This window comes from Odontesthes bonariensis, chromosome 22 (genome assembly GCF_027942865.1).
Source record: "Odontesthes bonariensis isolate fOdoBon6 chromosome 22, fOdoBon6.hap1, whole genome shotgun sequence".
In the NCBI taxonomy this organism is placed as follows: domain Eukaryota; kingdom Metazoa; phylum Chordata; class Actinopteri; order Atheriniformes; family Atherinopsidae; genus Odontesthes; species Odontesthes bonariensis.
Genome location: NC_134527.1, coordinates 198,004 through 261,335, shown reverse-complemented (window position 1 = coordinate 261,335; position 63,332 = coordinate 198,004). Strand labels below are relative to the sequence as shown.

Below are 63,332 nucleotides of genomic sequence, written 5' to 3'. Positions count from 1 at the left end.
TAACAGGTCCCTATAATATAACAGTTAGAGGGAACAGATCCCTATAATATAACAGTTAGAGAGAACAGGTCCCTATAATATAACAGTTAGAGAGAACAGGTCCTATAATATAACAGTTAGAGAGAACAGGTCCCTATAATATAACAGTTAGAGAGAACAGGTCCCTATAATATAACAGTTAGAGAGAACAGGTCCCTATAATATAACAGTTAGAGAGAACAGATCCCTATAATATAACAGTTAGAGAGAACAGATCCCTATAATATAACAGTTAGAGAGAACAGGTCCCTATAATATAACAGTTAGAGAGAACAGATCCCTATAATATAACAGTTAGAGAGAACAGGTCCCTATAATATAACAGTTAGAGAGAACAGATCCCTATAATATAACAGTTAGGAGAACAGATCCCTATAATATAACAGTTAGAGAGAACAGGTCCCTATAATATAACAGTTAGGAGAACAGATCCCTATAATATAACAGTTAGAGAGAAACAGATCCCTATAATATAACAGTTAGGAGAACAGATCCCTATAATATAACAGTTAGAGAGAACAGATCCCTATAATATAACAGTTAGAGAGAACAGATCCCTATAATATAACAGTTAGAGAGAACAGATCCCTATAATATAACAGTTAGAGAGAACAGATCCCTATAATATAACAGTTAGAGAGAACAGATCCCTATAATATAACAGTTAGAGAGAACAGATCCCTATAATATAACAGTTAGAGAGAACAGGTCCCTATAATATAACAGTTAGAGAGAACAGATCCCTATAATATAACAGTTAGAGAGAACAGGTCCCTATAATATAACAGTTAGAGAGAACAGATCCCTATAATATAACAGTTAGGAGAACAGGTCCCTATAATATAACAGTTAGAGAGAACAGGTCCCTATAATATAACAGTTAGGAGAACAGTCCCTATAATATAACAGTTAGAGAGAACAGATCCCTATAATATAACAGTTAGGAGAACAGATCCCTATAATATAACAGTTAGAGAGAACAGGTCCCTATAATATAACAGTTAGAGAGAACAGATCCCTATAATATAACAGTTAGAGAGAACAGGTCCCTATAATATAACAGTTAGGAGAACAGGTCCCTATAATATAACAGTTAGAGAACAGATCCCTATAATATAACAGTTAGGAGAACAGGTCCCTATAATATAACAGTTAGGAGAACAGATCCCTATAATATAACAGTTAGGAGAACAGGTCCCTATAATATAACAGTTAGGAGAACAGGTCCCTATAATATAACAGTTAGGAGAACAGGTCCCTATAATATAACAGTTAGGAGAACAGGTCCCTATAATATAACAGTTAGAGAGAACAGGTCCCTATAATATAACAGTTAGGAGAACAGGTCCCTATAATATAACAGAGAGAACAGGTCCCTATAATATAACAGTTAGAGAGAACAGATCCCTATAATATAACAGTTAGGAGAACAGGTCCCTATAATATAACAGTTAGAGAGAACAGGTCCCTATAATATAACAGTTAGAGAGAACAGGTCCCTATAATATAACAGTTAGAGAGAACAGGTCCCTATAATATAACAGGAGAGAACAGGTCCCTATAATATAACAGTTAGAGAGAACAGGTCCCTATAATATAACAGTTAGAGAGAACAGGTCCCTATAATATAACAGTTAGGAGAACAGGTCCCTATAATATAACAGTTAGGAGAACAGGTCCCTATAATATAACAGAGAGAACAGGTCCCTATAATATAACAGTTAGAGAGAACAGGTCCCTATATATAACAGTTAGAGAGAACAGGTCCCTATAATATAACAGTTAGGAGAACAGGTCCTATAATATAACAGAGAGAACAGGTCCCTATAATATAACAGTTAGAGAGAACAGGTCCCTATAATATAACAGTTAGAGAGAACAGGTCCCTATAATATAACAGTTAGGAGAACAGGTCCCTATAATATAACAGTTAGAGAGAACAGATCCCTATAATATAACAGTTAGAGAGAACAGATCCCTATAATATAACAGAGAGAGAGAACAGATCCCTATAATATAACAGTTAGAGAGAACAGATCCCTATAATATAACAGTTAGAGAGAACAGGTCCCTATAATATAACAGTTAGAGAGAACAGATCCCTATAATATAACAGTTAGAGAGAACAGGTCCCTATAATATAACAGTTAGGAGAACAGGTCCCTATAATATAACAGTTAGGAGAACAGGTCCCTATAATATAACAGTTAGAGAGAACAGGTCCCTATAATATAACAGTTAGGAGAACAGGTCCCTATAATATAACAGAGAGAACAGATCCCTATAATATAACAGTTAGAGAGAACAGATCCCTATAATATAACAGTTAGGAGAACAGGTCCCTATAATATAACAGTTAGAGAGAACAGGTCCCTATAATATAACAGTTAGGAGAACAGGTCCCTATAATATAACAGAGAGAACAGGTCCCTATAATATAACAGTTAGAGAGAACAGGTCCCTATAATATAACAGTTAGAGAGAACAGGTCCCTATAATATAACAGTTAGGAGAACAGGTCCCTATAATATAACAGTTAGAGAGAACAGATCCCTATAATATAACAGTTAGGAGAACAGATCCCTATAATATAACAGTTAGAGAGAACAGGTCCCTATAATATAACAGTTAGGAGAACAGATCCCTATAATATAACAGTTTAGAGAGAACAGATCCCTATAATATAACAGTTAGAGAGAACAGATCCCTATAATATAACAGTTAGAGAGAACAGGTCCCTATAATATAACAGTTAGAGAGAACAGATCCCTATAATATAACAGTTAGGAGAACAGATCCCTATAATATAACAGTTAGAGAGAACAGATCCCTATATATAACAGTTAGGAGAACAGATCCCTATAATATAACAGTTAGGAGAACAGGTCCCTATAATATAACAGTTAGAGAGAACAGGTCCCTATAATATAACAGTTAGGAGAACAGATCCCTATAATATAACAGTTAGAGAGAACAGGTCCCTATAATATAACAGTTAGAGAGAACAGGTCCCTATAATATAACAGTTAGAGAGAACAGGTCCCTATAATATAACAGTTAGGAGAACAGATCCCTATAATATAACAGTTAGAGAGAACAGGTCCCTATAATATAACAGTTAGAGAGAACAGGTCCCTATAATATAACAGTTAGAGAGAACAGATCCCTATAATATAACAGTTAGAGAGAACAGGTCCCTATAATATAACAGTTAGGAGAACAGATCCCTATAATATAACAGTTAGAGGAGAACAGGTCCCTATAATATAACAGTTAGGAGAACAGATCCCTATAATATAACAGTTAGAGAGAACAGGTCCCTATAATATAACAGTTAGAGAGAACAGGTCCCTATAATATAACAGTTAGGAGAACAGATCCTATAATATAACAGTTAGAGAGAACAGGTCCCTATAATATAACAGTTAGGAGAACAGGTCCCTATAATATAACAGTTAGAGAGAACAGATCCCTATAATATAACAGTTAGAGAGAACAGATCCCTATAATATAACAGTTAGAGAGAACAGGTCCCTATAATATAACAGAGAGAACAGGTCCCTATAATATAACAGTTAGGAGAACAGGTCCCTATAATATAACAGTTAGAGAGAACAGGTCCCTATAATATAACAGTTAGGAGAACAGGTCCCTATAATATAACAGAGAGAACAGGTCCTATAATATAACAGTTAGAGAGAACAGGTCCCTATAATATAACAGTTAGAGAGAACAGGTCCCTATAATATAACAGTTAGGAGAACAGGTCCCTATAATATAACAGAGAGAACAGGTCCCTATAATATAACAGTTAGAGAGAACAGGTCCCTATAATATAACAGTTAGAGAGAACAGGTCCCTATAATATAACAGTTAGGAGAACAGGTCCCTATAATATAACAGTTAGAGAGAACAGATCCCTATAATATAACAGTTAGAGAGAACAGATCCCTATAATATAACAGAGAGAGAGAACAGATCCCTATAATATAACAGTTAGAGAGAACAGATCCCTATAATATAACAGTTAGAGAGAAACAGATCCCTATAAATATAACAGTCTTAGAGAGAACAGGTCCCTATAATATAACAGTTAGGAGAACAGGTCCCTATAATATAACAGTTAGAGAACAGGTCCCTATAATATAACAGTTAGAGAGAACAGGTCCCTATAATATAACAGTTAGGAGAACAGGTCCCTATAATATAACAGAGAGAACAGATCCCTATAATATAACAGTTAGAGAGAACAGATCCCTATAATATAACAGTTAGGAGAACAGGTCCCTATAATATAACAGTTAGAGAGAACAGGTCCCTATAATATAACAGTTAGGAGAACAGGTCCCTATAATATAACAGAGAGAACAGGTCCCTATAATATAACAGTTAGAGAGAACAGGTCCCTATAATATAACAGTTAGAGAGAACAGGTCCCTATAATATAACAGTTTAGGAGAACAGGTCCCTATAATATAACAGTTAGAGAGAACAGATCCCTATAATATAACAGTTAGAGAGAACAGATCCCTATAATATAACAGAGAGAGAGAACAGATCCCTATAATATAACAGTTAGAGAGAACAGATCCCTATAATATAACAGTTAGAGAGAACAGGTCCCTATAATATAAACAGTTAGAGAGAACAGATCCCTATAATATAACAGTTAGAGAGAACAGGTCCCTATAATATAACAGTTAGAGAGAACAGGTCCCTATAATATAACAGTTAGGAGAACAGATCCCTATAATATAACAGTTAGAGAGAACAGGTCCCTATAATATAACAGTTAGGAGACAGATCCCTATAATATAACAGTTAAGAGAGAACAGATCCCTATAATATAACAGTTAGAGAGAACAGGTCCCTATAATATAACAGTTAGGAGAACAGGTCCCTATAATATAACAGTTAGAGAGAACAGGTCCCTATAATATAACAGTTAGGAGAACAGATCCCTATAATATAACAGTTAGAGAGAACAGGTCCCTATAATATAACAGTTAGAGAGAACAGGTCCCTATAATATAACAGTTAGAGAGAACAGGTCCCTATAATATAACAGTTAGGAGAACAGATCCCTATAATATAACAGTTAGAGAGAACAGGTCCCTATAATATAACAGTTAGAGAGAACAGGTCCCTATAATATAACAGTTAGAGAGAACAGATCCCTATAATATAACAGTTAGAGAGAACAGGTCCCTATAATATAACAGTTAGGAGAACAGATCCCTATAATATAACAGTTAGAGAGAACAGGTCCCTATAATATAACAGTTAGGAGAACAGGTCCCTATAATATAACAGTTAGAGAGAACAGATCCCTATAATATAACAGTTAGAGAGAACAGATCCCTATAATATAACAGTTAGAGAGAACAGGTCCCTATAATATAACAGTTAGGAGAACAGGTCCCTATAATATAACAGTTAGAGAGAACAGATCCCTATAATATAACAGTTAGAGAGAACAGATCCCTATAATATAACAGTTAGAGAGAACAGGTCCCTATAATATAACAGAGAGAACAGATCCCTATAATATAACAGTTAGGAGAACAGATCCCTATAATATAACAGTTAGGAGAACAGATCCCTATAATATAACAGTTAGAGAGAACAGATCCCTATAATATAACAGTTAGAGAGAACAGGTCCCTATAATATAACAGTTAGAGAGAACAGGTCCCTATAATATAACAGTTAGAGAGAACAGATCCCTATAATATAACAGTTAGAGAGAACAGGTCCCTATAATATAACAGTTAGAGAGAACAGGTCCCTATAATATAACAGTTAGGAGAACAGATCCCTATAATATAACAGTTAGGAGAACAGATCCCTATAATATAACAGTTAGGAGAACAGATCCCTATAATATAACAGTTAGGAGAACAGATCCCTATAATATAACAGTTAGGAGAACAGATCCCTATAATATAACAGTTAGAGAGAACAGATCCCTATAATATAACAGTTAGGAGAACAGGTCCCTATAATATAACAGTTAGGAGAACAGATCCCTATAATATAACAGTTAGAGAGAACAGGTCCCTATAATATAACAGTTAGGAGAACAGGTCCCTATAATATAACAGTTAGAGAGAACAGATCCCTATAATATAACAGTTAGGAGAACAGGTCCCTATAATATAACAGTTAGAGAGAACAGATCCCTATAATATAACAGTTAGAGAGAACAGGTCCCTATAATATAACAGTTAGAGAGAACAGGTCCCTATAATATAACAGTTAGAGAGAACAGATCCCTATAATATAACAGTTAGGAGAACAGGTCCCTATAATATAACAGTTAGGAGAACAGGTCCCTATAATATAACAGTTAGGAGAACAGATCCCTATAATATAACAGTTAGGAGAACAGGTCCCTATAATTATAACAGTTAGGAGAACAGATCCCTATAATATAACAGTTAGGAGAACAGATCCCTATAATATAACAGTTAGGAGAACAGGTCCCTATAATATAACAGTTAGAGAGAACAGGTCCCTATAATATAACAGTTAGAGAGAACAGATCCTATAATATAACAGTTAGAGAGAACAGATCCCTATAATATAACAGTTAGAGAGAACAGGTCCCTATAATATAACAGTTAGGAGAACAGGTCCCTATAATATAACAGTTAGAGAGAACAGGTCCCTATAATATAACAGTTAGAGAGAACAGATCCCTATAATATAACAGTTAGGAGAACAGATCCCTATAATATAACAGTTAGAGAGAACAGGTCCCTATAATATAACAGTTAGGAGAACAGATCCCTATAATATAACAGTTAGAGAGAACAGATCCCTATAATATAACAGTTAGAGAGAACAGGTCCCTATAATATAACAGTTAGAGAGAACAGGTCCCTATAATATAACAGTTAGAGAGAACAGATCCCTATAATATAACAGTTAGAGAGAACAGATCCCTATAATATAACAGAGAGAACAGGTCCCTATAATATAACAGTTAGAGAGAACAGATCCCTATAATATAACAGTTAGAGAGAACAGATCCCTATAATATAACAGAGAGAACAGGTCCCTATAATATAACAGTTAGAGAGAACAGATCCCTATAATATAACAGTTAGAGAGAACAGATCCCTATAATATAACAGTTAGGAGAACAGGTCCCTATAATATAACAGTTAGAGAGAACAGATCCCTATAATATAACAGTTAGAGAGAACAGATCCCTATAATATAACAGTTAGGAGAACAGATCCCTATAATATAACAGTTAGAGAGAACAGATCCCTATAATATAACAGTTAGGAGAACAGATCCCTATAATATAACAGTTAGAGAGAACAGGTCCCTATAATATAACAGTTAGGAGAACAGATCCCTATAATATAACAGTTAGGAGAACAGATCCCTATAATATAACAGTTAGAGAGAACAGGTCCCTATAATATAACAGTTAGGAGAACAGATCCCTATAATATAACAGTTAGAGAGAACAGGTCCTATAATATAAACAGTTAGAGAGAACAGATCCCTATAATATAACAGTTAGAGAGAACAGATCCCTATAATATAACAGTTAGAGAGAACAGATCCCTATAATATAACAGTTAGAGAGAACAGGTCCCTATAATATAACAGTTAGGAAGAACAGATCCCTATAATATAACAGTTAGAGAGAACAGATCCCTATAATATAACAGTTAGGAGAACAGGTCCCTATAATATAACAGTTAGGAGAACAGATCCCTATAATATAACAGTTAGAGAGAACAGGTCCCTATAATATAACAGTTAGAGAGAACAGGTCCCTATAATATAACAGTTAGAGGGAACAGATCCCTATAATATAACAGTTAGAGAGAACAGGTCCCTATAATATAACAGTTAGAGAGAACAGGTCCCTATAATATAACAGTTAGAGAGAACAGGTCCCTATAATATAACAGTTAGAGAGAACAGGTCCCTATAATATAACAGTTAGAGAGAACAGGTCCCTATAATATAACAGTTAGAGAGAACAGATCCCTATAATATAACAGTTAGAGAGAACAGATCCCTATAATATAACAGTTAGAGAGAACAGTCCCTATAATATAACAGTTAGAGAGAACAGATCCCTATAATATAACAGTTAGAGAGAACAGGTCCCTATAATATAACAGTTAGAGAGAACAGATCCCTATAATATAACAGTTAGGAGAACAGATCCCTATAATATAACAGTTAGAGAGAACAGGTCCCTATAATATAACAGTTAGGAGAACAGATCCCTATAATATAACAGTTAGAGAGAACAGATCCCTATAATATAACAGTTAGGAGAACAGATCCCTATAATATAACAGTTAGAGAGAACAGATCCCTATAATATAACAGTTAGGAGAACAGATCCCTATAATATAACAGTTAGAGAGAACAGATCCCTATAATATAACAGTTAGAGAGAACAGATCCCTATAATATAACAGTTAGAGAGAACAGATCCCTATAATATAACAGTTAGAGAGAACAGATCCCTATAATATAACAGTTAGAGAGAACAGGTCCCTATAATATAACAGTTAGAGAGAACAGATCCCTATAATATAACAGTTAGAGAGAACAGGTCCCTATAATATAACAGTTAGAGAGAACAGATCCCTATAATATAACAGTTAGGAGAACAGGTCCCTATAATATAACAGTTAGAGAGAACAGGTCCCTATAATATAACAGTTAGGAGAACAGATCCCTATAATATAACAGTTAGAGAGAACAGATCCCTATAATATAACAGTTAGGAGAACAGATCCCTATAATATAACAGTTAGAGAGAACAGGTCCCTATAATATAACAGTTAGAGAGAACAGATCCCTATAATATAACAGTTAGAGAGAACAGGTCCCTATAATATAACAGTTAGGAGAACAGGTCCCTATAATATAACAGTTAGGAGAACAGATCCTATAATATAACAGTTAGGAGAACAGGTCCCTATAATATAACAGTTAGGAGAACAGATCCCTATAATATAACAGTTAGGGAGAACAGGTCCCTATAATATAACAGTTAGGAGAACAGGTCCCTATAATATAACAGTTAGGAGAACAGGTCCCTATAATATAACAGTTAGGAGAACAGGTCCCTATAATATAACAGTTAGAGAGAACAGGTCCCTATAATATAACAGTTAGGAGAACAGGTCCCTATAATATAACAGAGAGAACAGGTCCCTATAATATAACAGTTAGAGAGAACAGGTCCCTATAATATAACAGTTAGAGAGAACAGGTCCCTATAATATAACAGTTAGGAGAACAGGTCCCTATAATATAACAGTTAGAGAGAACAGGTCCCTATAATATAACAGTTAGGAGAACAGGTCCCTATAATATAACAGAGAGAACAGGTCCCTATAATATAACAGTTAGAGAGAACAGGTCCCTATAATATAACAGTTAGAGAGAACAGGTCCCTATAATATAACAGTTAGGAGAACAGGTCCCTATAATATAACAGAGAGAACAGGTCCCTATAATATAACAGTTAGAGAGAACAGGTCCCTATAATATAACAGTTAGAGAGAACAGGTCCCTATAATATAACAGTTAGGAGAACAGGTCCCTATAATATAACAGTTAGAGAGAACAGATCCCTATAATATAACAGTTAGAGAGAACAGATCCCTATAATATAACAGAGAGAGAGAACAGATCCCTATAATATAACAGTTAGAGAGAACAGATCCCTATAATATAACAGTTAGAGAGAACAGGTCCCTATAATATAACAGTTAGAGAGAACAGATCCCTATAATATAACAGTTAGAGAGAACAGGTCCCTATAATATAACAGTTAGGAGAACAGGTCCCTATAATATAACAGTTAGGAGAACAGGTCCCTATAATATAACAGTTAGAGAGAACAGGTCCCTATAATATAACAGTTAGGAGAACAGGTCCCTATAATATAACAGAGAGAACAGATCCCTATAATATAACAGTTAGAGAGAACAGATCCCTATAATATAACAGTTAGGAGAACAGGTCCCTATAATATAACAGTTAGAGAGAACAGGTCCCTATAATATAACAGTTAGGAGAACAGGTCCCTATAATATAACAGAGAGAACAGGTCCCTATAATATAACAGTTAGAGAGAACAGGTCCCTATAATATAACAGTTAGAGAGAACAGGTCCCTATAATATAACAGTTAGGAGAACAGGTCCCTATAATATAACAGTTAGAGAGAACAGATCCCTATAATATAACAGTTAGGAGAACAGATCCCTATAATATAACAGTTAGAGAGAACAGGTCCCTATAATATAACAGTTAGGAGAACAGATCCCTATAATATAACAGTTAGAGAGAACAGATCCCTATAATATAACAGTTAGAGAGAACAGATCCCTATAATATAACAGTTAGAGAGAACAGGTCCCTATAATATAACAGTTAGAGAGAACAGATCCCTATAATATAACAGTTAGGAGAACAGATCCCTATAATATAACAGTTAGAGAGAACAGATCCCTATAATATAACAGTTAGGAGAACAGATCCCTATAATATAACAGTTAGGAGAACAGGTCCCTATAATATAACAGTTAGAGAGAACAGGTCCCTATAATATAACAGTTAGGAGAACAGATCCCTATAATATAACAGTTAGAGAGAACAGGTCCCTATAATATAACAGTTAGAGAGAACAGGTCCCTATAATATAACAGTTAGAGAGAACAGGTCCCTATAATATAACAGTTAGGAGAACAGATCCCTATAATATAACAGTTAGAGAGAACAGATCCCTATAATATAACAGTTAGAGAGAACAGATCCCTATAATATAACAGTTAGGAGAACAGATCCCTATAATATAACAGTTAGAGAGAACAGGTCCCTATAATATAACAGTTAGAGAGAACAGGTCCCTATAATATAACAGTTAGAGAGAACAGATTCCCTATAATATAACAGTTAGAGAGAACAGGTCCCTATAATATAACAGTTAGGAGAACAGATCCCTATAATATAACAGTTAGAGAGAACAGGTCCCTATAATATAACAGTTAGGAGAACAGATCCCTATAATATAACAGTTAGAGAGAACAGGTCCCTATAATATAACAGTTAGAGAGAACAGGTCCCTATAATATAACAGTTAGGAGAACAGATCCCTATAATATAACAGTTAGAGAGAACAGGTCCCTATAATATAACAGTTAGGAGAACAGGTCCCTATAATATAACAGTTAGAGAGAACAGATCCCTATAATATAACAGTTAGAGAGAACAGATCCCTATAATATAACAGTTAGAGAGAACAGGTCCCTATAATATAACAGAGAGAACAGGTCCCTATAATATAACAGTTAGGAGAACAGGTCCCTATAATATAACAGTTAGAGAGAACAGGTCCCTATAATATAACAGTTAGGAGAACAGGTCCCTATAATATAACAGAGAGAACAGGTCCCTATAATATAACAGTTAGAGAGAACAGGTCCCTATAATATAACAGTTAGAGAGAACAGGTCCCTATAATATAACAGTTAGGAGAACAGGTCCCTATAATATAACAGAGAGAACAGGTCCCTATAATATAACAGTTAGAGAGAACAGGTCCCTATAATATAACAGTTAGAGAGAACAGGTCCCTATAATATAACAGTTAGGAGAACAGGTCCCTATAATATAACAGTTAGAGAGAACAGATCCCTATAATATAACAGTTAGAGAGAACAGATCCCTATAATATAACAGAGAGAGAGAACAGATCCCTATAATATAACAGTTAGAGAGAACAGATCCCTATAATATAACAGTTAGAGAGAACAGATCCCTATAATATAACAGTTAGAGAGAACAGGTCCCTATAATATAACAGTTAGGAGAACAGGTCCCTATAATATAACAGTTAGGAGAACAGGTCCCTATAATATAACAGTTAGAGAGAACAGGTCCCTATAATATAACAGTTAGGAGAACAGGTCCCTATAATATAACAGTTAGAGAGAACAGATCCCTATAATATAACAGTTAGAGAGAACAGATCCCTATAATATAACAGTTAGGAGAACAGGTCCCTATAATATAACAGTTAGAGAGAACAGGTCCCTATAATATAACAGTTAGGAGAACAGGTCCCTATAATATAACAGAGAGAACAGGTCCCTATAATATAACAGTTAGAGAGAACAGGTCCCTATAATATAACAGTTAGGAGAACAGGTCCCTATAATATAACAGAGAGAACAGGTCCCTATAATATAACAGTTAGAGAGAACAGGTCCCTATAATATAACAGTTAGAGAGAACAGGTCCCTATAATATAACAGTTAGGAGAACAGGTCCCTATAATATAACAGTTAGAGAGAACAGATCCCTATAATATAACAGTTAGAGAGAACAGATCCCTATAATATAACAGAGAGAGAGAACAGATCCCTATAATATAACAGTTAGAGAGAACAGATCCCTATAATATAACAGTTAGAGAGAACAGGTCCCTATAATATAACAGTTAGAGAGAACAGATCCCTATAATATAACAGTTAGAGAGAACAGGTCCCTATAATATAACAGTTAGAGAGAACAGGTCCCTATAATATAACAGTTAGGAGAACAGATCCCTATAATATAACAGTTAGAGAGAACAGGTCCCTATAATATAACAGTTAGGAGAACAGATCCTATAATATAACAGTTAGAGAGAACAGATCCCTATAATATAACAGTTAGAGAGAACAGGTCCCTATAATATAACAGTTAGGAGAACAGGTCCCTATAATATAACAGTTAGAGAGAACAGGTCCCTATAATATAACAGTTAGGAGAACAGATCCCTATAATATAACAGTTAGAGAGAACAGGTCCCTATAATATAACAGTTAGAGAGAACAGGTCCCTATAATATAACAGTTAGAGAGAACAGGTCCCTATAATATAACAGTTAGGAGAACAGATCCCTATAATATAACAGTTAGAGAGAACAGGTCCCTATAATATAACAGTTAGAGAGAACAGGTCCCTATAATATAACAGTTAGAGAGAACAGATCCCTATAATATAACAGTTAGAGAGAACAGGTCCCTATAATATAACAGTTAGGAGAACAGATCCCTATAATATAACAGTTAGAGAGAACAGGTCCCTATAATATAACAGTTAGGAGAACAGATCCCTATAATATAACAGTTAGAGAGAACAGGTCCCTATAATATAACAGTTAGAGAGAACAGGTCCCTATAATATAACAGTTAGGAGAACAGGTCCCTATAATATAACAGTTAGAGAGAACAGGTCCCTATAATATAACAGTTAGGAGAACAGGTCCCTATAATATAACAGTTAGAGAGAACAGATCCCTATAATATAACAGTTAGAGAGAACAGATCCCCTATAATATAACAGTTAGAGAGAACAGGTCCCTATAATATAACAGAGAGAACAGATCCCTATAATATAACAGTTAGGAGAACAGATCCCTATAATATAACAGTTAGGAGAACAGATCCCTATAATATAACAGTTAGAGAGAACAGATCCCTATAATATAACAGTTAGAGAGAACAGGTCCCTATAATATAACAGTTAGAGAGAACAGGTCCCTATAATATAACAGTTAGAGAGAACAGATCCCTATAATATAACAGTTAGAGAGAACAGGTCCCTATAATATAACAGTTAGAGAGAACAGGTCCCTATAATATAACAGTTAGGAGAACAGATCCCTATAATATAACAGTTAGGAGAACAGATCCCTATAATATAACAGTTAGGAGAACAGATCCCTATAATATAACAGTTAGGAGAACAGATCCCTATATATAACAGTTAGAGAGAACAGATCCCTATAATATAACAGTTAGGAGAACAGGTCCCTATAATATAACAGTTAGGAGAACAGATCCCTATAATATAACAGTTAGAGAGAACAGGTCCCTATAATATAACAGTTAGGAGAACAGGTCCCTATAATATAACAGTTAGAGAGAACAGATCCCTATAATATAACAGTTAGGAGAACAGGTCCCTATAATATAACAGTTAGAGAGAACAGATCCTATAATATAACAGTTAGAGAGAACAGGTCCCTATAATATAACAGTTAGAGAGAACAGGTCCCTATAATATAACAGTTAGAGAGAACAGATCCCTATAATATAACAGTTAGGAGAACAGGTCCCTATAATATAACAGTTAGGAGAACAGGTCCCTATAATATAACAGTTAGGAGAACAGATCCCTATAATATAACAGTTAGGAGAACAGGTCCCTATAATATAACAGTTAGGAGAACAGATCCCTATAATATAACAGTTAGGAGAACAGATCCCTATAATATAACAGTTAGGAGAACAGGTCCCTATAATATAACAGTTAGAGAGAACAGGTCCCTATAATATAACAGTTAGAGAGAACAGATCCCTATAATATAACAGTTAGAGAGAACAGATCCCTATAATATAACAGTTAGAGAGAACAGGTCCCTATAATATAACAGTTAGGAGAACAGGTCCCTATAATATAACAGTTAGAGAGAACAGGTCCCTATAATATAAACAGTTAGAGAGAACAGATTCCCTATAATATAACAGTTAGGAGAACAGATCCCTATAATATAACAGTTAGAGAGAACAGGTCCCTATAATATAACAGTTAGGAGAACAGATCCCTATAATATAACAGTTAGAGAGAACAGATCCCTATAATATAACAGTTAGAGAGAACAGGTCCCTATAATATAACAGTTAGAGAGAACAGGTCCCTATAATATAACAGTTAGAGAGAACAGATCCCTATAATATAACAGTTAGAGAGAACAGATCCCTATAATATAACAGAGAGAACAGGTCCCTATAATATAACAGTTAGAGAGAACAGATCCCTATAATATAACAGTTAGAGAGAACAGATCCCTATAATATAACAGAGAGAACAGGTCCCTATAATATAACAGTTAGAGAGAACAGATCCCTATAATATAACAGTTAGAGAGAACAGATCCCTATAATATAACAGTTAGGAGAACAGATCCCTATAATATAACAGTTAGAGAGAACAGATCCCTATAATATAACAGTTAGAGAGAACAGGTCCCTATAATATAACAGTTAGAGAGAACAGGTCCCTATAATATAACAGTTAGAGAGAACAGATCCCTATAATATAACAGTTAGAGAGAACAGATCCCTATAATATAACAGTTAGGAGAACAGGTCCCTATAATATAACAGTTAGAGAGAACAGATCCCTATAATATAACAGTTAGAGAGAACAGGTCCCTATAATATAACAGTTAGAGAGAACAGATCCCTATAATATAACAGTTAGAGAGAACAGATCCCTATAATATAACAGTTAGGAGAACAGGTCCCTATAATATAACAGTTAGAGAGAACAGATCCCTATAATATAACAGTTAGGAGAACAGGTCCCTATAATATAACAGTTAGAGAGAACAGATCCCTATAATATAACAGTTAGAGAGAACAGGTCCCTATAATATAACAGTTAGGAGAACAGATCCCTATAATATAACAGTTAGAGAGAACAGATCCCTATAATATAACAGTTAGAGAGAACAGATCCCTATAATATAACAGTTAGAGAGAACAGGTCCCTATAATATAACAGTTAGAGAGAACAGATCCCTATAATATAACAGTTAGAGAGAACAGATCCCTATAATATAACAGTTAGAGAGAACAGATCCCTATAATATAACAGAGAGAACAGGTCCCTATAATATAACAGTTAGGAGAACAGATCCCTATAATATAACAGTTAGAGAGAACAGGTCCCTATAATATAACAGTTAGGAGAACAGATCCCTATAATATAACAGTTAGAGAGAACAGATCCCTATAATATAACAGTTAGGAGAACAGGTCCCTATAATATAACAGTTAGAGAGAACAGATCCCTATAATATAACAGTTAGAGAGAACAGGTCCCTATAATATAACAGTTAGGAGAACAGATCCCTATAATATAACAGTTAGAGAGAACAGGTCCCTATAATATAACAGTTAGAGAGAACAGGTCCCTATAATATAACAGTTAGAGAGAACAGATCCCTATAATATAACAGTTAGAGAGAACAGGTCCCTATAATATAACAGTTAGGAGAACAACAAAGCAATTGGTCCATTCCTGTCTCACTGGTAGACTCCCATTGGTCCACCCCCCCCCCCCCCCCCCCCCCCCCGTTAGTCCCGCCCAGGGCAGCAGAACCAGCAGCACAGCCAATAGGACGACGGCGGGCAGCAGTTGCTGTAGCGATGGAAGCGTGGCTCGGCCAAGCCTCCGTGGGACCAGCTGTCATCTGCAGCCTCCTTCCCCAGCCACAGCTTGCCATCCTGGGCCGTGTGTGCAGCCGGCGTCCCCTCCCTGCGGCTGGAGCTCCAGGAGGACGAGGAGCAGGAGGAGGTGCAGGTCTGCTGGGCCTTCACTCCCAGAAAGGCGGCCAAATCCAGGTCCAGACCCGCGGCTCCGCCTCTGGGCCTGGGAGTGTTCTGCCGACACTGAGGACACGGGATCCACACCTGGCGGAGGAGGACTCACTTTAACACCCAGCTGACACATTTCTAAGTTTTGCATGTTTCTGATAAAGATGGAGGTCTCAGAGTACTTAATGAGTGTTTAATGAGGTTAACATGTTCAGGGCCACCTTTAACAGCCTTACTGTAAGGGCCTCGGTATGCTACTCCATCGGCTAATCCGACTCCGTGGTCCCTCAGAGGCTTTAAACCAGGGGTGGCCAACCCGCGGCTCCTGAGCCCTAACCCTCTTATGTTCATGTCAACATTTGTGTTTGTGGGTTTTTTTTTTAATGTGCATGTTCGCTTCGTTTGAGTTCAATACGGCAGCGGTCTCCAACCTTTTTTGCCTCATGGACCGGTTTATTGTCAGACAATATTTTCACGGTGTGGCGGATAAATACTACAAAATAAAACGATACGACCAACACAGACTCTGTGGTATTTAGTAAATATAATAATAAACTTGAATCCACTGTGTACTTGTATGTAACTTTATTAGCAGCGTCCTCCTGATATAACGACTCTGCCTCCTAACGCTCTCTGGTCGCTATGGTAACGCTTAAACTCAAAATCAGCTTTCTTTTTTTTGGTGGTCACAGCCTCTTCTTCCGTCTCCTCACAGGGAAGAAGCTTTCCAAACACGTCTGTTTTTTAATCATTTTGCTCGGTTCGTGGGTTTAATATCACCGCTGAGTTAAGGTGATACTCCGGAGTAGATTCAACCTGGGGTCATTTGAACCGTGATATCCAGCCAAGTAGCCCACCCGCAGTTTTTTCGATATTGGCTGAACATCAGCTGAGTTACTGAGTTATCCCGAATAGCTTCGTACAAGCGCTAACGGATCCTGGCAGTATCTCCAAAATTACCACACTAAAATCACATGCCATGACACCAAACTTCTACAATAGTACAAATATGGTCTGTACTCACAAAACGATGCATTTGGAAGTTTGAAAATAGTCCAGGAGTTTATTATTATCAACACAAGCCTGATAGCTTTTCTGCTGCTAAAGCTGCGTCGACGTCACTTCTGGGAGCTTCAAAGTAAGATGAGGGTTGATCTACTACTGTAGACAACAAAGCAAGGCTGCTCAATTTCTCCATTGATAAAATAATTTCACAACTCTACAACATAAAAATTCATAAAAAATCATGTAGAATATATAGCATATACTTTGTTGTCTACAGTAGTAGATCAACCCTCATCTTACTTTGAAGCTCCCAGCTCCCTGAAGTGACGTCGACGCAGCTTTAGCAGCAGAGAAGCTATCAGGCTTGTGTTGATAATAATAAACTCCTGGACTATTTTCAAACTTCCAAATGCATCGTTTTGTGAGAACAGACCATATTTGTACTACTGTAGAAGTTTGGTGTCATGGCATGTGATTTTAGTGTGGTAATTTTGGAGATACTGCCAGGGTCCGTTAGCGCTTGTACAAAGCTATTCGGGATAACTCAGTAACTCAGCTGATGTTCAGCCAAGATCGGAAAAACTTCGGGTGGGCTACTTGGCTGGATGTCACGGTTCAAATGACCCCAGGGTGGATCTACTCCGAACTATCGCTTTAATTCTCACTCCAGTCTTTTCGATTTATTGTAGTAACTTTCCACAATCAATAGTTAAGTGGTACTTATCTGGGGGGGCTCAGTAGGGTTTCGATGAGTGTCCACGAAAAACATCAATCACTGCATGCCGTCATCTTTATGCTTGTTTATTCCAAGGTTTCATTTAACTCAAAACAAACATTTCATTCATTTACTCACGAGTCACGATCGAAAAGATTGCTGCGTGAGGCTCCCCCGGATTCTCCATGCTGAACTAAATCACCCACGAACATATATCACCTGTGCCTCTACCTGGCTCAATGTGGCCAAACCCACCTCCCTCTTACTCCGCCCACGAGCGCAGGAAACAAAACCTAGGCAGCATAATGTGTATAATCTGATTGGTTTTGATGTTTGGAAGGGAATGATTTTTGGTGAAATATGAACAAGGATGCATTGTCAACTTCAGATTTTAAGTATTTTATTTCTCTAAATGCTGAAAAATGACCTGAAACACCATTATTTGCCTCATGTTGAATATATTTGACCTTCTTGCAGGCTGCTTGTGGGACCAGAAACAGCTACAAACTGCACCTGATCAAGTCATGATAGTTTTCTAATGGTGAGTAAATACTACTGACAGATTTTTGGGTAAACTAAATAGAGTAGTCTTACATGTCACTGTATCTAAAACGGTTAATTTTTCTGGACTTCTTAAAAAATTGGGGCACAATTGAGAGTATACCCACCTCTCCAGGGACCACTACACCACTGAACCAGACACAAATGCAGCTTTAACTCTGAGTTATTTCATGTTACTTTATTCATGAAATACAAATGTTACAGTGATATTTGTCAGATTATTCATTACACAGCTTCTGTCGAGTACACAGACATACAAGAAGATGTAAAAGATGTAAGAAGAACAGGAAATAAAAACCACAAAGTTAAGGAGCCGCTTTGAATAATATTTTTATGACTTCTTCTACAGCTTTTATGGCATTTTCAAAATGGCCTCGGTAAGTGCTTTTCAATGCATTTTCCCATTGCATTGTGAGTATTTTCAAACTTCCCCTCACTATCAGTTTAAAGGAGAAAAGCGGATCAGATTGAGGCTCGTCTGTGTCTCTGACATGTACGCTCACTATGGCTTCTTAAAATGGAACTCTAATTTTGACTGCACTCGAATGTCTCGAACAAACGGTCGCTGTTCGAAAAGTAAAAGTCGTATCCGAATCATTTTTTAATCGTCAGCGCCCCAAGAGACGGCAGAAGCCAGCGGTGTAATTTTTATTCGGCTACTATGTGTGGCTAATTTTTTATGGCAGTTTTAAAATCCTTTTTCACCTGAATTTCATGATTTCAGGCATTTATAATGGGCGGAATGTCAGCTGGAGGGCCGACTCTCTGCGCTCAGAGGCGATTTGTGAGGAATCTGTGAGGCAGAGCTCAATGAGTTTGACTTTGTGGGAAAGAGGACAAAAATACCTGTGTTTTGAAGTTAAATTTATCCAGATCGGGCAGATATTTTGGACATGAGAGACATTTGTTCGAGGAATTGGTGCAGTATCAAAATTGGCTCGAAATGACATCTCGGCCGACTACACCTCAGCTGAGATGTAGTCTTCTTAAAACGTAAACTGCCGTTGTGTCAAAGCTGTATGATGTATCAACAAACCCTTTGGTTCAGTTAAAGCCGAGAGTCTTCTGTCACATATAAACTTTGAATGAGGTCTCTGTGATTTCATATGGCTGAGTTATAAGGCCTCTAAAATAGTAAGAGTCTGGCAACAGAGTAATATGTCTAATGTTGGCACCCGTAATGAATAAAAAACTGAGCCCAATCAGATTTTCATGACTTTTGGAAGACTTAAAGCCGTAAAATAAATTAATAACTCTGTGAGAAACTTTCTCTGGTTCCACCACCGACAGAAAACTCAGCTCCATTTCATCTTCTTCGGGCTCGTTTTGGCATCGGCATCGGCACCTTTCCTTTTGTTCCCATTTCCACCTTTTTTCTTCTGCACTTCCCATGGTCCTCCCGTCTCTGTGGCCTCCCGTAAAGCCTCCAGTAATCCTCTCTGTTCTTCATCCATCAGACGCTGCAGCTCCGTCACTGTTTCTGCCTCCAGTTCTGCCAGCCGGTGTAACAGAGGTCCGCAGCAAAGCCTGAGAACAACAACACGACTCAGACGAAGCATCACTTCCTGTCTCACTGAGAGCACTTCTGTATTTTAACTAGGGCTGGGCAACGATTAACATGTTTAATCTAATTAATCGCAATTAATCGCATGATTTCCCTGATTAATCGCGATTAATCGCATGATTTCCCTGATTAATCACGATTAATCACATTTGTACGCAGAATCCAAAAATTAATCCAAAAGTAGTGTATAGCTTTTAGCATTTAGCTTTATTTTAAATGTGCTGCCATATGAATGAAAGTGCCATAACATTTGTTGTGCAAACACACTTTTAACATCAGCATCTTTCTGTAGTTTTTATGTAGAAGCCTCGCTCCACTGTCTGTTTCCTTGAATGACTTGCTGCTATCAGTTGTGTGTTAACGAGTTAACGCGATAATAACGAGGTAACGCGCCCAGCCCTACTTCTTACACAGTGTAAGTCTGGTTCTTACCGAGCACAGTCCGGTTCTGGCAGAGGGAAACTCAGCAGCTGGTTCAGATGGAGGCTCTGCCTCATGCAGCACTGCCATTGGTTGAATGCGTGAGCATTATTCGAGTGCAGGGGGCTGCCCCCACCTTCATCCCTCAAGGCTCTCATCCTCCTCTTGAACTCGCCATCTGCAGAACGAGCAGAACAACACAAACGATCGGAACTTGTTCTGGAACCTTCACCTGCTCAGCCCTAAAACTGAGGGACCGACCTGAGTCATCTGCTCCATAGACGAACCCCAATAAGATGGCCTGCAGGACGGGGGCGCTCCAAGGTCCTGGGTGTTTCTGTTGGCGGTACCCCAACCAGAAGATGGTCACACAGACGGGCAGCTTCAGGTTGTCGGGGATCCCTTCCAGTGTCGGAGGTTCACGGAGGTTTAGAGCCCCATGTAACACCTTTCTGCCCCCAAGCTGTGGACACACCCACATTCAAATAATATTCTACATTTCCTGTTAGTTCCTTCTGGGGTAAACAAAGTATTTTACCATCTCATTACTCAGATGGAACACTGTCATCAGACTCCGGCTTGACTCGACCTCCTTACCTTATCCAGATGCTGCAGGTCATCGATGGTCACCCCTGCCAGGACAGGTGAGATGCTTCTATGTGTGATGTCTTTACCATCTCGGTCATATTCAGTGCACGTCTGCTGTCCCACCAACAGTCCGTAGAAGTACTGTCTGATCCTGAGAGCTGCTGTGTAGCTGCTGGGCTGTGAGGAGTTTTCCACCAGCGGGGTCAGCATCATCGTCCTGTGGTTCATCACAGATGTGACGAAGGAGGTTAGTATCCCCGTCTGAACTGCATCACCCATCCAACGAGGCAGGCTGGGAGGCGCAGGCTCCACCAAGTCGTACTCTGTAACGGAATCCAGGAAAGGTCGGATCTCTTCTTCACTGCAGAACCTTAAAACTTCTCTCAGAGCCGATTCACCTTCCACATCTGGGGTTAAAGTCCTCAAAAGCTTGAGAATGTCTTTCTGAGACAGAGGAGCTTGTTGTAATCTGGAATAATCGTTTCCTGTCAGCGCAGCAAAGACCGGCATGAGACGAGGTCGTATCTGGAAACGTTGACAGAAGTCTGTGATTCTGTAGCGTTTGGCAGGAATTCTTTCATCCCTCACCTGTTTCCACTGGAACTCTTTCAGAGGAAGGAAACCTTCCTGCACATGAAAGATGTAAAAGTCTGAGTCGTCTGACAGCACAGGACATTTCCTCTCATTGGCCCGCAGAGCACACTCCAGGTCGGCCTCTCCAGAGCTCTGCACAAACTCCACCCGCCTGTCCCTTAACAGCTGTATGAAGACGTCTTTCACCAGAGGCGGTAAGATCTCATCGCGTGATCTCTCACCACCTGGTTCTGCCAGTCGTGTTGCTTTTGAAACTTTATCTCTTAGTCGTGATTTAAGAGTTTCTTCTTTTTGGGGTTTGTGGCCTCCATCCAGAAGGACGTACGGTGTGATGTCACAGCGACGCAGAGCATCAAAGAACCTCCCGACCTCGTCTCTGAAAGCAGAATAATCTCCTCCATGGCGCTGGTCCAGCTTTGGTTCGGCTCTATAGTACAAATGGTAGTACAGACCTGGACCATCGATCACAACTTTACTGCCACTTACTTCAAAGTCCGTTAAGATGTTCGACTCTTGAATCAGTTTGTGCAAACCTCGAACTCCCATGATCTCTGAAGGTGTGAAGAAGGCGAACGATGCTGAACGTATTTATGCTCATATGTGCACCAGCCCCATCTGAAGCCAGTCACACCCATTTTAACGGCAGCTTCCTTGTTTTTCCTGTGAAACTGGTTTGGAAACATTCAGCCACCTGCACACCGGAGGTGGGAGGGGAACAACCGGTTTGATCCGGCGCTGAGGACGTCACACAACTATGATACTAAGATTGCTGACTCAGAGTTTGTAACTGAATACATTTTGGGCGGGAACCCCAGAAGGACTGAACAGGCTAATCACCGCAGCTGCAGCTTCTCTGAGCTGTGAGGTTCTGAACAGGAAACAGCAGGCAGACCGTGTCACGTGACTGTGGGTGGGGCTTAAAGGCATGGACTGATTGGACAGGAGGAGTGTGTGTAATCTGATGAAATTGGTCAAAATAACAAGAGAAAAGAAGGGGGGAAGGGTAGGGCCGGAGGGGTGGGTTTAAGAAGAGTAGGACATGGAGAAGAGATGTGTTTTTAGATTATTTTTTAACTGTAGTAGAGAGGGGGCAGAACGGATGTGCAGTGGCAGATTGTTCCATAGGGTAGGGGAAGCTGAACAGAAGGCCCTATTGTCAAATAAACTGTTGGCTGACACAGCTTATTGAACTCGACTTGTGTGCTTTATTCACAACTCGCACATCAACATACATGTCTCAGGTCTCGTAAGTCTAACTGGCCAACTCTTGCGTTACTTCCTGTATATAGTAAGTGACTACGTAATGCACCATTTACATTACTGATACCTTGACACCTATCTCCACATGTTTTAAGTCTGGTACGAGGAACGGAAAGTAGGTCCTTGTCTGAGGAGAAGCCGTGGCTGGGAGTAGGGGTGGAGGAGATCAGAGATTTGCTTAGGTGCAAGTGAGTGGAGAGATTTGTAGGTCAAGAGAAGGATTTTATAGGTGATGCTGCTTTGACTGGGAGCCAGTGAAGTTGCTTTAGGATGGGGGTGATGTGCTGCCAGGGCTTGGTGTGAGTTAGCACCCTGGCAGCTGAGTTTTGGACATACTGCAACCTGTCAGGGGCCTCACTGGGTAGCCCAGACAGGACACCGCTGCAGTAGTCCAGGCGGGAGGAGATAAACGAGTGGATGAGGGTCTCTGTTACTGAGTCAGATAATGAGGGCCGGAGTCTTGAGATGTTTCTGAGGTGAAAAAAGGCAGATTTAGTGATACTCTTGATGTGGGACCGAAATGAGAGAGTGGAGTCCAGGATGACACCCAGGTTCCGTACCTCTGGTGATGGAGAGATGGAACAGCCATCTATGACCAGGGCCAGATCACCAACCTTCTTCAGCAGGGGTGCCGGGGCCACCACCATGAGCTGCTGTTGAGTTTGAGGAGGTCAGAGGTCAACCCAGCTTTAATTTGCTGCAGGCAGTTGTTGAGTTGCGTGGGTGGGAGCTGAGAGAAGGGGTTTGTGCTGATGTACATCTGAGTGTCATCAGCATAGCAGTGAAAACTGAGTCCATGGTTTCGGATAATTTGCCCTAGGGGGAAAAGAAGGGGACCCAGGACAGACCCCTGGGGGACGCCATGGTTAACTGCTGCAGTGATGGAGTTGGAACCTTTCAGAGTGATGTATTGTTTCCAGCTGCAGACAGGTCTACGAGGATGAGGATGGTGATAAGACCATTATCTGCAGCGACCAGGAGGGGCGGTTTCAGTACTGTGGTGGATTCTGAAACCGGACTGGAGGGGTTTGAAGAGCTCATAGTGGGACATGTGGTGTTGGAGCTGGGCAGCCACTGCTCTTTCCAAGATCTTACTCAGGAAGGGGAGGTTGGAGATCGGGCGAAAGTTTTTAGGGTCATCTGGCTTTTTGAGGGTTGGAATCACAGCTGCCGTTTTGAAGCTGAGTGGTACCACACCAGAGCTGAGTGATGCATTAATGATGGTCACCACTAAGGGGCAGAGGGTGGAGAGACAGGCCTTCACCAGGGTCACAGGCAGTGGGTCTAGCCTGCTGGATGAAGTCCTGGCTTTGGTGATGAGGTCGGAGGCTTGGTTGGTGTCCAACAGGGAAAAAGAGGAGAAGCAGCACAGTGGAAAGCAGACAGATGGGTGGTTGGTATCCTCCTGCCGATGTAGCGTGGGCAATGGGGGGGAGGTAGGCATCAGGAGCTGCTGATGGATGGTATCCACTTTTTCTTGGAAAAAATCCAGGAATCTGGAGCAGAGGTCAGCAGCATCAGAAGGTTGGGGGGCATCGGGAGGGTCAAGAAGGCGGTTGATGGTAGAGAAAAGCATTTTGGGATTGTTTTGTTGATTGTTGATGAGTGTGGAGTAGTATTGTGTTTTTGTCCGGGAGAGATCCTCTTTATAGCTCTGAACATGGTCCCTGTAGGCTTCAAGATGGACAGTGAGACCAGATCTTTTGAAGAGCCTCTCGAGCCGGCGCCCAGTAACCTTCAACCTCCGGAGCTCTTGGGTAAACCAGGGGGCAGGGCGAGCAAAGGAGACAGATCTGGTGATGAGAGGGGCAACGGAGTCCAGGCTAAGGGTGAGAGCAGTGTTGTAGTGTTCCACCAGGCCGTCGACTGTGTGGTTTGGAGGGTGGGTAGCGAGGTTGATCGCTAGGGGGTTTGCCAGTGTAGGAATACACACCGCTTTATACACTGCTTGGGGAGGGGCACAGGGACTGAGAAAAGGATGGCATGGTGGTCAGAAACAGCCAGGTCTCTGCATTGGAGTTGGGAGGGGGTCAAGCCAGCACAGCATACCAGATCCAGAGTGTGCCCTTTAGCATGTGTTGGGCCCTGTACATGCTGTGTGAAATTAAAACAGTCCAGCACTGACAAGAAGTCCGCAGCGAGGAAACAGCAAGAGTCCACGTGGATGTTAAAGTCCCCAAGTAAGATGGTGGTAGGGGACATGGGGCAGATGGAGGCCAGTTGTTCAGAAAACTCCAGTAAAAAGCAGGTGGAGGCTTTTGGGGGGCGGTAGACAAGGACCACCTGGAGCTGTTTAGCCCCAGCCAACATGAAGTGAAGGCACTCAAATGATGTGATGTTTACTGGAATTTCTTTGATTGGGATGTTTGTGCGGTGTATGACGGCCAGCCCACCGCCGCGGCCACAGCTGCGAGGCTTTTGAATATAGGAATATCCAGGGGGAGTGGCTTGGTTAAGTGTGATGAATTCATGTTGACTCTGCCATGTCTCAGTCAGGCAGAGAAAGTCCAGTTTTCTTTAAGAGATGATGATGATACCATGGATGAGTAAGGCTTTGTTATTTAGTGAGCGGGTATTTTGTAGCATGAATGTGGCAGGTCTAGGCACTACTGTGGTAGCAGTAACAGTGCTGGCCGCCACACAAACCAGGGGTCTCAGGTATACAGGCGGTGGGCGTGGCTTCGAACGATGACGTCGCCATGTTGAGGCAAGGATCCCCGAGAAAACGTCCTCCTGGCAAGTTTTCTCCATTTAAATGATGACAGAACTGAATGCATTGTGTTCGGGGACACTGTGACGGCTGGCTTTGGCACCTCGTCTTCAAAGCTCAGTTCAACCGTCAGAAATCTGGGAGTGACCTTTGACCTTTGACCTGAGGTTGGACAAACAAATGAACAATGTCATCAGGACTAGTTTTGGCCAAAGTTAAAATGTTTTTAAGTGGTCATGACCTTGAGAAAGCCATCCGTGCCCTAATAAGTCCAAGGTCAGACTGTTTTAATGCTCTTTATGTGGGCGTCTCCCAGTCTTCTCTCAGCCGCCTTCAGCTGGTGCAGAACGCTGCTGCCCGTCTTTAACCAACACCAACAGACGTGTGCACATCACTCCTGTTCTTAACTCCCTCCACCGGCTTCCTGTCCTTTATAGAACTGATTTTAAACTTTTAATGCTTGCTTTTAAAGCTCCTAACGGCCTCGCCCCGTCGTATTTATCTGAGCTTTTAACAGTCCTGGCAGAGCTCTGAGGTAAATGTTGGTTTTTAAAGTTCTTAACGGCCTCGCCCCGTCGTATTTATCTGAGCTTTTAACAGTCCTGGTAGAGCTCTGAGGTCAGCAGATCAGTTTCTGCTGGAAGTGCCCAGGTCAGAATACAAACCCTGGGGTGAGCGAGCCTTTTCCCAAAGCTGCCCCCAGGCTCTGGAATAAGCCCCCCGTCCAGCTGCGTCTTATTTCTGACCTGGGCCTCTTCACATCTGGGCTAAAAACCTGCTTATTTAGGATGGCTTTAATACCCAGCAGTATGATGACACTTTCATCTTATTCTATTTTGTTGTATTTTATTGCTTTCACTGTTCTTTTATTGTTTTTATTAGTTTTTACTTCTTCTTCTCTTTATTTATTACCTGCTGTAAAGCACTTTGGTACACCGTAAGGATTGTCTGTAAAGGGCTGTAGAAATAAATACATTTATATGTTTACAGGAGGAACCTTTCTAGCAGACAGCACGGTTTGTTACGACCCTGATAAAGTACAGACTTACAGTCTTTTAGACAGATTATTATATCTTATTTATCTGCCTGATGCAGTCTGAGTGCACCCGTCACACTCAGACTCGTAGTGTCAGAGCTCTGATGTGTGCAGATGTTAAGAGGAAGGTGGAATTAATGCTGCTGTGAGAGGAAACTGTGTCTTAGAGGATGTGACTCATATGAACTCAGGACACATACATCGTCTGTAATTTCCTTGAACAGAACACTCTGACCTGGGCATGAGAGACCGACAGTTTATGGGTTTGACTTCAGTCTGTGTTTTAATCTCCGGGTTTATTGTCTTAAACACGATAACAATACAGGACAGCGTCCACGGCTGAAAATATTTAGGAAAAGGAATAAATGAGCCACATTAACGAGTTCAGGGATTTAAATGATTTACCTCAGTTACTGTTGATTCTCGATGTATTTCCATGAAAACAGACCAGCGGCTGTTCAAATCCACAGTGAAGACACCGATAATAAATAATTAATAATAATGATTAATTAAATTAGATATTTAATTAAATAAATTAAATAGATAATAAAGGGAACACAGGTCAGTTTAATGGAAGAAACAACAATCTGTAAAACAAACACGTTTATGTTCTGCCACAAGATGTATTTCTGGTGAGGAGAGACGGTCCTGGTCCTGGTCCTGGTCCTGGTCCTGGTCCTGGTCCTGTGCTGCTGGTACCAGGACCGAACTCACTCCTCTGTGAAGTCCCCCAGCTCCTCCTTCATCTCGGCCAGCTCCCTGAGGACCCTCCCCCCCTGCCCGGCAGCCTGGATGATGGCTCCTCCCACCGCCTTCTCGGGCCCGCTGGCTCCTCCCACCGCCTTCTCGGGCCCGCTGCCCTTCCTCAGCGCCTGCAGCTCTCTGAGCATCGACTGGAACTGTGCGACAGCTTCCAGGGCGGCGTCCGCCTGGCTGTGGGCCGAGTCTTCGTCCAGCTTCTCACACAGGCTCTTTATCTCCAGCAGGTTCCTCTTCAGAGGCCTGACCAGCTTCATCAGCTCTTTCCCCAGCTTCTTCACCTTCTCTGCATCTTCTCTCTCCTTCGTCGACTTTGAATCGTCTGCGGCAACGATCGTGACCACGCCTCCGACGAGGGCGATGGCGCCGGCGGCGGCCACCAAACTCAGGCCTCCGGTGAAGGGGGCTGCCAGCGCGCCTCCGATGGCGGCGGTCAGAGCTCCGGCCCCTTTCTGCAGGCTGGCCCTGCTCTGCGCCGCCCTCATGTCTGCAGAGATGCTCTGAAACTCCGAAACCTTCTGCTTCATCTCCGGCTCGCCGCTGCTGAACAGCGCCCGGAACAGAGCGGCGAACGCCATGGACTGATGTCCATCAGAGCAGACGGATCGGAGGACGCCATGTTCAGGAGCGCCGCAGCACAGCCTGCAGACACACGAACAGACAGAGATACACATAATAAAACAAACATAAAAAAACACATAATAACCCCAATGCGGAGGGGTTTTTGAACATTTCTAGGGGGCGCCACTGAGCCATTTAGCTCCGCCCACACATGATACTCTTTACATACGTACGAGGTCGTCAGGGTGGACGTGTGTGCCAAGTTTCATGACCTTGAGATGATGATAAGGCTTTCAAACCACAAACGCCATCACACGATTTTCACCGCCTGGCCACGCCCACACCGTTCAGAGTTTGGAAAAGTTTCTCCATGATTCTCTCTCCCCATGTCTTCAGAGTAACCTGGCTAAGTTTGAAGTCTGTAGCATTAAATCTGTAGGAGGAGTTCAATCATATGCAAGACGTGGAATCGGGCAAAAATGGCACCAAAACGCACCTTACATCCAAAATGGCCGCCTTCCTGTGGGCATTGGACCATGACTTTTTTGTGGAAGTTATAAGCGACTTCATTTCTTGTGTCGAGTGATGGCGAGTCATCGAACTTTGAGGCGTCGCCACGGCGACGCCCTTTAAGTTTTGAAAAAGTTGCCCAATATTTTTTTTCTGCTCCTGATGATCAGCCAATCAGTGAGAAGCTGACAGATGACACAGTCTGAGGGCCCGCCCCCTCATTAGCATAACGAGGCGGAGACAAACTGAAACATTACAAAGAATCACAGAAATAAATAATGTGGGGATAAACAGAAAATTAAGAAGAAATCAAACCGAAACAAATCTATAAAAACGAGAGAAAGAATCTGATTTCTCTGAGTTTAAACTTTTAGTTTCTGAAAATAAGCTTCTTCACAGTTTCCGTCAGACTGAACAGAAATAGTCCGATCCGAGTGAAACCGAAGGACTCTCAGAGGAAACTCAGGTTCAGAGTTTATCCTCCGAGGGAACCGTGTGTGAGAGCTCTTACCTGGTGGATGATGAGCTGCGTCTGCGACCTGCTGCTGGACTTCAGCCGCCAGAAACCAGAAACCAGAACCAGAAACCAGAACCAGAAACCAGAACCAGAAACCAGAACCAGAACCAGAAACCAGAACCAGAAACCAGAAACAGAAACCAGAACCAGAAACCAGAACCAGAAACAGAAACCAGAACCAGAACCAGAAACAGAAACCAGAACCAGAACCAGAAACCAGAAACAGAAACCAGAAACCAGAACCAGAAACCAGAACCAGAAACCAGAACCAGAACCAGAAACCAGAAACCAGAAACAGAAACCAGAACCAGAAACAGAAACCAGAACCAGAAACAGAAACCAGAACCAGAACCAGAAACCAGAACCCAGAACCAGAAACCAGAACCAGAAACCAGAACCAGAAACCAGAAACCAGAAACCAGAACCAGAAACCAGAACCAGAACCAGAAACCAGAAACCAGAACCAGAAACAGAAACCAGAAACAGAAACCAGAACCAGAAACAGAAACCAGAAACAGAAACCAGAACCAGAAACCAGAACCAGAACCAGAAACCAGAACCAGAAACCAGAACCAGAAACCAGAAACCAGAAACCAGAAACCAGAAACCAGAACCAGAACCAGAAACCAGAACCAGAAACCAGAAACCAGAACCAGAACCAGAAACCAGAACCAGAACCAGAAACCAGAACCAGAAACCAGAAACCAGAACCAGAAACCAGAAACCAGAAACCAGAACCAGAAACCAGAACCCAGAAACAGAACCAGAAACCAGAACCAGAAACCAGAAACCAGAAACCAGAACCAGAACCAGAAACCAGAACCAGAAACCAGAAACCAGAACCAGAACCAGAAACCAGAACCAGAACCAGAAACCAGAACCAGAAACCAGAACCAGAAACCAGAAACCAGAACCAGAAACCAGAATGATTAACAGAAGTTATGATTGTGTGATGTCATGGAATCAGCTGTTTGATGTTCTCGTTTTTGCTGTTCTGGACCTTTGTTCAGTGAATTTTCTTTAAGTGTGATCTGTGGATAAAAACATTTATTACAGAAGTTTTCCTGAATCCAGATGTGTGACTGTTTGGGTTGGTAGTTACAGGTGGAACAATCACAAAGGAGAAGAAGAAGAGGTGAAAGAAGCTTAAAGCCAGGTAACCTGATTTTGTCTTAACCCCTGAAGCCCCGCCCCCCCAATATTTCACTTCTTAGTTTTTGTTTTGAAAAAGAAAATGTTAAAAATGGCTGAAATAAAATATCACACAACCTCCTGCCAAAAGAAACAAACTAAATAAAGAATTAAAGAATAATTTATTTTGTATTTAAACACCAATTTCCCCCCAAAAATAAACAAGTAAACATTTTCAATAAATTCACAGAAGTAAAAACATATTCTTCATCATTTCACCAGTTTACAGAAAATCTGATCCTAAAAAAATAGACAATTTTTCCCAGAATTCCCTTTTTCACAGCAACATTCATTTAAAACGTGTGAATCAACGTCACCACGAACAGATCAATAAACCAATCGATCGCTTTCAGCGCACACGCTCACTGACATTCACCAAGAAAATCACTGGATTGGTCCCTTTGCGTTGCCGTAGCAACAGATTCAGCTTCAGTGTTTGTTCACCATGAATAAATAATCTGACGTTGGATGGCTCTTATCCTGAAAATCCTGACTTCCTGTTTCCTGTGTAACAGCTGACATTTTTAAATTCTTATAAAAGTTTAAAGTGTTCGACTTTCAGTCCGTTTTTTGCTGAGCTGTGCTCTGATTGGTCGCTCAGCTCTCACGAAGTCTCAACTCATTGGCTGCAGCAGCTCTGGGCAAAAAATGCTAAAATGTGTTTTTCAGTCCAGCTGCACTCGGAAAGCGCTGATTTCCATCGGCCGGAGGCGAGCGATGCGCGGCGACTGCTGCTGGGACGCCGGCTCGTCGTGCTCACGCAGCAAAGTGAAACCCGACCGCTGCACCGACCGGAACCGAAGAGGAGAGAAGAGATCGTCCAAGTTTACCTGGAAATGACCAAAGAAGAAGAAAACATATGATACAACACCAGAGAAGAAGAAGTTACAGCTGATTAAACTAACAACACCAGAGAAGAAGAAGTTACAGCTGATTAAACTAACAACACCAGAGAAGAAGAAGTTACAGCTGATTAAACTATCAACACCAGAGAAGAAGAAGTTACAGCTGATTAAACTAACAACACCAGAGAAGAAGAAGATACAGCTGATTAAACTAACAACACCAGAGAAGAAGAAGTTACAGCTGATTAAACTAACAACACCAGAGAAGAAGAAGTTACAGCTGATTAAACTATCAACACCAGAGAAGAAGAAGTTACAGCTGATTAAACTATCAACACCAGAGAAGAAGAAGTTACAGCTGATTAAACTAACAACACCAGAGAAGAAGTTACAGCTGATTAAACTAACAACACCAGAGAAGAAGAAGTTACAGCTGATTAAACTAACAACACCAGAGAAGAAGTTACAGCTGATTAAACTAACAACACCAGAGAAGAAGAAGTTACAGCTGATTTAACTAACAACACCACAGAAGAAGAAGTTACAGCTGATTAAACTAACAACACCAGAGAAGAAGTTACAGCTGATTAAACTAACAACACCAGAGAAGAAGAAGTTACAGCTGATTAAACTAACAACACCAGAGAAGAAGAAGTTACAGCTGATTAAACTAATAACACCAGAGAAGAAGAAGTTACAGCTGATTAAACTAACAACACCAGAGAAGAAGAAGTTACAGCTGATTAAACTAACAACACCAGAGAAGAAGAAGTTACAGCTGATTAAACTAATAACACCAGAGAAGAAGAAGTTACAGCTGATTAAACTAACAACACCACAGAAGAAGAAGTTACAGCTGATTAAACTAACAACACCAGAGAAGAAGAAGTTACAGCTGATTAAACTATCAACACCAGAGAAGAAGAAGTTACAGCTGATTAAACTATCAACACCAGAGAAGAAGAAGTTACAGCTGATTAAACTAACAACACCAGAGAAGAAGAAGTTACAGCTGATTAAACTAACAACACCAGAGAAGAAGTTACAGCTGATTTAACTAACAACACCACAGAAGAAGAAGTTACAGCTGATTAAACTAACAACACCAGAGAAGAAGAAGTTACAGCTGATTAAACTAACAACACCAGAGAAGAAGAAGTTACAGCTGATTAAACTAATAACACCAGAGAAGAAGAAGTTACAGCTGATTAAACTAACAACACCAGAGAAGAAGAAGTTACAGCTGATTAAACTAACAACACCAGAGAAGAAGAAGTTACAGCTGATTAAACTAATAACACCAGAGAAGAAGAAGTTACAGCTGATTAAACTAACAACACCAGAGAAGAAGAAGTTACAGCTGATTAAACTATCAACACCAGAGAAGAAGAAGTTACAGCTGATTAAACTATCAACACCAGAGAAGAAGAAGTTACAGCTGATTAAACTAACAACACCAGAGAAGAAGAAGTTACAGCTGATTTAACTAACAACACCAGAGAAGAAGAAGTTACAGCTGATTAAACTATCAACACCAGAGAAGAAGTTACAGCTGATTAAACTAACAACACCAGAGAAGAAGAAGTTACAGCTGATTTAACTAACAACACCAGAGAAGAAGAAGTTACAGCTGATTAAACTATCAACACCAGAGAAGAAGTTACAGCTGATTAAACTAACAACACCAGAGAAGAAGAAGTTACAGCTGATTAAACTAACAACACCACAGAAGAAGTTACAGCTGATTAAACTAATAACACCACAGAAGAAGAAGTTACAGCTGATTAAACTAACAACACCAGAGAAGAAGAAGTTACAGCTGATTAAACTAACAACACCAGAGAAGAAGAAGTTACAGCTGATTAAACTAACAACACCAGAGAAGAAGAAGTTACAGCTGATTAAACTAACAACACCAGAGAAGAAGAAGTTACAGCTGATTAAACTAACAACACCAGAGAAGAAGAAGTTACAGCTGATTAAACTAACAACACCAGAGAAGAAGAAGTTACAGCTGATTAAACTAACAACACCACAGAAGAAGAAGTTACAGCTGATTAAACTATCAACACCAGAGAAGAAGAAGTTACAGCTGATTAAACTATCAACACCAGAGAAGAAGAAGTTACAGCTGATTAAACTAACAACACCACAGAAGAAGAAGTTACAGCTGATTAAACTAACAACACCAGAGAAGAAGAAGTTACAGCTGATTAAACTAACAACACCAGAGAAGAAGAAGTTACAGCTGATTAAACTATCAACACCAGAGAAGAAGAAGTTACAGCTGATTAAACTAACAACACCAGAGAAGAAGAAGTTACAGCTGATTTAACTAACAACACCAGAGAAGAAGAAGTTACAGCTGATTAAACTATCAACACCAGAGAAGAAGAAGTTACAGCTGATTAAACTAACAACACCAGAGAAGAAGAAGTTACAGCTGATTAAACTAACAACACCAGAGAAGAAGAAGTTACAGCTGATTAAACTAACAACACCACAGAAGAAGAAGTTACAACTGATTAAACTATCAACACCAGAGAAGAAGAAGTTACAGCTGATTAAACTAACAACACCAGAGAAGAAGAAGTTACAGCTGATTAAACTAATAACACCAGAGAAGAAGAAGTTACAGCTGATTAAACTAACAACACCAGAGAAGAAGAAGTTACAGCTGATTAAACTAACAACACCAGAGAAGAAGAAGTTACAGCTGATTAAACTAACAACACCAGAGAAGAAGAAGTTACAGCTGATTAAACTAACAACACCAGAGAAGAAGAAGTTACAGCTGATTTAACTAACAACACCAGAGAAGAAGAAGTTACAGCTGATTTAACTAACAACACCAGAGAAGAAGAAGTTACAGCTGATTAAACTATCAACACCAGAGAAGAAGAAGTTACAGCTGATTAAACTATCAACACCAGAGAAGAAGAAGTTACAGCTGATTAAACTATCAACACCAGAGAAGAAGAAGTTACAGCTGATTAAACTAACAACACAAGAGAAGAAGAAGTTACAGCTGATTTAACTAACAACACCAGAGAAGAAGAAGTTACAGCTGATTTAACTAACAACACCAGAGAAGAAGAAGTTACAGCTGATTAAACTAACAACACCAGAGAAGAAGAAGTTACAGCTGATTAAACTAACAACACCAGAGAAGAAGAAGTTACAGCTGATTAAACTAACAACACCAGAGAAGAAGAAGTTACAGCTGATTAAACTAACAACACCAGAGAAGAAGAAGTTACAGCTGATTAAACTATCAACACCAGAGAAGAAGAAGTTACAGCTGATTAAACTAACAACACCAGAGAAGAAGAAGTTACAGCTGATTAAACTAACAACACCAGAGAAGAAGAAGTTACAGCTGATTAAACTAACAACACCAGAGAAGAAGAAGTTACAGCTGATTAAACTAACAACACCAGAGAAGAAGAAGTTACAGCTGATTAAACTAACAACACCAGAGAAGAAGAAGTTACAGCTGATTAAACTAACAACACCAGAGAAGAAGAAGTTACAGCTGATTAAACTATCAACACCAGAGAAGAAGAAGTTACAGCTGATTAAACTAACAACACCAGAGAAGAAGAAGTTACAGCTGATTAAACTAACAACACCAGAGAAGAAGAAGTTACAGCTGATTAAACTATCAACACCAGAGAAGAAGAAGTTACAGCTGATTAAACTATCAACACCAGAGAAGAAGAAGTTACAGCTGATTAAACTAACAACACCAGAGAAGAAGAAGTTACAGCTGATTTAACTAACAACACCAGAGAAGAAGAAGTTACAGCTGATTAAACTAACAACACCAGAGAAGAAGAAGTTACAGCTGATTAAACTAACAACACCAGAGAAGAAGAAGTTACAGCTGATTAAACTAACAACACCAGAGAAGAAGAAGTTACAGCTGATTTAACTAACAACACCAGAGAAGAAGAAGTTACAGCTGATTAAACTAACAACACCAGAGAAGAAGAAGTTACAGCTGATTAAACTAATAACACCACAGAAGAAGAAGTTACAGCTGATTAAACTAACAACACCAGAGAAGAAGAAGTTACAGCTGATTAAACTATCAACACCAGAGAAGAAGAAGTTACAGCTGATTAAACTAATAACACCACAGAAGAAGAAGTTACAGCTGATTAAACTAACAACACCAGAGAAGAAGAAGTTACAGCTGATTAAACTAACAACACCAGAGAAGAAGAAGTTACAGCTGATTAAACTATCAACACCAGAGAAGAAGAAGTTACAGCTGATTAAACTAACAACACCAAAGAAGAAGTTACAGCTGATTAAACTATCAACACCAGAGAAGAAGAAGTTACAGCTGATTAAACTATCAACACCAGAGAAGAAGAAGTTACAGCTGATTAAACTAACAACACCAGAGAAGAAGAAGTTACAGCTGATTTAACTAACAACACCAGAGAAGAAGAAGTTACAGCTGATTAAACTAACAACACCAGAGAAGAAGAAGTTACAGCTGATTAAACTATCAACACCAGAGAAGAAGAAGTTACAGCTGATTAAACTAACAACACCAGAGAAGAAGAAGTTACAGCTGATTAAACTATCAACACCAGAGAAGAAGAAGTTACAGCTGATTAAACTATCAACACCAGAGAAGAAGAAGTTACAGCTGATTAAACTAACAACACCAGAGAAGAAGAAGTTACAGCTGATTAAACTATCAACACCAGAGAAGAAGAAGTTACAGCTGATTAAACTAACAACACCAGAGAAGAAGAAGTTACAGCTGATTAAACTATCAACACCAGAGAAGAAGAAGTTACAGCTGATTAAACTAACAACACCAGAGAAGAAGAAGTTACAGCTGATTAAACTATCAACACCACAGAAGAAGAAGTTACAGCTGATTAAACTAACAACACCAGAGAAGAAGAAGTTACAGCTGATTTAACTAACAACACCAGAGAAGAAGAAGTTACAGCTGATTAAACTAACAACACCAGAGAAGAAGAAGTTACAGCTGATTAAACTATCAACACCAGAGAAGAAGAAGTTACAGCTGATTAAACTATCAACACCAGAGAAGAAGAAGTTACAGCTGATTAAACTAACAACACCAGAGAAGAAGAAGTTACAGCTGATTAAACTATCAACACCAGAGAAGAAGAAGTTACAGCTGATTAAACTAACAACACCAGAGAAGAAGAAGTTACAGCTGATTAAACTATCAACACCAGAGAAGAAGAAGTTACAGCTGATTTAACTAACAACACCACAGAAGAAGAAGTTACAGCTGATTAAACTAACAACACCAGAGAAGAAGAAGTTACAGCTGATTAAACTAACAACACCAGAGAAGAAGTTACAGCTGATTAAACTAACAACACCAGAGAAGAAGTTACAGCTGATTAAACTAACAACACCAGAGAAGAAGTTACAGCTGATTAAACTAACAACACCAGAGAAGAAGAAGTTACAGCTGATTAAACTATCAACACCAGAGAAGAAGAAGTTACAGCTGATTAAACTATCAACACCAGAGAAGAAGAAGTTACAGCTGATTAAACTATCAACACCAGAGAAGAAGAAGTTACAGCTGATTAAACTAACAACACCAGAGAAGAAGAAGTTACAGCTGATTAAACTAACAACACCAGAGAAGAAGAAGTTACAGCTGATTAAACTAACAACACCAGAGAAGAAGAAGTTACAGCTGATTAAACTAACAACACCAGAGAAGAAGAAGTTACAGCTGATTAAACTAACAACACCAGAGAAGAAGAAGTTACAGCTGATTAAACTATCAACACCACAGATGAAGAAGTTACAGCTGATTAAACTAACAACACCAGAGAAGAAGAAGTTACAGCTGATTAAACTATCAACACCACAGAAGAAGAAGTTACAGCTGATTAAACTAACAACACCACAGAAGAAGAAGTTACAGCTGATTAAACTAACAACACCACAGATGAAGAAGTTACAGCTGATTAAACTAACAACACCAGAGAAGAAGAAGTTACAGCTGATTAAACTATCAACACCACAGAAGAAGAAGTTACAGCTGATTAAACTAACAACACCACAGAAGAAGAAGTTACAGCTGATTAAACTAACAACACCACAGAAGAAGAAGAAAACGGTTAAATTTAAAAAGTCAGAGAAAACCAAAAGGAATTCTGAACCTTTGAAAACAGAAATAAATAATAATATAAAAACGAGTGTGCGTTGTCTTCACCTCCTCGTGCACACTCCACGTGCACTGTGGCAGCGGCTCAGGGGTGGAGCTGCAGTCGAAGCCCTTCCTGTGGAGGAGCAGAGCCACTTCCTGTGACGGGCTCTGAGCTTCCTGTTGACACAAACATTTGTTTATCAGAGAAGTGATGAACTAAAATCTTTAACCAATCACAGTGTTCCTGGGAGGAGCCAAACCAGGAAGCAGAATCAGCCTGTTCTCACCTGCGGGTCCTCCAGCGTCCTCAGGTTCAGCAGGTGGAGGTCACACGGCAGCGAAACGCTGAGCGGCAGGAAGCGGCCGAGCTTTGGCAGCTGGCTGTCGCTCGGGGCAACCATGGTGATGGGCGGGTGGCAGAGGGACAGCGAGGCCAGGTGGGCGAGCAGAGACAGGTGTTCAACCGAGGCTCCTCCCACTTCCTTCCAGGAAAAAAAAAAAAAAAAGAGTCAAACAAGAGACCTGAGAAATGAAGGATAAAAAACAAAGGGAGCCCCGCCCCCTCACCGAAGCCCCGCCCCCTCTGTCCTCCAGCAGCAGCTGGTAGACGCTCGCTGTCAGTTTGTTGTCGGTGACGCCCTGACCCAGGCCGCGGTTATCGTCCTGCTGCAGCTTCCGGTCCAGCACCACCTCCAGCTCACCTGCACAGGTAGAGATCAAAGCTAATGCTAACGTTAGCATAGCTCCTGCCCAGCACCACCTCCAGCTCACCTGCACAGGTCAAAGCTAACCTTTGCTACACCCTGCAGCCCCCCGCCCCTGTTTTAATTACACTTTAAACATCACTACTCATGAGACACACACACACACATTAGGTTTTGGGGGGCGATAGCACTGAGTGGTATCTGGTGGGCGGGGCTCTTTGGGTATGTAGGCTGCCCGGAGGGCCACGCTCCCAGTTCCACAAGGTTGCCTGCCCCTCAATTTTAAATGCTCACTATTAGAAAATATCAAAGAGCCGGAGGGGCCACACACACACACATTCATTAGCCCAGTAGCATGCTCGCTAATCAGTTGTTGTGCTGTCCTGTGGTTTAAGGTAATCTGTATCCACAGTTGTATTATATGAGATTGCTGCTGCTTGTTTGTTTGTTCTCTGTTTGTTTGTGTGTTTGTTTGTGTTTTTGTTTGTTTGTTTGTTTGTTTGTTCTGTTTGTTTGTTTGTGTGTTTGTTTGTGTGTTTGTTCTCTGCTTGTTTTGTCTGTTTGTTTGTGTGTTTGTTCTCTGGGGCCCGTTGCACAAAAGTAGGATTTAGACATCCAGGATGAGTTACTTAGCCAGGTTTAAGGAATCCAAAACATGGGCGCCCAGGCTCAGTTGGTTGCACAAAGGCCAATCCAGGATGAGCAGACACGGATTCATTAAGCCAGGTGAAAGCGATCCTGGATAAGTGCTGCACACGGCTTTCTTAAATAGACCCCACGATCGATCATAGATTCACTGATTCACCATGGCAACAAGGGCGGCGTATTTCTCCCCAGCGGAGCAATAATTATTAATGGAAACCTATGAAGAGGTGACGGAGAAAATAAAACAAAAAGGAAATACTGCCACAGTTAAAAAACAAAGGGAGCAAGCGTGGCAAACCATTGCTGACCGCCTGAATGCCTAAGTAGTGCACAAATCACACTCACCACTCCACTGAAACTATCACAATTAGGCAGTGTTCGAACTACGGGGGACTCGGGGGATCCGAGACCCCCCTGAAACTGACACGAGACCCCCCCGAAAACATGATTTGGGAAATGTTGGGGGGTCTCTAAAATATTGGCAAAATGTGATTTCCCCTGATGAGTTATGATTGCAGACGCGATGCGTGTGGAGCCTGTGTGCGTGGCATAAAGCTGTGCTGTCCGCCGCGGATGATTCTGTATAGCTTCTCATGTGTTTTCGAGATCCGCGCTCTGAGTCAAGCGCAAGCAAGCAACCAAAATGGACATGGCAGCAACTTTTTATTAAGAATGTGCCTGCCCACACGTTGCCTGTACTGTTTTAGCAGTGAAAAAAAAAACGCAATTAAAGGACTTGCAAGCATCTTCATCTCCTTCCCTGGGCATAGAAGACTCTGTGACATCAAGGAGGAGTTCTATAGGATTGCAGGTAAGAATTTAAAGAAAAATAATTACAGTTACAATTACAATGTTAACATTCAGAGTAAGATACTCATTGCATCGTATTACAGGTTTCCCCAATGTCATTGGTGCAGTGGACTGCACACACATCCAAATAAAATCCCCCTCAGGTGGCCATGAGGGGGATTTTGTGAAGAGGAAAAACTTCCACAGCATCAATGTACAGGTGAACATGACTTAATTAATGAACACTGTACATTGCCTGTACTGTGCATTAATTGGTTTAACATCTTATCATTTCAGATGGTCTGCAATGCTGACTATTTGATCAGTAATGTTGTGGCAAAGTGGCCCGGCTCGGTCCACGACTCCCGAGTGTTTCAGAACTCAGAGATCTATCGGCGCCCATCACAAGGTGAGCCACAGAACCTCTATTGATAACCACTTTTAACATCATGGCTGTGTTAAGAGTGTCACTACTTATGAGGTTGTGATGGTAACATTTTGTGTTCACAGGTGAATTCCTGGGTGTATTGCTGGGTGACAGAGGGTATGCCTGCCAGCCTTTTCTGCTCACTCCATTTGCAGACCCTCTGGAGGCACAACTGGCATACAACCATGCCCATGCCAGAACAAGGGCCCGGATAGAAATGACATTTGGCCTACTGAAGGCACGCTTTCAGTGTCTGCACCACCTGAGAGTCAGCCCAGACAGGGCATGTGATATCACTGTGGCCTGTGCTGTCCTCCACAATGAGAAAGGAGAGGGCCCCCAGAGTGCCAGCTCTCATAGACTGGGACATTCCTGCCATCTTCCCGGATGACGACTGTGGTCGGCTGGTCAGAGACCAATATGTGTTAAATTATTTTAATTAATATGCATGTTGATGTAAGTTGGGCCTGCAATGGCAGAGGATTTTTTGTTAGGTTTTTGTGCTGTATAGGCAAGGCAATTTTATTTGTATAGCCCATTTTTACAAACAGTTTGTCTCAAACTGCATGCTTTGATTCTGTGCTTTTTGTCTTGTAGAGCACTGTGTGACTTCAGTTTTGAAAGGAGCTGATGGTTTACTTGCTTTGATTCATTCTTGTTCAATAAAGGAACATCATGGTACTCTCTAATGTGTATTTATATTTATATGGTGATGTACTTTATGTGTAGTCTGTGGGAAACTAAATTATCTAATGGTTAATCTAAAATCATCAGTTATCTAAAATGATTGTAATTAATGATCACAAATGTTTCAATAATGATAGTGGGTATAGTTAAATGTTTTAACAATATGTTCTAGGCAGTGGAATAAATATTGGTTTCCCTTTGTGGCGACCGCTGACTGAGATAAGGAATGAGATTAAATAGATCCTGGAACTTAGCCTGGTCTGGAGCAGGCTAGCTTCACAGAATAAATCTCCATGGTAACTCAGGTCTGAACATATCCCACTTCCCTCATCCTACTTTTGTGCAACCGGATCACGGATAAATTGATCCAGGATAGCCAACATATCCCGGCTTAATCCCTTATCCTACTTTTGTGCAACGGGCCCCAGCTGTTTGTTTGTTTGTGTGTTTGTTCTCTGCTTGTTTTGTTTGTTTGTTTGTGTGTTTGTTCTCTGCTTGTTTGTTTGTTTGTTCTCTGCTTGTTTGTTTGTTTGTTTGTTTGTGTGTTTGTTCTCTGCTTGTTTTGTTTGTTTGTTTGTGTGTTTGTTCTCTGCTTGTTTGTGTGTTTGTTTGTGTGTTTGTTCTCTGCTTGTTTGTTTGTTTGTGTGTTTGTTCTCTGCTTGTTTTGTTTGTTTGTTTGTGTGTTTGTTCTCTGCTTGTTTGTTTGTTTGTGTGTTTGTTCTCTGCTTGTTTTGTTTGTTTGTTCTCTGCTTGTTTGTTTGTTTGTTTGTGTGTTTGTTCTCTGCTTGTTTTGTTTGTTTGTTTGTGTGTTTGTTCTCTGCTTGTTTGTGTGTTTGTTTGTGTGTTTGTTCTCTGCTTGTTTGTTTGTTTGTTTGTTTGTGTGTTTGTTATCTCCTTGTTTGTTTGTTTGTTTGTGTGTTTGTTCTCTGCTTGTTTTGTTTGTTTGTTTGTGTGTTTGTTCTCTGCTTGTTTGTGTGTTTGTTTGTGTGTTTGTTCTCTGCTTGTTTGTTTGTTTGTTTGTGTGTTTGTTATCTGCTTGTTTTGTTTGTTTGTTTGTGTGTTTGTTATCTGCTTGTTTTGTTTGTTTGTTTGTGTGTTTGTTCTCTGCTTGTTTGTTCTCTGCTTGTTTTGTTTGTTTGTTTGTGTGTTTGTTCTCTGCTTGTTTGTTTGTTTGTGTGTCTGTTCTCTGCTTGTTTTGTTTGTTTGTGTGTTTGTTCTCTGCTTGTTTGTTTGTTTGTGTGTTTGTTCTCTGCTTGTTTTGTTTGTTTGTGTGTTTGTTCTCTGCTTGTTTGTTTGTTTGTGTGTTTGTTCTCTGCTTGTTTTGTTTGTTTGTTTGTGTGTTTGTTCTCTGCTTGTTTGTTTGTTTGAGTGTTTGTTCTCTGCTTGTTTGTTTGTTTGTGTGTTTGTTCTCTGCTTGTTTTGTTTGTTTGTTTGTGTGTTTGTTCTCTGCTTGTTTGTGTGTTTGTTTGTGTGTTTGTTCTCTGCTTGTTTGTTTGTTTGTTTGTGTGTTTGTTATCTGCTTGTTTTGTTTGTTTGTTTGTGTGTTTGTTATCTGCTTGTTTTGTTTGTTTGTGTGTTTGTTCTCTGCTTGTTTTGTTTGTTTGTGTGTTTGTTCTCTGCTTGTTTGTTTGTTTGTGTGTTTGTTCTCTGCTTGTTTTGTTTGTTTGTTTGTGTGTTTGTTCTCTGCTTGTTTGTGTGTTTGTTTGTGTGTTTGTTCTCTGCTTGTTTGTTTGTTTGTTTGTGTGTTTGTTATCTGCTTGTTTTGTTTGTTTGTGTGTTTGTTATCTGCTTGTTTTGTTTGTTTGTTTGTGTGTTTGTTCTCTGCTTGTTTGTTCTCTGCTTGTTTTGTTTGTTTGTTTGTGTGTTTGTTCTCTGCTTGTTTGTTTGTTTGTGTGTCTGTTCTCAGCTTGTTTTGTTTGTTTGTGTGTTTGTTCTCTGCTTGTTTGTTTGTTTGTGTGTTTGTTCTCTGCTTGTTTTGTTTGTTTGTGTGTTTGTTCTCTGCTTGTTTGTTTGTTTGTGTGTTTGTTCTCTGCTTGTTTTGTTTGTTTGTTTGTGTGTTTGTTCTCTGCTTGTTTGTTTGTTTGTGTGTTTGTTCTCTGCTTGTCTGCTTACAGGTGCTCCTGGTGGCTCTAAGGCTGGATTCCCCACAAAAGCCGTGAATTGTCTTCAGTTTTGTTTTTACAGGTGTAGCAGCTGGTTGTCTTTTCACAGTTTTCTATGTTTGTCTCTTAATCTTTCTGTTCCTTTTTTCCCTTCTTCACTCTCCCTCTCTCTCTGTCCCCCGGTCCGGTTCAGCACTATCACATCATGTTAAGTATTGTAACAAAAATAAATAAATAAAAATAAGGAGTTGATGGGCATCAAGGGGAGCTTTACATTCATAAAGCTTCCCTTGGCATAGCAAATGTGTTTAGCATAAACGGTATTCAGATTACAATTCTGCTGCCATAATGCTGGACAGGACAGGGAAAAAAAAAAGAAAAAAGATCAAAGCTAATGCTAACGTTAGCATAGCTGCTGCCCATCACCAGCTCTGATCTTTGTTCTACATTTAGCTGCCGCGCTGCATTCACTGTCCCTGGACGTGCACTCACCTGGACGTGCACTCACCTGGACGTGCACTCATCTGGACGTGCACTCACCTGAACGTGCACTCACCTGAACGTGCACTCATCTGGACGTGCACTCACCTGAACGTGCACTCATCTGGACGTGCACTCATCTGGACGTGCACTCACCTGAACGTGCACTCACCTGAACGTGCACTCATCTGGACGTGCACTCACCTGAACGTGCACTCATCTGGACGTGCACTCATCTGGACGTGCACTCACCTGAACGTGCACTCACCTGAACGTGCACTCATCTGGACGTGCACTCACCTGGACGCAGGGATGCGACGCCCTGACTCTGGCCCGTCAGCAGCGTCAGGCGGGCCGCGGCGTCCTGCAGGAACGCTGATGAGGTCATGGGGTAAAAGTTGGCCTGCAGGGGCAGTTTCTCCAGAGTGCGGCGCTGCTGCATCTGCATCAGTGATCAGTGATCAATAATCAGCGATCGATCAACAGGCAGATGAGCTCTACCAGCACGTGACATCACAGTAACAGAAGCATCTGATTGGTCAGAGTGAAACACCTGGAAGCCGTTGAGGTCGCTGTAGAAACGGTTGCCGCTGGCGACGCTGCTGACGAGTCTCATGACGAGCTCGCGGTTGGCCTCCGACCTGATGTCCACCATGTTGGACATCTGAAGGGACTTCCCAGCATGCCCTGGGGCGGACAGGTGAGACTCTGGTTAAATATTCAGTGAGGTTAAAGAAGAAGTGAAATCCCTCAGAAGTCGTTACCCTCCAGGTGGAAGAGCCGCACGGTGTGCGTGACGTGCCGGAAACAGGAAGTGATGTCAGAGAAGATCGGCCCTCTGGTGACCCGGACCAGGGGGGGCTCAGAGGACGAGTAGAGCTGCGGGGGGGTAATGGCCAAAATGATTATCACGATTAATTTGACTATTACGTGTCAAAAATAAGTAAAAAAACAACAAATAAAAGACGTTTTTGCTTGAAATAAGCAAAAAAATCTGCCAATGGAACTAGTGAAAATCGGCTTGTCAAGATTTCTTGAGATAAGATGTGATATTTAGGACTTTTGAGTTAAAAGTGATCTTGAAATTAGCTTAAAAACCTCTTCAAATGAAAAACAAAAGCTTGTTTCATGTGAAATATGACTCAAAACAATTTGTTTTCAAGACTTTTTCACTTAACAAGATATTCCAGATGTATTGTATTAAAACAAGTCCCTATATCTGGCTGAAATGGAACTTGTTAGGCAGTTGTGTCTGATATTAAGTGTAATGAGATACTCAATGAGACAAATATACTTTAGAAAATTCGATCTATTGTGCAGCCCTAACTAATCAGATGGCGGACAGGCATACGGTCCGGGTCTGAGCGGTCCCGGTCCGGGTCTCACCTGCGCCCCCTCGGCCCCCGGCAGGAACAGGTAAGCGCCACTCTTGTCCCGGAATCCTTCGGTTCTGGTTCCGTACCACAGGAACTGGACCTGGACCTGCCGGACCAGACCGGACCGGAGGCGGAGCTTCTGGAAACCGAAAATAAAAGAAACGCGTGTTTAATCGGAGCGTTCGTCGTGTTTCCAGGTGAACGTGGCGGCGGCGGCGGTCTGACCTGCAGCAGCCCCGTGTCCTGTGAGCTCCATATCTGGAGGTGCTGGTTGCTAAGCGACAGTGGGGCGTCGACCTCCGACCCCTCCAGGCGGGACACCTGGAAGTGTTCGGAGCGCACCGATGGCGGGTTTCCCTGGCGATGGACGATGTAGCGGGCCCGGGGGGTGGAGCCGGCCGGGGCCTTGGTCACGTGATACACGGCAAGCGCCAGAGGAGGAAGCTCAGCGACAAAGGAGAGCTGGAGGGAGGAGAAGAAACCGAGGACGTTAAAACGAGCCGAGCCATCCGTGAAACGAGCGGCGGGCCGCGCCTCACCTGGAAGGCCTCTGTGGACACTCTGTTCGGCTCCGCCCACACCGCAGAGATCTGAGCAGCCATTGGCCGACCCGTTTCTGCATCGACAACGTGAGCGTCCGGCGAGTCGACGACGACGCTGAGCACAGCAGAACGCAGCTGCTCCGTGGGGTTAAAGACCACCAGCGACCTGCAGAGAAAACAATCATCAATACCCGAGTTAAGCTGTTCTGGCTCTGTGTGAAGCCCCGCCCCGTGAAGCCCCGCCCCCTTACCTCGGGTCATCACTGAGCGTCAGCGGCGTTTTCTGAGGCAGAGCGTCCTGCGCCGAGATCACCTCGTCCTGAAATACAGAAATACAGCTTCCGTGTTTAACTCAGGTGGGCTCAGGTGAGCACATATACACACTGATGAGGTCACACGTCACCATTTGAAAGAAGGGTTTTGATTGGTCGTGGTGGTACTGGCTCTTATCCAGCAGGGTGAGCCAGTGGGCGGAGCTCTGCAGCACCTGGCGCAGGTTCAGGATGGCGTGAAACATCCTGTAAAACAAACGTTCAGTCAGATTTCTGCTGTTGGAATGAATCAACAGTCTGAACAAAGTGAATAAAATAAAAAAACGACTACTCACGAACAGCACGCTAACAACATGCTAACATCGCACTCACATGTTAACATCACACTTACATCATGCTAACATCAATAACTAAAATGGGAGTGAAGGAAAACTAATGTTAGATGCAAAAGCTAAACAGATGGGTGGCTAATGCTAAACGCTAGCAGGCTAAATGAGTCGGTACCTGTAACTGTTGGCTGTGGCGACGCGTCCTTCAACAGAGAGCATGGAGGGGAAAAACGAAGGAAAACAGGCTAATGCTAAAGAGGCTACACAAGTCCTATGCTGATAAGAAGGGTTCTTTTTTTTTTTACAGGAAGATAACAAGAACGAAAACAAAACAGAAAGAACGTCATTACAACATTTACAACAGAAACTCTGTATTTTACTGGAATCATGCTTGCAACACTTGCTAGTTTTATGGCTTCAGACCTTTTAGCTCCATTCATCTCGACATGCTCACACATCGGTTTTCTTAGCTTTTCGCTCCTTCCACATAGCTAACAAACATGTAATACTTACAGGCTGTGTTCGAAACCGCCTACTTCTCCTACTAACTTTAACTTTTTTTAACTTCCCGGATGCATACTAGATTCTCCTAAATGTTGGGTATGCATCATGAGGTTACTACTCATACTCAAACTACCCAAGATGCAACGTAACGTGACGTCGCCGATCGTCATTTCCTGTCAAAACGGCAGTTTCAAGCTAGCTACAACGAGGGTAGGTTCACTTCCTATTTTCAAAACAAAAGCACCAATTGTATGGTAATGGCTTTCCCTATGATAAAAGGCAACGGGTATTTTATTTTGTGAAAATAACAGGAAGTGCGTTACTCACTGCGGCTAGCTTTAGTAGCGCCGAATTCATGGGAACAAAATTGTAAACAGCCGGTATTTTGTCAGGTTTTCAACACGTTGGGGATCTAAACGACTACTTTCTCTCCTGAAAATGTTTCAAATGTTGCTAAAGTTTACAGAGTTTAGAGCTTAAGAGAAATCAGCTTCAGGCCGGCTGATTTCAGCTCAGGCAGGAGCGCAATGCATTGTGGGTAAATGCTCTGCATATTGTCTGATCAATGAGTATGTAGTATGGAAGTATGTAGCATGTAGCATGTAGTATGCAGTATGCAGTATGCAGTATGCAGTATGCAGTATGTAGTGTGCAGTATGTAGTATGCAGTATGTAGTATGTAGTGTGCAGTATGCAGTATGCAGTATCTAGTGTGCAGTATGTAGTATGCAGTATGTAGTATGCAGTATGAAGTATGTAGTGCAGTATGTAGTATGCAGTATGCAGTATGCAGTATGTAGTGTGCAGTATGTAGTATGCAGTATGAAGTATGTAGTGCAGTATGTAGTATGCAGTATGCAGTATGCAGTATGCAGTATGTAGTGTGCAGTATGTAGTATGCAGTATGCAGTATGAAGTATGTAGTGCAGTATGTAGTATGCAGTATGCAGTATGTAGTGTGCAGTATGTAGTATGCAGTATGCAGTATGTAGTATGCAGTATGCAGTATGTAGTGTGCAGTATGTAGTATGTAGTATGTAGTATGTAGTATGCAGTATGCAGTATGTAGTGTGCAGTATGTAGTATGTAGTAGGTGGTTTCGAACACAGCCACAGATAGTTTTAGCCTAGCAAGCCAGACCCGTACAGCAAAAAGCTGTACAGGGGTCTAGTGACGCTGGATAGCAGTGTGGGCGGGATAAACGGCTGTCTGTCAAGTTTAACGCCACGCAATAGGATGGCGCAACAACCAATCAGAGCGATGAAGAAGTTTTACGTAGTCAACGCGACGGAATGTACATCGTGGTTTGTAGTCTATGGCCTGAAAAGCTGATTACTCTTAAGCTATAAACTCTGTAAATATATAACTTTAGCAACATTTGAAACATTTTCAGGTGAGAAAGTAGTCATTTAGACCCCCAATGTGTTGAAAACCTGACAAAATACCGGCTGTTTACAATTTTGTTCCCACGAATTCGGCGCTACTAAAGCTAGCCGCAGTGAGCTAATGCACTTCCGGTTTCCGTTCGGCCCGCCGTCTTCGGTACATCATGCTCGCAATTGACTGGGGATTGCTCTCAGATGTAAGTTTACTTCGTTTCCCTATAAATCTAAAGAGAACTAGCTAATGGAAGGCAATATAGCTGTTATATAAGCCTGTTCGCCGGGCGCAGCCATTGTTTACCTCTCTCTGGGACTACACACTGAAACGTCGCACCTCTGTCGTCACTAGGTAGCCCCGCCTCTGACCCCGCTCCTCACGATTTGATTGGCTCGATTAAATTTTGATTTGGAACCTCGCAAAACGACCACAAGTGACTAGACTGGCCCCGGAGCAAATTCCATTTGCGGCCGCTAGGGGCGTCTAGATTTCTAGGCTAAGATAGTTTAGCTTCCGCCCTAAAACGATCCACATATGCTCTCTGATTTATGCAAACGTGCTAATTCCAATGTTCTGATAAAAGTTTATAACTTTTAAATTAAGTATTTTAAGGTAAGTTTGAGTGGAAAATTCAACGTTAAGCCCAACAGACTCACGACTGAATCAAACTGAAGAATTCATGTTGGTTTCTTTAGCTCAGCTAACTTTTATAGATTGGCGTTACATACGGAACACAATTATCATAAACTGGATTATAATTGGTTTAATACTGACACAATGAATTGGACAGGATTTTGATTTGAATGCCCTGGATAAGAGTTAAATAAGGGATAAGATAAGAGGAAAATTCTCCTCCACGGCTCATAAAAGCCGTAATTAATTAAAAAAGAGAGCAGTCAATCTTTTTAAATGTGTCATTACAGCATCGTAATAGTTATTTATTATTAGTATTATTAGTTATACCAGCAGAAAAAGATCACAGTCGGTGTAGCACTGCGTAAAATCGGAGGTTTTGGTCATAGGAAAAAAATAAATCCTCCAACTAGTTTTGTAAAATGAGTAATTAATGCTTTTAGGTTTAAAACTAGCATCACGAGCACACAGACATTAGCTCACTAGCATGACATGGCTGTTTAAACTGTGTATTAGTGAACATACGGTACACTGGAAAAAATGCCCCTCCAAAAATAAGTAAGAAAAACCACAAATAAAAGATGTTTTTGGTTGAAATGAGCAAAAACTCTTGAAAATTTCTTGAAATAAAATGTGATATTTGGGACTTTAGAGTTAAAAGTGATCTTGAAATTAGCTTAAAAACCTCTTCAAATGTAAAAAAAAAGTTTGTTTCATGTGAAATATCACTCAAAACTATTTGTTTTCAAGACTTTCACTTAACAAGATATTCCAGATGTATTGTATTAAAACACGTCCCTATATCTGGCTGAACTGGTACTTGTTAGGCAGTTGTGTCTGATATTAAGTGTAATGAGATACTCAATGAGACAAATATACTTGGTAAGATTTAGATTTTTTCCAGTGTAGGTGAAAAAAAAAAAGATTTAAAAATAATCAAATTATAATTATAAAATTCAAATTAATTAAAATTATTAATAATTTAATAATATTTAATAATAATTCAAATTAATTAAAATAATTAAATAAAAAATGTTTTTAAAATGATTGAAATGTCTTGAAATGAACTTCCTGTTAGAGTGCGTGCGTCTCCATAACAACCAGCTAACAGGAAGTGGTCACCTGGTGCCGTAGTCAACCACCACCGGATCGCGGGCGGTGCCGGTCACGGCGTCGTGGTGCTGAAACAGGGCTAAGCTCCGCCTCCCCGTCGTCAGACGCTGGAAGTGTTCCCGCGCCGGAAAACCTGCAGCCAGGCCACCGTCACCATGGAAACGACGCATTTCAGCTAGAGTGAGGCTGAACAGGATTTCAGCCGCCCTGCAGGAGAGAAACGAGGTCAGCGCCTGCGGATACACAGGTATGAACGCTACGGCGAGCGCAGACTCACCTGAGCGCAGCCTCACCTGAGCGCAGCCTCACCTGAGCGCAGCCTCACCTGAGCCTCACCTGAGCCTCACCTGAGCGCAGCCTCACCTGAGCGCGGCCTCACCTGAGCCTTACCTGAGCCTCACCTGAGCCTCACCTGAGTGCGGCCTCACCTGAGCCTCACCTGAGCGCAGCCTCACCTGAGCCTCACCTGAGCGCGGCCTCACCTGAGCCTTACCTGAGCGCAGCCTCACCTGAGCGCAGCCTCACCTGAGCCTCACCTGAGCCTTACCTGAGCGCAGCCTCACCTGAGCCTCACCTGAGCCTTACCTGAGCGCAGCCTCACCTGAGCCTCACCTGAGCCTCACCTGAGCCTTACCTGAGCGCAGCCTCACCTGAGCCTCACCTGAGCCTCACCTGAGCGCGGCCTCACCTGAGCCTCACCTGAGCCTCACCTGAGCCTCACCTGAGCCCAGCCTCACCTGAGCCTTACCTGAGCGCAGCCTCACCTGAGCCTCACCTGAGCCTTACCTGAGCGCAGCCTCACCTGAGCCTCACCTGAGCCTTACCTGAGCGCAGCCTCACCTGAGCCTCACCTGAGCCTCACCTGAGCGCGGCCTCACCTGAGCCTCACCTGAGCGCAACCTCAACTGAGCCTCACCTGAGCGCGGCCTCACCTGAGCCTCACCTGAGCGCGGCCTCACCTGAGCCTCACCTGAGCGCGGCCTCACCTGAGCCTCACCTGAGCGCGGCCTCACCTGAGCCTCACCTGAGCGCGCCTCACCTGAGCCTCACCTGAGCCTCAACTGAGCGCAGCCTCACCTGAGCCTCACCTGAGCGCAGCCTCACCTGAGCCTCACCTGAGCGCAGCCTCACCTGAGCCTCACCTGAGCGCAGCCTCACCTGAGCCTCACCTGAGCGCAGCCTCACCTGAGCCTCACCTGAGCGCAGCCTCACCTGAGTGCGGCCTCACCTGAGTGCGGCCTCACCTGAGCGCAGCCTCACCTGAGCGCAGCCTCACCTGAGCCTCACCTGAGCCTCACCTGAGCGCAGCCTCACCTGAGCCTCACCTGAGCGCGCCTCACCTGAGCGCGCCTCACCTGAGCGCGCCTCACCTGAGCGCGCCTCACCTGAGCGCGCCTCACCTGAGCGCGGCCTCACCTGAGCCTCACCTGAGCGCGGCCTCACCTGAGCGCGGCCTCACCTGAGCGCGGCCTCACCTGAGCGCGGCCTCACCTGAGCGCGGCCTCACCTGAGCGCAGCCTCACCTGAGCCTCACCTGAGCCTGGCCTCACCTGAGCCTCACCTGAGCGCGGCCTCACCTGAGCCTCACCTGAGCGCGGCCTCACCTGAGCGCAGCCTCACCTGAGCCTCACCTGAGCCTCACCTGAGCCTCACCTGAGCCTCACCTGAGCGCAGCCTCACCTGAGCCTCACCTGAGCCTCACCTGAGCCTCACCTGAGCGCGGCCTCACCTGAGCCTCACCTGAGCGCGGCCTCACCTGAGCCTCACCTGAGCGCGGCCTCACCTGAGCGCAGCCTCACCTGAGCGCAGCCTCACCTGAGCCCAGCCTCACCTGAGCGCAGCCTCACCTGAGCCCAGCCTCACCTGAGCCCAGCCTCACCTGAGCGCAGCCTCACCTGAGCGCAGCCTCACCTGAGCCCAGCCTCACCTGAGCGCAGCCTCACCTGAGCGCAGCCTCACCTGAGCCTCACCTGAGCCCAGCCTCACCTGAGCCTCACCTGAGCACAGCCTCACCTGAGCCTCACCTGAGCGCAGCCTCACCTGAGCGCAGCCTTACCTGAGCGCGCCTCACCTGAGCCTCACCTGAGTGCAGCCTCACCTGAGCCCAGCCTCACCTGAGTCTCACCTGAGCGCAGCCTTACCTGAGCGCGCCTCACCTGAGCACGGCCTCACCTGAGCACAGCCTCACCTGAGCCTCACCTGAGCCTCACCTGAACGCAGCCTCACCTGAGCCCAGCCTCACCTGAGCACGGCCTCACCTGAGCACAGCCTCACCTGAGCCTCACCTGAACGCAGCCTCACCTGAGCTTCACCTGAGCCCAGCCTCACCTGAGCCCAGCCTCACCTGAGCTTCACCTGAGCCCAGCCTCACCTGAGCTTCACCTGAGCCCAGCCTCACCTGAGCCTCACCTGAGCCTTACCTGAGCGCAGCCTCACCTGAGCGCAGCCTCACCTGAGCCTCACCTGAGCCTCACCTGAGCCCAGCCTCACCTGAGCCTTACCTGAGCGCGGCCTCACCTGAGCCTCACCTGAGCGCAGCCTCACCTGAGCCTCACCTGAGCCTCACCTGAGCCCAGCCTCACCTGAGCCTTACCTGAGCGCAGCCTCACCTGAGCCTCACCTGAGCCTCACCTGAGCGCGGCCTCACCTGAGCCTCACCTGAGCCTCACCTGAGCCTCACCTGAGCGCGGCCTCACCTGAGCGCGGCCTCACCTGAGCCTCACCTGAGCGCAACCTCAACTGAGCCTCACCTGAGCGCGGCCTCACCTGAGCCTCACCTGAGCGCGGCCTCACCTGAGCCTCACCTGAGCGCGGCCTCACCTGAGCCTCACCTGAGCGCAGTCTCACCTGAGCCTCACCTGAGCGCGCCTCACCTGAGCCTCACCTGAGCCTCAACTGAGCACAGCCTCACCTGAGCCTCACCTGAGCGCAGCCTCACCTGAGCCTCACCTGAGCCTCACCTGAGCGCAGCCTCACCTGAGCCTCACCTGAGCGCAGCCTCACCTGAGCCTCACCTGAGCGCAGCCTCACCTGAGCCTCACCTGAGCCTCACCTGTGTGCGGCCTCACCTGAGTGCGGCCTCACCTGAGTGCGGCCTCACCTGAGCCTCACCTGGCCTCACCTGAGCGCGCCTCACCTGAGCCTCACCTGAGCGCGGCCTCACCTGAGCGCGGCCTCACCTGAGCGCGGCCTCACCTGAGCGCGGCCTCACCTGAGCCTCACCTGAGGGCGGCCTCACCTGAGCGCGGCCTCACCTGAGCGCGGCCTCACCTGAGCGCAGCCTCACCTGAGCCTCACCTGAGCCTGGCCTCACCTGAGCCTGGCCTCACCTGAGCCCAGCCTCACCTGAGCGCAGCCTCACCTGAGCCTCACCTGAGCGCAGCCTCACCTGAGCCCAGCCTCACCTGAGCGCAGCCTCACCTGAGCCTCACCTGAGCCCAGCCTCACCTGAGCCTCACCTGAGCACAGCCTCACCTGAGCCTCACCTGAGCCTCACCTGAGCGCAGCCTCACCTGAGCCCAGCCTCACCTGAGCCCAGCCTTACCTGAGCGCGCCTCACCTGAGCCTCACCTGAGTGCAGCCTCACCTGAGCCCAGCCTCACCTGAGTCTCACCTGAGCGCAGCCTTACCTGAGCGCGCCTCACCTGAGCACGGCCTCACCTGAGCACAGCCTCACCTGAGCCTCACCTGAGCCTCACCTGAACGCAGCCTCACCTGAGCCCAGCCTCACCTGAGCACGGCCTCACCTGAGCCCAGCCTCACCTGAGCACGGCCTCACCTGAGCCCAGCCTCACCTGAGCCTCACCTGAACGCAGCCTCACCTGAGCCCAGCCTCACCTGAGCTTCACCTGAGCCCAGCCTCACCTGAGCTTCACCTGAGCCCAGCCTCACCTGAGCTTCACCTGAGCCCAGCCTCACCTGAGCCTCACCTGAGCCTCACCTGAGCGCAGCCTCACCTGAGCGCGGCCTCACCTGAGCGCGGCCTCACCTGAGCCCAGCCTCACCTGAGCGCAGCCTCACCTGAGCGCGGCCTCACCTGAGCGCGGCCTCACCTGAGCCTCAGCCTCACCTGAGCGCAGCCTCACCTGAGCGCAGCCTCACCTGAGCCTCACCTGAGCACAGCCTCACCTGAGCCTCACCTGAGCCTCACCTGAGCCTCACCTGAGCCTCACCTGAGCCTCACCTGAGCGCAGCCTCACCTGAGCCTCACCTGAGCCCGGCCTCACCTGAGCGCGGCCTCACCTGAGCGCGACCTCACCTGAGCGCGGCCTCACCTGAGCGTGGACTCCAGCGTCCTGTCGAGCCGCTTGTAGAACGGTCGGGACGTGAAGTATCCACTCCAGTAGTGATCGTCTCGGTCGGCGTACGTGAAGAAGTCTCCACGCAGCGTCGGCAGCGTAGTTTCCGACGTGCTGAGCCGCCGATGAAGAGCGCCGAAGTAATCGGACAGGGTCCCGAAACGCGCCTGAAAACAGACCAAATGAGTTGGACACCCCGGTTCTAAACGGTTCTGGTTTCCTGTCCAGTATTTCCTGCTTGTGATCACATGGTCTCATCAAGCCCCGCCCCCTCCCAGGTGTCCCAGGAGCTCACCTTGATGTGGAGCTCCGGGTGCTGGTCGAAGTAGTCGAACAGCTTCTGGTAGTTGCTGAACTGAGCGTCCCACTCGCTGGACTCCACGAAGCGAAAGTCGTCGCCAAGGGGAACGAGGAGAACCGGAGAGCGGAAGAGGCGGGACTTCTGCCGGTACTGATCCAACAGCAGCAGAGCTCTGAGGGGACCCCAGAGTGATCGGTACCAGATCCGTCAGCCTTACAGTCATGGTCAGAGAGCAACTCTTTGGCCCCGCCCCCCCACTCACCTCTCCTGGACGTTCTGCTCTGTGATTGGCTGCGGTGGGATCCTCCATGGACAGAAGACACGCCTCCCCGGCAGCCGGTGAAAGTCGAACTGACAGCAGACGGCCGGGTTCGGGCCGCACGTGTGCGGCACATCGTAGCTGTAGAACGGCATCATGTGACACGTGATGTCGCTGCGGGAGGAGGAGTCTGAGACACAGGAAGTGGGCGGAGTCAGTCAGGAAGGTGAAGCGGTTTCTTCACCAGAAGCGTTTCCACTCATTCCTCCGACTTCGGCCTGAACTCCTCACGGTTTTCAGCTGATCTCAGAGTAGTTCGGCTGATTAGGCTCAGAAACGTGTTCCATGTTTCCCTAACAATAAACGGGAACCCAAACCCTAACCGGGAACCCTAACCCTTACCGGGAACCCTAACCAGGAACCCTAACCCAACCCTAACCCTTACCGGGAACCCGAACCCAACCCTAACCCTAACCTGGAACCCTAACCCAATCCTACCCTAACCGGGAACCCTAACCCTTACCGGGAACCCTAACCCTAACCCAACCCTAACCCTTACCGGGAACCCGAACCCAACCCTAACCCAATCCTACCCTAACTGGGAACCCTAACTGAGAACCCTAACCCAACCCTAACCCTAACCGGGAACCCTAACCGGGAACCCTAACCCAATCCTAACCCTAACCCAACCCTAACCCTAACCGGGAACCCTAACCCAATCCTACCCTAACTGGGAACCCTAACTGAGAACCCTAACCCTTACCGGGAACCCTAACCCAACCCTAACCCTTACCGGGAACCCTAACCCAACCCTAACCCTAACCGGGAACCCTAACCCAATCCTACCATAACTGGGAACCCTAACTGAGAACCCTAACTGAGAACCCTAACCGGGAACCCTAACCGAGAACCCTAATCCAACCCTAACCCTTACCGGGAACCCTAACCCAACCCTAACCCTAACCGGGAACCCTAACCCAATTCTACCCTAACTGGGAACCCTAACTGAGAACCCTAACCCAACCCTAACCCTAACCCTTACCGGGAACCCTAACCCAACCCTAACCCTAACCCTCTCCTAATTTGGACTTTTACTAAACCTGACCCTGACCTGAACCCTGACCCTAACCACTCGGGGTACGAGCCCTAAACCTAACCCCCCTAACCCTAACCACACTTAACTATAGGCCTCACCTAGTCCCAAACCCTAACCCTAACCACTCGGGGTACGAGCCCTAAACCTAACCCCCCTAACCCTAACCACACTTAACTATAGGCCTCACCTAGTCCCAAACTCTAACCCTAACCACTCGGGGGATATGCTCCAACCCTAACCCCCTCAACCCTAACCACACTTAACTATAAGCCTCACCTAGTCCCAAACCCTAACCCTAACCACTCGGGGGATAAGCCCTAACCCCAACCCCCTCAACCCTAACCACACCCACTATAAGCCTTACCCAGTCTCAAACCCTAACCCTAACCATTCGGGGAACTAGCCCTAACCCCAAAACTGAGCCCTAAACCCAACCGTGTTACTCTACAAACCCTATCTTGATTAAATTCTAACCCTAACCAGAATACAACCCTATCTACATCCAATCTGACCCTAAATTTAACCCTAACCACAATTAACCCTAATCCAAACAGGATTTTAACTTTAAACCCACAAGGGACACAAAAATGGAGGTATGAGAGTCTGACTTTTCTATTTTGGAGCACTTTTGAAACCCATATGATTTACACATCATTTATTTTGTTCTTTATTTTCATTTTCCTTTTTTGTTGGACGCTGGGGGAGAAGGGACCCATGATCCGGGCCAGAGACGGACTGTGCACCAAAATTCTGTCGCCTTCGGCGACAGAATTTCTAAATTTTTATAATTCCAACCCTAACCCTTACCGGGAACCCGAACCCAACCCTAACCCAATCCTACCCTAACTGGGAACCCTAACTGAGAACCCTAACCCAACCCTAACCCTAACCGGGAACCCTAACCGGGAACCCTAACCCAATCCTAACCCTAACCCAACCCTAACCCTAACCGGGAACCCTAACCCAATCCTACCCTAACTGGGAACCCTAACTGAGAACCCTAACCCTTACCGGGAACCCTAACCCAACCCTAACCCTTACCGGGAACCCTAACCCAACCCTAACCCTAACCGGGAACCCTAACCCAATCCTACCATAACTGGGAACCCTAACTGAGAACCCTAACTGAGAACCCTAACCGGGAACCCTAACCGAGAACCCTAATCCAACCCTAACCCTTACCGGGAACCCTAACCCAACCCTAACCCTAACCGGGAACCCTAACCCAATTCTACCCTAACTGGGAACCCTAACTGAGAACCCTAACCCAACCCTAACCCTAACCCTTACCGGGAACCCTAACCCAACCCTAATCCTAACCGGGAACCCTAACCCAATCCTACCCTAACTGGGAACCCTAACCCAATCCTACCATAACTGGGAACCCTAACTGAGAACCCTAACTGAGAACCCTAACCGAGAACCCTAACAGGAGTTCGGCTGATTATGCTCAGAACGTGTTCCATGTTTCCTCTGAACCTGGGGGTAATAAAACTTCTCACCCCAGCTCTGTCGCCACTGAAACTCCAGCGTCTGTTGCTGGGCGAAGTGCTTCTTCACAGCGTAGTGAACCCTCTGGATGACCATGTTGCTAAGCCCCGCCCCCTTCAGCAGGTAGGTCATGGAGGGGGAGTGGCCGAATGGGTCCACGGCCCAGCCGCTACTCGGGGTCACGCCTGTGAACAGAGAGGCGGCGTTAGAGACGGCGGCGTTAGAGACGGCGGCGGGCTCGAAGGAGACGGAACCGTCGACACTCACCCAGGTGGGTCTGCATCCACTGGTGGCCCTCCATCAGCTGGTCCAGCATAGCGAAGTAATGCGAGTTAGCCTCGTCCGCCATCACCCAGCCGCCCGTCACCAACTCCAGCTGCCCCGCCTCCAACAGGCTGACCAATCAGAGAGCGGCACCAGAGACAGGAAAACAGTTTCTGATCAAATTAGGTCAAAAAACTTTACACGTCTTTACACTGCATCAGGTCCATTTAACTGTCCAGATGTTTTTCCAGATGTTTCAGAGCTGCAGAACAGAGGAAATAAATCAGGAAGGTTACCGTTTGACCATTGCTCTCTTCTGCTCGTCGATGTCGTTCCACCATTTGGAGAAAAAGCTGATTTCAGCCCAAATCATCTTCCTCCTGCGGAGCAGAAACACGGATCAATAAGTCTGACACCCTAACCCTCACCGTGAACCCCAACCCTCACCGGGAACCCAAACCCTCACCAGGAACCATGACCCTAACCCTAACCCTAATAAGTCTGACAGCGGAACCCTAACTCTAACCGTGAATCCTACCCTCACTGGGAACCCTAACCCTAACCGGGAACCCCAACCCTAACCGGGAACCCCAACCCTAACCTGGAACCATGACCCTAACCCTAACCCTAATAAGTCTGACAGTGGAACCCTAACTCTAACCGGGAACCCTACCCTCACCGGGAACCCCTACCCTCACCGGGAACCCCAACCCTAACCGGGAACCCCAACCCTAACCGGGAACCCCAACCCTAACCGGGAACCCAAACCCTCACCAGGAACCATGACCCTAACCCTAACCCTAATAAGTCTGACAGCGGAACCCTAACTCTAACCGTGAATCCTACCCTCACTGGGAACCCTAACCCTAACCGGGAACCCCAACCCTAACCGGGAACCCCAACCCTAACCTGGAACCATGACCCTAACCCTAACCCTAATAAGTCTGACAGCGGAACCCTAACTCTAACCGGGAACCCTACCCTCACCGGGAACCCCAACCGGGAACCCCAACCCTCACCGGGAACCCCAACCCTAACCGGGAACCCCAACCCTCACCGGGAACCCCAACCCTCACCAGGAACCACGACCCTAACCCTAATAAGTCTGACTGCGGAACCCTAACTCTAACCGTGAACCCTAACCCAAACCACAAACTGACCTGGAAACAGTTCAAAGTCCTTCAGATATTCAACATCTGACCTGCTTGTGTTCATGTTTTATAGGTTTTAACAGGAAGTAGCTGCAGACAGGAAGTAGCTGGAGACAGGAAGTGCTTGCAGACAGGTAGTGCTTGCAGACAGGTAGTGCCTGCAGACAGGTAGTGCCTGCAGACAGGAAGTAGCTGCAGACAGGAAGTAGCTGCAAACAGGAAGTAGCTGAAGACAGGAAGTAGCCGTAGAGAGGAAGTAGTTGTAGACAGGAAGTGCCTGCAGACAGGAAGTGCCTGCAGACAGGAAGTGCCTGCAGACAGGAAGTATTTGCAGACAGGAAGTGGATGCAGACAGGAAGTGGATGCAGACAGGAAGTGGATGTAGACAGGAAGTAGGTGTAAACAGGAAGTGGCTGTAGAGAGGAATTATCTGCAGACAGGAAGTATCTGCAGACAGGAAGTATCTGCAGACAGGAAGTGGCTGCAGACAGGAAGTAGCTGCAGACAGGAAGTGACTGCAGACAGGAAGTGGCTGCAGACAGGAAGTAGCTGCAGACAGGAAGTAGGTGTAAACAGGAAGTATCTGCAGACAGGAAGTGGCTGCAGACAGGAAGTATCTGCAGACATGAAGTGGCTGCAGACAGGAAGTGGCTGCAGACAGGAAGTGCCTGCAGACAGGAAGTATCTGTAGACAGGAAGTAGGTGTAAACAGGAAGTGGCTGCAGACAGGAAGTATCTGCAGACAGGAAGTATCTGCAGACAGGAAGTAGCTGCAGACAGGAAGTGACTGCAGACAGGAAGTGGCTGCAGACAGGAAGTGGCTGCAGACAGGAAGTGGCTGCAGACAGGAAATAGGTGTAAACAGGAAGTGGCTGCAGACAGGAAGTATCTGCAGACAGGAAGTGGCTGCAGACAGGAAGTAGCTGCAGAAAGGAAGTGGCTGCAGACAGGAAGTAGCTGCAAAAAGGAAGTGGCTGCAGACAGGAAGTGGCTGCAGACAGGAAGTAGCTGCAGACAGGAAGTGACTGCAGACAGGAAGTGGCTGCAGAAAGGAAGTGGCTGCAGACAGGAAGTGGCTGCAGACAGGAAATAGGTGTAAACAGGAAGTGTCTGCAGACAGGAAGTATCTGCAGACAGGAAGTAGCTGCAGAAAGGAAGTGGCTGCAGACAGGAAGTGGCTGCAGACAGGAAGTGGCTGCAGACAGGAAGTGGCTGCAGACAGGAAGTACCTGCTGTCCTCGCCCAGCTTCACCAGCATGTTGTCCAGGATGTGTCGTGTCTGGTCCTGGTAGTACCTGTCAAACGTCTTCAGCCAGCCTGAAATGAGCATCTGTGTCAGTTCGGCCGCACACACACACCTGAGCATGTGACCCGATTCTCACCCACCGGGGTCGTTGTGCGAGTGTGGAACCAGGAAGAGCTCCAGTGGCTGCTCCGCCCACTCGTCGCCATGGTAACTGATCTCAAAGCCCTGCTTCCACGCGCCGCCGTCAGGGTTATCGAAGCGCAGCAGGTCGTAAACATCCAGCAGCTGAGAAACAAACCTTTAAACCTCAGAAACATCATTCAGAGGGTAAACAGCTCACAGGAAGCCGGACCTTCACCATCCGTCATATAAATCAAGTTAACCTGCACTCCGTCAGCGCCGTCCTTCATCTCTTCAGCCAATCGGCAGCCAGGAGCCGCCTCCGCTCTGCGGTGGGCGGAGTCTGAGGTGTCATTGGCCCCGCCCCCTCCTGTTTCCAGTGATTTGTGCTGAAACAGGGCATCGCGCAGCTCTGCCACCAGGCGGTTGTTGTTTTTGAGGATGAGCTCCAACCTGTCAATCTTCTCCTGGAGGCGGGACAAATCCTGAAGAGACGTTTGATTGGTTTAATAATGTCAGATTTTGTCTTTCATAACCGGCACTTTTACTGTGAAAGATCCTGAAACAGGAAGCGCTTGTTTCCTGTTTGTGACCTACTTCGTCCACCTGTCCAAAAGGCGTGTCCCCGCGGCCCCGAGGCTCCGCCCCCTGCATCAGATCCAGCATGCGGTAGAGTGACATCAGGGCGAAGCAGAAGACTCCGCCCACCAGCACCGCCAGCACCCGCCCCCTCTTCATCGCTGAAAAAACACAGACACGTGATGTCAGACCTGATGCCGGCCTCTGATTGGACAATCTGTGATCACATGATCAGCCTGAGCTCTGTAACAGGTCCAGTTTCTTTACCTGCAGAACCAAACGTTCTGGGACTCAGACCAGATGCAAATGTATCAAACGGGCATTAAGAACTTAATTAAGAACCCAAAAACGGGCATTAAGAACACCGCGGTCATGTGATCATCAGGAGCGTTTACCAGACAAACCGGATCCGTGTGCCCGGTCCAACGGCGCATTCAGAACCGATGTGAGCGGTAAAAAGAAGGACGAAATGGTTCAGGGTTTATTTAACCGGTTTGTTGTTAAAGGGATATGCCACCCCCAGACCAAATTAAGTGTATAACCGCATTCCCGAGACATAAATAAGTGTGTGGGAGCGTTTTCCTGGGAATCCACGCATTGTCCGAATCTCACAGCACTGACCACTGCTTGGTTGCGCGTAATACATACATGGTAGCGTCGCCAGCGTCACCAATCAAAATATTTCGCCCAACGTGAATTAATTTACTTGATTTACCTTCTAATTACTGTGTGAGTGGTGTACTTTCACATCGAGTGCAAATGACTGTGAATCAACACGGAAGGCTTGCTTTGCTCATGTCGGTTTGGGAACTACTTTCCGGTGCGGAAAACACAGCCGAAGCACACTCCCTGCTACGTCTATGGGAATCCCCCCACCCCCCCCGACTTCCTCAAACAAACCAGCGTGAAGTAGCCAGGGACAACCCAGAAAACCGAGTGGTTGTTTATACAATAGTTATAATGGAGTTCGAAGATTACATTGAGGATTACACAGACGAAGATGATGACATGGACTATCGGAGTCCCAGACCCTACCTGTACGAACCAGTCTACACAGAAGAGGAGCTGCGAACTTTGGACCAGAGAACACTGGACGTTCCGATTACTCCAGGTGATTCTGACGAGCGAAGGAGAGCAGATACTAACTGGTGGTGTGAATGTGGAAGTTGCCTTCCAATGGCCACTGAAATTGAGAGTTTGTGCTGTGTCGAGTGGGGCAAAGTACTATCATCGATGGTGAGCAGCAATACCGAAGAGGAAAGTGACCGCGTTTGTGTGACAACCACTGAGGATTTCACGGCAATGAAATCAAACAACTACCGTAGTAACCACACTGATTCAAACCACACCAATACTCTGGCTAACTAGCCACGGCTGTCTACGTCATTGGGACCGCCCCCCCTGGCTACTTCACGCTGGTTTCTTTGAGGAAGTCGGGGGGGGGGGATTCCCAATGACGTAGTGGGGAGTGTGCTTCGGCTGTGTTTTCCGCACTGGAAACTAGTTCCAAAGCGGACATGAGCAAACCAAGCCTTCGGTGTTGATTTACAGTCATTTGCACTCGATGTGAAAGTACACCACTCACACAGTAATTAGAAGGTAAATCAAGTAAATTAATTCACGTTGGGCGAAATATTTTGATTGGCGACGCAAGCATGTATGTATTACGCGCAACCAAGCAGTGGTCAGTGCTGTGAGATTCGGACAATGCCTGGGTCGCCAGGAAAACGCTCCCACACACTTATTTATGTCTCGGGAATGTGGTTATACACTTAATTTGGTCTGGGGGTGGCATATCCCTTTAAACCGGTTTAACCGTTTTTTTGTTTAACCGGTTTTACCTATTTACCCCTCTTCAAATCAAAACTCAAAACCCATCTGTTTCAAGCTGCATTCTCCCTCTAGCCTCTTTTTTAACTTGTATTATTTTATTTATTGTGTTTTTAATGTGTTGTAAAGTGTCCTTGAGCGTTGGAAAGGCGCTTTTTTTTAAATTAAATGTATTATTATTATTATTATTAACCAGTTTTTTGTTTAACTGTTTTCTTGTTTAACCGCTTTGCTGCAGCTGGATCTGCAGCAGCTGGTTACTGAAACATGAAGTTAGGACAGAATGAACTGAAGGATCTGCTGACAGTGAACATCTGGAGTCTCAGGTTCACATCACAGCTGCTCCTGGTGCAGTTTTCCTCCTCTGACTTTGATGTTTGTCAGGAGGTCATTTTCTGTTCTGTCAGAGTTCTTCTTCTCCGGCAGAATAAGCGCAGACTGACTGTAGCCCACCTGTCACACCTGCGGGGGGGGCTCCTCCCCCAGGTGTTAGTGCACCTGTTCTGTAAAGGTCTCCGAACTTTAAAGCTCCAGAATAAACCACCATAAACCGAACCGGGCTCGTTGGAACCGGATCGGAGCCGCCGCGGGTTTAACGGCCGCCAGTTCAAACTTTACCTGATAAACTTTAGTCCTCTTCTTCCTCACTTCCGGGTTGGATTTGAAACAGAAGCGGGTCTCGTGCTCCGCTTCCACCCGCGCGGTGAAAAACCCGTGACGTCAGCCCTGCGGGAAAACGGAAAAAGAACCGACAGAAGAAGAAAAAAGAAGTTTTAAATCTTCTTTACGCTCAACATCACGAACTGTCGCAGCAGCCGCCGCGCCTGCGCACAACGCTTTATTTTGCTTCCGGTTTGGTTCGGCCGAGTCAGCATTGTGGTGACGTCACTTCCTTTTTTGTCAACACGTTTTTTTTTAGTTTATCGGTTTTTATTTATTAATTTAATTTGCTTTGCAAAGAAAAAAAGAACAAATTTATAAATTATCCGGTGGAACCCTAACCCAAAGAACAGAATCTAAAGTTTTCTGAAATATGTTTAACCATGTGTTTAACTGCTCACTACCTATAATATGTCTGTGTGTTTAACTGCTCACTACCTATAATATGTCTGTGTTTAACTGCTCACTACCTATAATATGTCTATGTGTTTAACTGCTCACTACCTATAATATGTCTGTGTGTTTAACTGCTCACTACCTATAATATGTCTGTGTTTAACTGCTCACTACCTATAATATGTCTA

The 63,332-nt window shown here is 44.0% G+C and overlaps 2 protein-coding genes across 3 annotated transcripts; both read right to left on the bottom strand.

Moving 5' to 3' along the window:
- Positions 1-18,906: 18,906 nt before the first annotated feature.
- LOC142372957 (single-strand DNA endonuclease ASTE1-like) lies at positions 18,907-22,780 on the bottom strand. The gene is made up of 4 exons (XM_075455983.1): positions 21,331-22,780; positions 20,995-21,196; positions 20,746-20,911; positions 18,907-20,276 (listed from the first exon to the last, which is right to left on the bottom strand). The coding sequence occupies exons 1-4, from the start codon at positions 22,459-22,461 to the stop codon at positions 20,045-20,047; spliced, it is 1,731 nt and encodes a 576-aa protein (XP_075312098.1). The 5' UTR covers positions 22,462-22,780; the 3' UTR covers positions 18,907-20,044.
- Positions 22,781-30,562: 7,782 nt separating this feature from the next.
- man2a1 (mannosidase, alpha, class 2A, member 1) lies at positions 30,563-62,934 on the bottom strand. Of its 2 annotated transcripts, XM_075456139.1 has the most exons (24): positions 62,707-62,934; positions 60,277-60,419; positions 59,943-60,164; positions 59,700-59,844; positions 59,543-59,630; positions 57,459-57,542; positions 57,166-57,293; positions 56,910-57,083; positions 54,315-54,501; positions 54,047-54,224; positions 53,728-53,918; positions 49,463-49,660; positions 45,626-45,740; positions 45,474-45,541; positions 45,220-45,388; positions 44,906-45,142; positions 44,691-44,819; positions 44,069-44,183; positions 43,858-43,991; positions 43,605-43,746; positions 38,038-38,171; positions 37,758-37,952; positions 37,537-37,647; positions 30,563-31,289 (listed from the first exon to the last, which is right to left on the bottom strand). In XM_075456139.1, exons 2-24 carry the CDS (start codon positions 60,415-60,417, stop codon positions 31,125-31,127), a joined length of 3,450 nt encoding a protein of 1,149 aa, XP_075312254.1. In that variant the 5' UTR covers positions 60,418-60,419; positions 62,707-62,934; the 3' UTR covers positions 30,563-31,124. The 2 variants fall into 2 exon arrangements, with proteins under 2 accessions (XP_075312254.1, XP_075312255.1); XM_075456140.1 differs by lacking the exons at positions 30,563-31,289; positions 37,537-37,647; positions 37,758-37,952 and having other exon boundaries at positions 38,082-38,241.
- Positions 62,935-63,332: the final 398 nt, after the last annotated feature.

Excerpts from the sequence above, each read along its gene's own strand:
- man2a1 (XM_075456139.1), bottom strand. The coding sequence starts at position 60,417 with ATGAAGAGGGGGCGGGTGCTGGCGGTGCTGGTGGGCGGAGTCTTCTGC. Across the intron at positions 43,747-43,857 it reads GCGACCTCAACGGCTTCCAG|ATGCAGCAGCGCCGCACTCT; the intron begins GTGTTTCACTCT and ends TCACTGATGCAG. Across the intron at positions 37,648-37,757 it reads GGACGCTGGAGGACCCGCAG|GAAGCTCAGAGCCCGTCACA; the intron begins GTGAGAACAGGC and ends TTGTGTCAACAG.
- LOC142372957 (XM_075455983.1), bottom strand. The coding sequence starts at position 22,461 with ATGGGAGTTCGAGGTTTGCACAAACTGATTCAAGAGTCGAACATCTTA. Across the intron at positions 21,197-21,330 it reads ACCTGCAGCATCTGGATAAG|CTTGGGGGCAGAAAGGTGTT; the intron begins GTAAGGAGGTCG and ends GTGTGTCCACAG. Across the intron at positions 20,277-20,745 it reads CCAGAACCGGACTGTGCTCG|GCTTTGCTGCGGACCTCTGT; the intron begins GTAAGAACCAGA and ends TGTTGTTCTCAG.